General features: G+C 55.7%; 1 protein-coding gene and 1 long non-coding RNA gene across 2 annotated transcripts; both read right to left on the bottom strand.

Moving 5' to 3' along the window:
* Window positions 1-11,216: 11,216 nt before the first annotated feature.
* Window positions 11,217-28,874, bottom strand: DUSP8 (dual specificity phosphatase 8). The gene is made up of 7 exons (XM_039224111.1): window positions 28,768-28,874; window positions 22,479-22,818; window positions 20,662-20,800; window positions 15,937-16,103; window positions 15,332-15,491; window positions 14,778-14,901; window positions 11,217-14,582 (listed from the first exon to the last, which is right to left on the bottom strand). The coding sequence occupies exons 2-7, from the start codon at window positions 22,707-22,709 to the stop codon at window positions 13,526-13,528; spliced, it is 1,878 nt and encodes a 625-aa protein (XP_039080042.1). The 5' UTR covers window positions 22,710-22,818; window positions 28,768-28,874; the 3' UTR covers window positions 11,217-13,525.
* Window positions 28,875-30,392: 1,518 nt separating this feature from the next.
* Window positions 30,393-62,487, bottom strand: LOC120225938. Its single transcript, XR_005526906.1, has 3 exons — window positions 62,454-62,487; window positions 40,349-40,459; window positions 30,393-30,404 (listed from the first exon to the last, which is right to left on the bottom strand). It is a non-coding gene; the product is annotated as an uncharacterized LOC120225938 (long non-coding RNA).
* Window positions 62,488-69,542: the final 7,055 nt, after the last annotated feature.

Genomic DNA, 69,542 nt, shown 5'->3' with positions numbered 1-69,542 from the left:
GCATTTGGCTTAGGTGCCGAGGGAGAGGACTGGCGTCCGTGAGGCAGCTAGGGCTCAGGGCCAAGATAGCGACAGGGACGCCAACAATCGGTATCACCTGGGATCGCTTCTGGGGTGCTCGCCACCAGCCAGGCACGGGGCTCATGCTCCCTGTGCCCCCTCACGGCCCCCTCCAGGTGGGGGCCCTCGCTTCCCATCTTACAGCTGTGGCTCATGGGATGTGTGAGGGCCGGGCGCCCACGCCGTGCACTGTCGCCCTGCCCCTCACACCTGGCGCTCCCGGTGCTGCTTCCTCCTCCTCCAAGCCTCCATCCGGAAACCTGCCGGTGACCGCAACACCCCTGCTCAGCGCTTTGGCCAGCCAGGGTCCACGGACAGCCAGTGCCCGCCGGTGCCTCCGCTCCCAGAAAGCCACCTTGCTTGTTCACCTGAGGGCGGCTGGCACCTAAAGAAGGGTGGGACCTTTTGAGTTAAGGACTTCGCGTGTTTTCTTCACTGTTTGAAGGCTCATCATTATGCTTAAGTCCAGATGCTATGCCAGCCACCCCCTCCCTCCCAGGGTACTGGCTGTCACTTTGGGACTTCTGGGTGTAGATCCAAACTTCAGGAAAATACTAAATTGGGATTTTGGTGGGAGGCTGTATGGGTCTCCTACAGCTGCTGTTACAAATGGCCACAAACTGGGTGGCTTAAACCCACGGAAGTGCATGGCCCCACAGTCCTGAGGGCCTGAAGTGGGGATCGAGGTGTCAGCAGGTCTTCGGGGAGGATCTTCCTTGCACTTCTGGTGAATGCCAGCACTCCCTGGCTTGGAGGCACCTCGCTCCACTTTCTGCCTCCCTCTTCACACTGCCTCCTCCCTGCGTGGTCCTGCGTCTGTGTCCTAACTTCCCTCTTTGCCTATGGACACCAGCCGTCGGATTAGGGCCACCCTAATCACCTCGTGTTATCTTGATCACATCCGAAAAGACACTATTTCCAAGTAAGGTCACATTCACAGGTTCCAGGGGTTAGGACTTGCGCATGCCCCTTCTGGGGCACACAGTTCAACCCGTGACAGGGGTGGTTCCTCATAACTTAAGGACATGCCTTCCCTGGGATTTAGCTGGGACTCTAAGTCCCCAGAGACTCATAGATTTGCCAAGTGGCATTGACTTGGAACTTGGAACTTTCCCCACCCGGGCTTTTCTCCTGCAGAAGGGGACGCTTTCCATTTTATTGTTTGTTCTGCTGTCCAGCTCAGGACAGAAAGAAATGACCTCATGAAGGTAAATTTCTCCTGGCCCCCATGTCCCATTAGCAAAGGGCCCCTGAGATCAAGACGATCTCCTGCTGATCATTGCTGTGAGGACCCCAGGCTGAGCCTTGCCAGTTTTCAAAAAAAAGATGAATGTGGAGGCGTTTGTCTGTCCAGCTGGCCCCGGCGCTGGGGGTCCCAGCAGGGCTGCCCAGGGCAGTCTCAGTGGCCACGTGTCAGTAAAAGGACATCCTGGCCTTCAGCTCGGGGCTGGACCCGAGTCTCAGGCTGGGCACAGAGACCTAGGAAACGCTGGCTCTTTGCTCTTGCTGGAGGCCAAGGTGCCTCTCTTGCCTCACCTCAGCCTCAGCCCTGGCCCCGGGATCCCCATTCCAGACCCGAGGTCAGAAATGGAAAGGGGGAAGGTAGAGGGTGCCCACCTGCTTAGGGCGGCCTGGCATAGTGCATGGGTACTGCCTGGCCTCACCTCCTGCTTTCCAGGGATCCTGCCTCTGACTGGCCTGGAGGGGGTGGGGGGTGGTCCTGTCCTGTCACACCCCGCCTCCCAGGGTCCCACCTCTGCCTCTCCTCCTGGGGGGGGTCCCACCCCCACCCTGTCTTCCGAGAGGTCCCATTCTGCCTTGCCTCCCAGCGCCCCTCCCCCCGCATGCAGTGGAGTGCTGGGATGAAGCCCCATCTATTTCCCTCTATTTCCAGGAAAGGGGAGGAGGTGTCCAGGAGATGGGGGTGCTCTGACCTCAGCAGGACCTTCCCAGCGGCCAGAGCGGGCTCGAGACTGACCGGGGTCGGAGGACAGGGCCCAGGGGAACCCCTGCAAGAGGAGGAGGTGAGAATGGAAGGGGGGCAGGCTCTCCCAGGCCAAGCCGTGACCCACCGTCCCAATGCCTGGTGGGAGGGGTCACCCCACACACCATCATGCCTATTCCCTCTCCCTGCCCCCAGCGATCCTCAGAACTGTCCTCCCAGCTGCAGGTGAGGCTTCCCGCCAGCCCCGCCCCCACCTCACTTGGAGAGAGTACGGCAGGCACCACTCAGGTTGCCCCTTGAGGACCCAAGCCCACAGGGTCCCCTGCGGGCCAGGTGGGAGCAGGGAGGTCTCTGACCCGGTGGATTAGGAGTTGCCCTTCGGTCCGTGCCCACCACCCACCCTGCCACCCTGGTGGGGGAGCCAGCACTCATTCCCGGACCTGCGGGGCCAGCCTCCCAGCACCCGTCTGACGTGTTGCCCTGGTCTACTCTCTTCCCCCTCAGGGGCTGACCCAGACCCATCCTTCTCCCCACGCTGACCCCGCTTTGTGGCCCAAAGAGCACCTGACCCAGGGTAGATGCCTGGTCAATAAATGACCCATGTGGCCTGAACCAGTAAGCTGTCTCACATTACAGAACTTTGCACAGGCTGTTCCTTCTCTCTGCGATGCCCTTCCAGAGAAGCCCTGCTCATCCCTCAGGTCCTCTGTCAAATGCCCCTTCCTCCAGGCACTGCTTCCTTCAAGAGGTGGCTTCTCTTGCACACACCCGTCACAGCAACCACTGATGTCACTGCGATGGCACGCCGAATGGCCCCTGCCACTCATCTTCCGTCGTACGGGGCAGGGGGGGGGGCGGGCAGGGGAACTTGGAAGGTGAATGGTCTCTTTTATGTGGTGGCCCGATATTTATTTGTTAGTGAACCGAAATAAACGCACAAAAGGCGGGAACAGAAAAGTGAGGCAGCGAAATTCTCTCCCTGCCCCACTCCCATCTCACAGACTGACACGGAGCCCTGGGAGGGGGCACTTGCCCAGGGTGGCCCCAGGAGGAGCCGGTGGGGCCAGGCTGGACACGGACTCTCAACTGAGGTGGAGAGGAGGCCACCAGCCCTGCTCCCGCTGCCTTTCCCACTGGGGACCCCAAGGCCCACGGGACGGGCTGGGCACTGGCCGGCCAGCAGGGCTCTTCAGGAGGCCTGGGGCGGCTGGCGCCGGCCCCGCCCACAGCAGCCAGGAGCCAGGAGCCAGATCAGGTGCTGCAGAGGCTGTCCTGGTGGGAGCCTTGTGGCCTGGGAGGCGCGCTGTGGAGCCAGGCCAAGGGGGGCCTGGGGGTGGGGGTGGCTTGGAGGGAGATGGAACAGCAGGGCCCCAGCTCTGTCCCCAGTCTCACTGCCTTTCACCTACCCCTTTCAGGGGCTCCCATCCCCAACCCCTCCCTTACTGGGTGGCTTGGGGCTCCAACCAGGCAGCAGAGCACGCAGGTGCCTGAGGTCAGGGGAAGGGGCCCCTGCGCTCCCGAGGCTCCCTCCCCTCATCATCTATTCCATACAGCCCTCCGCAGCTCCAGTCCAAGGGTTGGTTGGGGCAGGGCAGGCTGAGGATCCCTAGATCGTAGCCCTGGGCTGGTGGGAGTGGGAGGGCCGGGTCCGGGAGGGAGCCAAGAGATGGCCTTCCTCCTGGCCTGCCACTAGCCAGCTCGGGCTCACCCCTCGTTCCCTCCATCCAATGAGTGAGAGCCCCTAGGTCAGGGATCCCAATGCTAGATCCCTCCCCATCAGTTCACACAGCAAACCCCCTGGAGGAACTTTGGGAACACAAATCCCTGGGCCCTGCCCCCCCCCCCTTAGAGTCTGACTTTAGAAGTCTGGGTGGGGCCCAGGGATCGGCATGTAAAGATGCTCCCAGGTGACCCTGAAAGGTGGCCCGGTGAGAAGCCCTGAGCCAGATGGCCCCTGGCGGCCCTTCCTGACCAACCGCTCTCCTGCTCTGGTCTGCGAGGTCCCCAGTCGGCCCTGGGACTGCTCTGCACACCCAGCCGCCAAAGCCTTGTCCCGGGGCGGGTTGCTGAGCCGGGCTGCGGGAGAGGGCTGCGGGACGTCCCCCTGGCGGTCCTGAAGTGTACGTGGGTACCTCCCTCTCCCCTCCATCGGTCCTTGTCGTAAGCTGGTTTGTGTCCCTCCCACAAAAGACACGTGTGCGCCTGACCGCCAGCACCTAGAATGTGAACTTACTCGGAACTAGGGTCTTTGCAGATGAAAGTAGTTAAGACGAGATTATGGTGCCTCCTCATCACATACGACTGGTGTCCTTACGAAAAGGGGGCATTTGGACGCAGACACGGGGAGAATCCCACGCGAGGATGGAGGCAGAGTCAGGGACTCTCAGTTTTAGGCTCTGCTGGACAGCGGGGACCAGAGAAAGACCCCAGCAGAGAGGGACAAGCGTGTCTGTCCCCTCACCAAGGAGGGGACTGTAGGGAGGCCACTGAGGGCACGGAGTGTGAGGGCAGGCCACGGGAGGGGCACCTTCTAGGAAGGGACAGGGAGGGTGCCTTGTAGACAGCTGTGCAGGATGGGTGGGTGCGGGTGGGGGCAGATGAACCATCCAGTGGGAGGGGCAGAGGTTGGGGGTGGGGCAGGGAAGAGTCAAGAACACTAGCCAATACTGCTTAGTAGAGCCGCGGGGGCGAGGGCTGGGGCAGCGGAGAGCGCTGGAGGTGTTGAGATCCAGCCGCTGTTGGCACTTCCGGGTCTGAAGGTCAAGGATGAAATCTGGCTGGAGATACACCCAGGGCAGTTGACGGCACCAGAGTGTCCCAGGAGCCGTGGGTGTGGCTGACCTTCCCGTGGGGCCCAGAGGTGCAGAGCAGGTCCGAGGGCAACTGAGGTTGGGCCAAGGCGAGGGCCTCAGAAGAGGGGCCCAAGGCTGCCACAGACACAAGCCCCCGCAGGTGGGACGTGCAGAGGCCGGGGAGGCTGCGCCTGCACCCCGGCCGCCCGGCTTCGGGCGCGGGCGGCAGATGGCGCTGCCGGGCTGCCGTCGGCCCTGGCGGCTCCGGGAGCGCGGGGTGGGGTGGTCGGCCGGGCCAGCGCCGAGCCCGAGGCCCCGGGAAGCGCACGCTGCGACCCCGGGTCTGGAAGGCACGCTCCGGGGGGAGGGGGCCAGGGCCACCTGCGGCCAGGCCGGGGGCACGGCGCGGGCCCCGACGTCGAGCAGGTGTGCGCCGCGCACGCCCTGCGCTCCCGGCCGGGCCGACGAGGGCGCGCGGAGGGAGGGGCCCGGGGGCACTGGCGCGGCGCCCCGAGGATGAAGGGCGCCGCGGCAGGCCTGGCGGGCGGGCGGGCGTCCGGGAGAGGGCGCGGCTCTCCCCGGCGTGAGCTCACCGCGGGCGGCGCACCCACCGCGCCCCACCTCCCGACCCGCGGAGCCCGGGGCTGGCGAGGCAGTGCGGGCGCCGGGGCGGGATCGGGCCTCTGGGGAGGGGGGCCCGGGGGCCTGAGTGCGGTGGGGACGCTTCCTGGGGAGCCTGGGACCAGAGGCTAGCTGCCCCTGCGCCAGAAGCGGGGCTCGGAGCGCCCCTCCACCTGGGCTGACGTCCCCGCCCATCCCGAGGCCCCGCCCGCGCCGCCGGGACCGCGCCCGTCCCCCCGCCGGCGGAGCAGCTGCCTGCAGCCGGATGCTCCGCGCGCGGAGGGTGGGGCCGCCAGCCACCTGCAGGCAGAGGTGAGGGCGAGCGCCCCTCCCGCGCCCCTCCCTGCTCCCCCGCAGTCAGGGCCCACTGCGGAGAGGGGCCCCCGTGCGGAGAGGGGCCTCATCTGCCGCGCCCGCGACACCCCCTCGTTCTTGATCAGCCCTAACGCCGGCCCCCGGGCCGCCGGCCTGTCCACGCGCCTCCCCAAGGCTGACCACCCGCAGCGATCAGGAGCCGAGAGGGGCGGCGCGTGGGGGGGGGGGGCGCCCCGGGCAGGAAGCTGGGCAGAATTCACGGGCAGGGGCAGGCGCGCAGAGGAGGCCCTCGGCTCTCGCTTCCACCTCTGAGCCCCACTGTGAAGGTTATGCCGTAGGCCTGTGGTTCCCCGGGCCTGGGAGTAAGCCCCCAGACCCTCAAATAAATAGGGGGAAGAGGGAAAAGATCCCCCCTCTCCATCAGCCCAGCGTGACTGGACAGGTCCTCCGGCCTCCGACCCCAGGGCACGCTCCCGTCCCGACTCCGACCCCAGGGCACGCTCCCGTCCCGACTCCGACCCCAGGGCACGCTCCCGTCCCGACTCCGACCCCAGGGCACGCTCCCGTCCCGACTCTGACCCCAGGGCACGCTCCCGTCCTAGGCACCGGGCGCCTAGGCGCCTAGTGGAGCCCCCTCCTGGGCAGCCTAGTTCAGTCCCTGGCAACTGTGTGAGGGGTGTCGGTGTCGCAGGGGCTCCTGGGTCAGGGGCTAAACTGGGGAGCGGGCAGAGGAAGGAGAGGCGCGGAATCCCTTCCTGTGCGGCGTCGGGAGGAGCCGCTTTGCCACCTGGGAGAGGAAGAGGGAGCTGTGGCCCGCACAGGCCAGGCCCCCCCCCACCGGGGTTGCGACCCCCCCCACCCCCTCACCCCCTCACCCCCCCACTCCACACTGGGCCGGCAGGGCTCTTGACTTCACCCTTCTTCCCCAGCTGCTTCTGCGTGCAAACACCCCCTTGGACGGGCTGGGTGGGGGTGGGGCGCTCTAGGACGGGGCTTTGTTTTCCTCCTCTGGCGTCAGGCCTCTGGCCTTTTCTCCTCTCCGCTGGCTCCCTAAGTCCAGACCCTCCCCCTTCTCTTTCCCCACTTCTATTTCAGGCTCTCCTTGGCTATTTATAGCTACGTCCGCCAATTGGTCAGCCTGAGTCTGGCTTCCACCGGCCCCAAGCCAAGGGTGCCACCACCCCTCCGGGTAGCTACCTGGCCTGTTGGGTCCGGGACTGCCCCAGGTTTGCAGGGATGTGGCTGATCCCACCTTGGCCCAGGCAGCACGGAGGCAGGCCTAGGGGGCCGGTAGCCCCCTGATTCGAGATGGGGGCAGGGTGGTGGTGGTAAGGGGCAGCTTTCTCTTCTCTCAGAACTACCCGGCGGGACTTCCTGAGGAAAGGCCTTTGCTACTCTGGCTTCACCTTTGGTATTCGCAGAGAAAAGGGGTGAAGCCTCCTGTGGCCTCCGCCTTTTCCCTCCGGAATGAAGGTCCCTCACCCAAATGCCAATCTGCTCTAGTCCCATCCAATTTAAGGGGGTCCCTCTCTGTCCACCACTTTTCTTCCTGAGACCCCCCAGCCTTTCCCCTGGCACTCCCCAGGAATAGGGTGTTGGAAGATTTTGCTGTATTTTGAAAGGCTAGAGGGGCTCTCCAGGCACCTGCCTAGTTGGCAAAGGCCTGCCCCTGGCATCACCCCGCCCTGAGGCCTGTGTGTGTCCTGGCAAGGGGGCACGTGTGCTCTTCCGCAGCCCACCAGGTCTTCCTCGGGGCTCTGGGCATGGCCCCCACGTCTCACCTGTGCTCTCCTGCCTGCCTGCCCTGGGTTCTGTCCTCCGGGGGAACCACCCCCTTTCCCTTACCTTCATCAAGCTATCTGTACCATTGTCAGGGCCTGGCCACTCCTTCAGAGATGACCGTCTTATCTGGAGCCCCCGCCCCGCAACCCCAGGGTCAGGAGGAGGCCCTGGGACTGTCTTGCCAGCCTAGCCCCTGCCCCCCTGCCAAAGGATGAGATTACTCTGGGGGGTTGCCTGAAGGGGTGTCTCCGCAGAGGGAGAACTCTGTTTCCTGAGTGCTCAGGCTAGCTGCACGAGACACCCCCAATCAGCCTGTCTGTCTAGCACCCAGCCAGCCCCTGCGCCCCTTTCTGGAGAACGGGACACCCAACTGCCAGTTTCCATTTTTTTAAGAGTTTAAGTTTATTTATTTATTTTGAGAGGGGGGGGAACTGCAAGTAGGGGCGGGGGGAGAGACAGGGAGGGGGAGAGAAAGAATCCCGAGCGAGCTCTGAACCATGGAGCCGGATCCCAGGCTTGAACCCACAAATCGCAAGATCCTGACCTGAGCCAAAGTCAGATGCTTAACCGACTGAGCCACCCAGGGGCCCCTGTCAGTTTCCATTTGTTTTAGACCCTTGGAGGCCCCATGCTTCTCAGGAAGAACTACTTTTCTGGAGAACAGGTGAACCTCCTGACACGTCCCCCCCTACCCCACCCCCACCCCCACCCCCCCACCCCACCCCCCACCCCCACCACCCCACCACCCCACCCACCACCACCCCCCCATCATTCAAGGCTGTGCACTCCGCCTCCCACTGGACCCACTGGCCAGAGGCAGCAGCTTCTGGCCGCCGAGGCGTGCAGCCCCACCCCCACCCTTCCTCTGTGGCTCTGGCCACAGCATCCTCTTTACACACACCCCAACCCTCCAAATCCAACCTGGCTCTCAGAGGCCAGCCCCCTTGCCCTAAGCCTTCCTGAGAGCCAGTGGCTTCACGCCTCCCCTGCTTTAAGCCCCCTCAGGCCTGAGCCTCAGAAACAGGGTCTGATCTGGAAGGGGCCTGAGTGGCCACTGAGGCTGGCCCCACTCAGGACACCTCCAGGGACTGCTAGCTGGAATGAGCGGCACCCAGAGGTCAGGGAATAACAGCCTACTCCAACTCTGCCCCAAATCTGGGGGACGTCAGAAAGTCAGTCCCCCTGGCTAGAAAAACAAAATTCCACTGGATGGATTTGCAGATCGAATTGGCTTTGTACAACGATTCATGGATTGGGCAACATCCCACCTAGCAGGTAGAAAGAAGCCTGAGGAGTTGCATAGAATGGAAGGTTTTTCTGGGCAGAAGGGCTGGAGGGGGCAAGGAGGCTGAACGAGTGGGTTGTTTCAGGAAGGGAGGGGTCTGTCCAGCACATGACCTCCCTGGTGCTGACCAGGACATTCCAGACGGAGTCCACTCCTGGGAGAGGCTGAAACTGCAGTTAGGTTAGATGGTAAGTCTTAGTTTGCTAGTTAGGGCTTAGCACATGTGACTCCATTCTGGGCCCGTTGTCTCTTTTTTATTTATTTTTAAGTTTTTTAAATGTTTTGTTTATTTCTGGGGGGGGAGCAGCGTGAGCAGGGGAGGGGCAGAGAGAGAGGGAGACACAGAATCCGAAGCAGCTCCAGGCTCTGAGCTGTCAGCACAGAGCCCGACGTGGGGCTCGAACCCACGAACCGTGAGATCATGACCTGAGCCGAAGTCGGAGCCTCAACCAACTGAACCACCCAGGCGCCCCATCATTGTCTCTTTTTTAACACCTCCTTGGGCCTTTGGGAGGGTTGAACTGGGTCTGTACAGTAGTGCCCAGCTCTGAGCCGGTGGATTTTACACTGGGCATTTACTGACCATCTTCTCTAAGCAAGGACAAGGTGCCCATCTACATCCCAGCAGAAGAATGAAGGTTAGCACACGGCCCTAATATAAAGTAGACCAGAAGTGCACCACGTAATATGTTACTACTTACCTACCTTCTTTCCCTCCCTCCTTGCCTTCCTCCCGTTTACCCACCCACCCACCCACCTGAACATTCACCCACCCACCCATCTTTCCTTTTACCCATCTATCCACACAAAGCAACCCTTTACTGACCCGTCTACTTAACCTATCCAAGACCCATCAGGAGCCTGGAGCTCTTGACCGAGGGGGGCAGGGGGGCAAGAGGCAGAAACAGCCAGGACGTCCAGTGTTTACAGAAGACCCCCTGTGACGGGCACCGCACTGCGCGGCCGAGAGCAGGTGGAGACCAGCCCCCTGGTGTTCTGGCCCGCCCTCAGGCCCTGCTCTGTTCCACTCTTGGGCCAGCTGACCTCCCCTTGCCTGGCCGACTGGGCAAATGGCATCTCCCACCTGGCTTGGAGTCTTACATGCCACCCCCCCCCCCAGTGGCCTCTGGCCTCCTGTGCCCCAGCTGGCCATCCCGGGAGAGGCCCCAGCACCCGCCTCCTGTGGCTGCAGGTGCTCGTGTGCGGGGGGGGGGGGGGGGGGGGGGCACTGCAGTGCCTGAGACAGCCGCCAGCTTTCTTCCAGTCCTGGTTTTATTGACTCCAAGGGGCTGCCAGACTTATAAATAGATGTTCTTGAGCTAAAAATAGCCTCGCTTGAGCAGGCAGCCCGTGCTTCTACTGTTCAGCCTCTTGAGGGCTCCTAGGGTGCTGGACTCCAGGACCCTGCCTCCCCCTGCCCCTCCTCTGTCTCCTGCTTCCTCTGCTCTCCTAGCCTCTCGAGACACATGCATCCTGCACTCACACACACACTCCCACATATGCTCACATGCACCCACACACCCATGCGGGTCTGGCCTGTGTCACTGGTTCGGGCTCTCTGCTTGGAAATCGGGAAGTGTCCCTAGGAATAAGCAGGCCAGACCTGCAAGAAGGGTCAGACCCCTTGCGAGGGCACCGATGTGTCTGGTAGCTCACCTGGGCACCGGGAGATACGTTCCAGGAAATACCCTGGAGTAGTGGTGAGCTCAGTACACAGGGGCTGTTACAGTAACGGCCAGACAAAGGTTGGAGTGACCCCGGGGAGTCCTGTCTAAAAATCTGTCCCATGAGAGCCTCGCCTGGACGGTCAGAGCTGTGGCCGTGACCACACACGGTGGACTAACCTCAACCTAGGCCGTAGCGGCTGATGGAGCACACGGCCCCCCTCACGCTGCAGGGTCAGTGCAGATATGACCGCCGCAGCGCCCGGCCGCCCCGGCAGGAACCCAGGGGTTGGGGACAAACGTGGGCGGGTCACACCGGTGCCTTCCATCAGACACCCTTGGGGACCTGCGGTCCTTGTAACCTGTGTGTATTCCTTCCAGTAATTATTTAAATCATAATTAAAAAGCTAGCTTCATCAGGCTCTATAGCTAGACCCCCATTTCTGTTGGAAAGGAAGGTTGTATGGTGTGTCCATGGGCGTGCCCACCTGCCTGTGCCCACCCGCCTGCGCCCACCCTCCTGTGCCCAGCAATTCTTTAAATGTTCCCCAGGAGGTGCCAGCAAGCAAGGGGGCCCTCCTCCCGCACTGCTTCCCTCCCTGCCCCAGCCTGCCCTCTGGGGCCAAGGCAGTGAGTCCCGGGAGGTGGGTCTTGGGGGCCCATCCCTAGCACTGCAGTCTCAGAGGCCTCCAGGGCCACTGCCCCATCTCCACGCCACCCGCCACCAGCCTGAAGAAATAGGCAACCAGAGGCATGGAGAAAACATCCATCTCAGGATTTATTACAACACGTTGTTTCCAAATACAAAAGAAGGGACAGGTGGGGGAGCAGAGTGTGGCCGCGCTGGGGGACGGGCTCTGAGGCAGGGGCGGGCCGCCCAGTCCAGAGAGACCAGGAGCCATGCGGGGGACCCGCCACCTCTCCGCCGCTGGACTTTCCAGCAAATATTAGGAGGGGGCGGGGTCCATTGTGAGGCAGCCCCCAATGCCAGGGCCGGGGAGGGAGGGGGGTGGGAGGGCCGAGAGACTTGGGAGAGGGCTGGGGCCCGGCCCCGCCCCACCTTGGGCAGTGCGTGGAAGTGGCCAGGGAGGGGCTCGTGCCAGGGCCCGGTTCCCCCAGGAGAGGGGTGGCCGAGACAGGGCCTCCCCCCCATTGCAGCTGCTCACTTTGGGGTGACCCGTGCCTCGAGGGCAAGAGCCCCCCCCATACCTCAAGACAGAAGTCACAAGAGATGCTGGCAGCCCTGAGAAAGGGCAGAGGGAGGAAAGGGCGGGGCCGCGGGACCTGCCTCCAGAGTTCTGGGGCCCAACCAGTGGCCCCAGACCACTGTCTCCTGGACAGCACGGGGGTGGGGGCACGGAGGCGGGACCAGTGCATCCTCCACACCCAGGGTCACCTCAGAAACCCAACGCGATAGACAGACAGAAGGCAAATTTACATAATCAATAATAATAATAATAAACCAATAATAATAAATACTTAAACCTCTAATCCATAGATTGCAAACACAACAATGATAGCTTATTTTTTGGGGGAATGGGGTGGGGACAGAGGGAACAGGAAAGGACTTTTGCTTAAAGGGGGGATGACAGGTGCACAGAGCTGCAGGTCAACAGAAGAACAAACAGAAGAAACAGCCACAGAGGCCGCTGCCTGAGGACTCCGTCCCCCCAGCCATCCCTCCTGCCAAGCCCCTGACCTCTTCCCAAGGTGACCGGCCCCCACTCCTAGACTCTAGGACATCTGAGGGTTGGGGGACATCTACTCCTGCCTCCAAAAGCCACGAGTCCCTATAACCCAAGAGGCTGGCCCACCCAACAAACCACCTGGGAGACTCCAGGGAGGCCTCAGAGGCGAGAGCTCCCCAGGAAAGGGGAATCTGGGAGCCGATCTTCTCCAGGGACCCCGTGGGGCTGGGAGCAGCACTGGGGGATACTTCCTGCACCTGCCCAGGTCAGGGGTCTTTATCCCCATTCTCGGGAAGCACAAGGGTCTGACGGGGGCTTAACTACCTCCTCCCACTGCAAGGCAGTCAGCTTCTCACGGAGACAACCCCCCTCCCCCCACCTGCGGGAACATACCTGAATCCCAAGCCTGGCCAGGGGCCTGGGGCGGGAAGAGCCCAGAACAAGGCTAAATTCATGTGCCCTCTGACTCGTGGAGCCAGCACCGGCTGGCCCAGCTCCTCCCGCCTGACTGCCCCAGGGGCCGAGCTCCTATACCCCAGCTGCGTCCCCCACCTGGCAGGTGGTGCTGGGGGCACCCACAGAGCGGAGGCGAGGGGAGCAGCCTCCATGCAGCAGCCTTGCTGAACCCATGAAATTGGAGCTGGGCTCAGGCAGGAGTGGGGGCCACTCTACGTCCATCCCTGCCCTGGGGCCACAGCAGCTGACACTCAGGAGCCCCCTTCACTGAGCCCCTACCCTGTCCATCCACAGCCCCTCTGAACGCCCTAAACCAGGCAACAGGGTGGGGATGGGGCAACAGGAGGCAGGTGGTGGAGGGAGCCTCCAGCCGCAGAGCGTCCTGGCCCCTCGCCAGCTCCTGGGACACCCCCAGGCTTTGGTGCAGAGACGGGAGCAGAAGAGAAGGCGTGGAGAGGAGGGTGGGGAGGTTCTGAGGCTCAGTTTGTGGCAAAGTTTTTTTTTCTTTTTTTCCCCTTTTTCTTATGTAAAAAAGTGCACAAAAGCTCGGCAGCCTCTTTGCAAGGGTCAGCAGTGTTTCCTGGGGGAGGGAGGGTGGGGAGGGGACCCCAGGCCTGGCACCCCAGCTGGGGACTGAAGGTGGCCTCATATTGCTTAGAAACGTGTGTTTCAGTTTAAATACCAGACAGTAAAAATAGAGCTCCGAGGACCGCCCGCACTGTTGCCAAATCATTGCCAGAATGAACAGCTTAAATAAATAAAAAATCGAAATATTTACTTCTCGATAAAAATCGCAGTAAAACCATTTACCTTTCTTTGCATTATATATAATATATATTTATAGCGGGCCCGGCTGCTGGCAGCTCAGACGGGAGGGGGGTGAGGGCCGCGCCGCGCCGGGCGGGTCCCGGCCGCCGTCAGGACACCTCGATGACCTCCACGCTGCCAGGGAAGCTGGCCTGCTTGCCCAGGGCGGCCAGCTCCTCGCCGCGCGCGCGCCCCTCCACCATGCCCTCCTCGAACTGCATCTGGCAGCTTCGGCGCTTGAACGGAGTCTCCGCGGCCGGCTCGTCCGGCCAGCCGGTCCGCGCGTCCCGGGCCTCGGCCCGCGCCGCCTCCAGCCGCCGCAGGTCGCTGCCCCCCGCGCCCTGCGCGCCCGCCCGGCCGAAGGGCGCGAACCGCGCCCCGCCCGCGCCCTGCGCGCCCTCCGGGCTGAGGCACCAGGGCCCGTCGGGCGGCGGCGTGCCCGGGGAGTCGAGCGGCGGCGCCCAGCTCCCGGGGACCGGCTGGCCGGGGCCGGGCAGCGCGGGCGCCGACAGGGCCGACAGGCCGAGCCGCGGAGTCTGCCGGGAGGCCTCGCCGAAGTTCAGGCCGAGGCCGAGCGCCGGGGAGCGCGCGGGGGAGCCGGCTGGAGGCCGCGGCCGCCGGCGGAGGCGCGGGCGCGACTCGGGCGCCGCGTCCGGGCTGTCGGGGCTCGGCGAGGGCAGGCCCAGCGTGCCCCCCGACGGGCTGTCCAGCTTGCAGAGCTTGGGGGCCTCCCCAGGGTCGGGCGGCCCGGGGTCGTCGGGCCGCCGGCTCGGGGCGTAGGCCGACTTGATGTCCAGCGAGAAGGAGCGCTTGAGGCGGTTGGCGTCCTGGAGGGGGGACAGGTGCAGGCCGCGCAGGCCCTGCTGCAGCGCGCTGGTGGCCGGGGCCGCGGGGGGCGCGGGGGGCTCCCCGCCGGCGCCGGGCGCGCCCTCCCGGACTGCGCTGGCCGCCGCGCTCCCGGTGGCAGCGCTCTCTGAGGTAGGTGGTGGTGGCGGCGGCGGCGGCGGCGGCGGGGCTGCGGGGCCCGGGAGGGGCGCGGGGGTGCCCGGGGGGGGCGCCCCGTCCCCCTGCAGCGCGGCCAGCAGCTTCAGGCTGCGCTCATACTCCAGCAGCTGGCCCAGGAAGTTGAAGTTGGGCGAGATGGACGGGCGCCGGTCCTTCACGAACCTGCCGGGAGGAAGGCGGCTGTGCTGGGTCAGGGCTCCCCGCCAGCCTGCGCGGCCTCCCCGTCTCTCTCTGCTCCCCCTGCCCACGCTGGGGCACACGGCTGAGGCCAAGCCTGAGAGTGCGGAGGCCCCTCTGGCCTCTCCCTCCTGGCCGGGCGGTGTGGTTGCTGGGGGAGGGGGAGGGAAGAGGGGCTACCTGTAGGCATCGTCGGAGGACATGCCCATGGTCTTCATGATGTAAGCGATGGCGATGGTGGCAGAGCGGGAGATGCCGGCCAGACAGTGGACGATGACTTGGCAGCTGGACAGCTTAGCTCTATCTGGAGGCGGGGCCGTGGGGACGGGGTCAGGGCTGGGGTCCGAACCCAGGTGGGGGAGCGGCTCACCGCCAACAATACCAGTTCCACCTCAGGCCGGCGACCCATGACCACAGCTCTTCTCCCTCCACTCCCGCATGCCTTCCTCTTGGAGACTCCTGCTCCCCCTGCCCCCCTGCCCCACCTCCCCAAGAGCACGCACAGGAGGGCGTCCTCCCCCCCTCCTCTTCGACACTCCTGTCCCCCTTCCCCCCTGCCCTGGCCTCCCGCCTCCCCCAAGAGCACAAGCGGGAGAGCACCCGCCCCTCATCGCTGAACCTGACGGCCCCGCCCCCCTGCGGCAGGAGAGCGCCCTACACCCCCCTGCCTCCCCCTCCCCCCGCTCCCCTGGGCCCCGGCCCCCAGCTCGGGCAGCAGGGTACCCGCCCCTCACCGATGAACTCAATGCACTTGTCCAGCCAGGGCAGCAGCTTTTCGCAGTAGTTGTCATTGATGGGAATGCGCATGAAGCGGCTCTCACAGATGAAGTCCGGCTTGGGGCAGGAGTTGCTGGCGTTGAGGACATAGCTTATTCCGTTCTGGGTCATCAGGTCCTGGAGGGACGGGAGGGCAAATCAGAGGACTGGGGTGCCTCTGGACCAGACGTCTGGATCCTGGGATGCCCTGGAGAGGGGAGCCTCTGCAAGCCCCGCCCACAGCCTGGGGTGGGCTCCCAGGGGCTCTACGGCTGCCTGGTCGTCAACAGTTTTAAAACTCGGGATTCTTTCGGTGCTGGGCGGGGGCCCAGTGACATCAGCAGCTTGGCATGTGGGCTCCACCGCATAAGGAGCTGGGAGCTGCTTCTCCACCGGCTCTGCTCCGGTTCTGCCACGGCCTCCGTGGGTCTTCTCACCCCCAACTCCTGCTTCTCCCGCACCTGGTGCATCCATCCCCACACTGCCTCTCGGCTTTCTTCCTCCCCCAGACCAGCCCCGGAGCTGCTTCGGAGCCCCTGCCGCTTTCCCCGACCAATGGCCAAAGTCCCAGCTATGCACACACCTTGTTCAGGACATCTTTCTGAGAGCCCAGGTAGAGGTGAGGCAGGATGCGGGTCAGGCCCACACTGGGCACTGGCAGGCAGGGCTGGGAGAGGCTCATGGGCAGCAGGGCAGCAGGCTTGCCCTCACAGAGGCCGGGGAAGCAGGAGGAGAAGGTGGCAAAGCCCCCTGCGGGAGGAGCGGAGGAGACGCGGGTCAGACAGACGTTGAAGAGAAAGAGCCCCGGGCACCAGACCACCTCTACATCTCAGCCTCACCCAGCTCGGACTCCCCGCCCGAAGGGAGGCCCGCGGCTGAGCCTCTGGCCTGAGCACCTGGTCTCAGTGCTGAGTGCTGGAGGGCCGCTCTCACCACGTCCAGGCGAGTGCTATGCACATATACAGCCCGCCCCTACGCCCACATTCCTCCTCAGGCTAATTAGGAGCTGGCCGCAGTGAGGACGCCGCTGTGATGCCCGTAAATGTGGGGTCCGGGTGGCGAGCCAGCCTAGCACGTGCAGGACCCAGGCAGGGGTGCGTTCGGATGCCATGGAGGCTCCTGCTGAGGGTGTGGCTCCCTCGTCCCTGTGGCCTGGGGCCAGCCTTGGCCTTCCTGCCTCTCCCCGTGGGCTGATGCAATCCCTCCCCGACTCTAGTTGGCCAGGAGCCCCAGACCAAGCTTGGGTGCCAGGACCAAGGGCTTCTGAGGGGCCCTCCTCCCCCTGGGCATGACATCACCTGCTGGAATCGGCACAGCCTGTGGGGGCATCTGTGCTCTAGCTAAGGCTCCCTTCTGCCCAGAAGGCAGCAGCGGCGGCTGAGCTGAGAGCTGGGAAGCCCAGGGACTGAGCAAGCAGGGCGTGCAGCCGGCCCACGTTCTGCAGTTCTGCACGTGGCTGGCATGTGCCCTGCCGCCTTCCCCCTGCATGCACATCCGAGCCCTGGGCCACAGGTCAGTGGAAGGAGCCCCTCCACTGGCCTCAAAGCCCCAAGGGGGACTCCCGAGTATGTCTCTGAGTCAGTGACCGCGGGCAGAGCCCTTTATGTCTCCGGCCTGTTTCTGCAACCTGCCTGCCACATGGCATAGTTGTGAAGCTCGACGGAGACAGTGACCGTGAAGGCACACTGAGAACGAACCTGTCCACACCCAGGCTGGCCGGGTGACCACCAGCTCTTGGTCAGATGAGGTGGGACTGCCGGGGGGCGCGCTGGGGCTAACCACACTTACCAGGACACAAGCCCTGTGGACACTCCCTGCTCTCAGTGCACCGGTCCGTTCCGGAATTCAGCTGGACTGCCGTCTACCTTACTGGTCTGGAGGAGGCCAGGGAGTGAGGGGAGTTCCCAGGCCCAAAGACCCCCAGTGCTCTTTCCTGGTCTACAGCGACAGCTGGTATGGAAGACCTGGCCGATTTCCCGGGACAGAGATGCCTGGTGCCCTTGGCCTTCACCCCTAGCCCAGATCAATGGCCAGTTTGTACAAATCCCCAACCAGAATGCCTGCCATGTGTGCTCCCTGTGGCCCCAGTGAAGGTTTGACTTGGGGGGGCATGGTGATGGGGGACCCCCAGGCTGGGGGGAGCCTGCTGCCCAGACGGGGAGACGTGGGAGACTGTCAGCACCAATGACAACACAGCTCACAGGTGAAAGCTGACCTGGGTTCTGGGGGTGGGCTCCTGTTCACCGTTCAGAGCCAGGGGTCCCCTGGATGCTCCTGCTGGAAGACGGGACCCCCGTCCCAGGAGGGGCAAAGGTCTCCAGCCTCTCTGCAAAGACTCATCTCTACCACCTCTAGCCTCCCTTGCTCTCCGCTCTCTGGGCAACATGGCCTAAGCTGAGGGGTTTCTCCGCACAAACGGGGATCTCTGGACAGGTGCAGACCTGCCACACCTGACTGCAGTTCCTCAGGTAAAGCCCCCCAGCCCCCCACCCCCCACCAGAGCCAAGCCGCTGGCAGTGCCCCTACAAGTCCCCTGTAGATGCCAGGTGCAGCAGAGCCTGAGGCCAAGCCCCTGCAGGGATTTCAGGACCCCCAGGCTCTGAGGCCGTCCTGGGTTGGAACCGCGGCAGCAGACCCGGCCCCTCTGCAGGTGCCGGCAGTCCTGGCAGCCAGAAGGTGCCCCCATCCCCTGGGCATCCCCAAGGGCACCTTCCTTCGGGAGGGATACCCGCCTGCCTCTGCCTCACAATGGAATCCCGGATTCGCACAAAAGCTCACGCCTCGGAGCACCAACTCCGCCGACTCGCGGGTACTCGGCCCGGCCACTGCCCCCGCCCGCAGCTCCCATTGCTCGGCTCTCCTGCCCAGATGTGGGCGGTGCGCCCCCCCCTCCCCCGTGCACCCCTGCAGTCCCCACGCGCCCCGGGCAGGGTCCCCACCCCCATCATCCTCCCGCCGCGCACCCTCTGCGCAGGGGCCGCTCCCGCCGCGGTCTCCGGCCAGGGTCCGAGGGCGGCGCTGGCGGGGTCGGGCTGCGGGGGCGCACGGACCGGCGACATCGCCCGCCCGCATTCCGCAGCGACGCGCACCGGGCGAGGGCTGCCCGCCGCTTAAAGGGCCAGGCTCCCTTTCCCGTCCCCGCCCCGCCGGACGTCACGGCCGAGCAGCCGGGGGGAGGGGGGAGGGGGCGGGGAGGGCTCCGGACCCCAGGGCGCCTGCCCCGCCGCCCACTCCTGCTTCCGTGAGCCTCCGCTGTCACGGACAGGGATCTCCCTGCCCTCCAGTCGTGGCAACCTCTCCGCGCTCCTCAGCCCCACCCACGGAGGGGCGGGGTCCTCCCTTTCTGACCTCTGCTGAGCACCCCCCACCCCCTCCCCAGGCTCGCGATCCGGGAAAGTCACTTCCCCTTTCAGGCGGGGCAGCATCCCTGTTTCCCACTCAAGCCGTTCTCACTGGCTCGGGGGCCGGGGGCCGTGCTTGCCTGGGGCTGCGGGCAAGGTGAGAACGCTGTCTGGGTCCCGATCCGGCCTCACCATGAGCCTTTCTCACACCATGATGGGTCGTGACCTCTACCTGGCTTGGCCCTCAGGGAAATGGGCGCAAATACTCTAATCCTGCAGGGAGGGGCAGCCCCAACAGCTTAGTGAGCCGACTGGGGCACAGCCAGGTCCCAGGTGGGTGCTCCTGACACATCCCAGCCTAGGCCTGCCCCACTGCATGCTGGGTGAGGGCCCCAGCCTCAGGGGAGATGTACCATCAGAGGTTCTGGGCTTTCCTGGGCAGCCTGGGGGTAAGGGAGGGCGCTGCTCTAAGACCTCTTTCTCAGACTCCCAGAAAAGGGCCTGGTGGCGCTTGCTCCTGGCTAGAGAGCATGCGCGTACACACACACACACACACACACACACACACACACACACACACACTCGTTCTGGGGTTCCCAGCTGGGCCCTGGGAGAGCTCCTATTCCACCCAGGATACCCATTAAAAAGCCCAGAGCCTCCCTCTCCTCTCTCCCTCTCCCTCTACCCGCTCAGCCCCCTACACTGAACCCAGGGGACAGTGGTGCAGTCAGAGTTTGCAGTTCTGTAGCCTGTGGTTCCCAGGGCTCATACTCATGCACACAAGTCCCACAGTCCACCCAGACAAGTTTGGGGTCACCGAGGTGGGGGACACACCCACACACACGAGCAAACACAGGTCGCCAGCCTCCCAGAGGCAGGCATGGATGCAGACACCTTCTGACCGTGTGGACCCAGACAGGCGTAGACAGTGGCACGCACGCCTGCACACCCCTCAGAATATGGTACTTCCTCCAGGAGGTCGGCCCTGAGCGGCCTGGCTATAGCTTTCAGCAGGTTACGTTGAAGGTCCCTGCTGCCACTGGACGGGCGCCCGAGGGCCAGCCAGGTGCCCTGGGGCCACCCTGCAGGGTGCCTGCACGTGGGGGCTGCTCAGGGCAGACATGCTGAATGTATACACACATCCTATTGGCGGTGTGAGGTGGGGCGACACTCTCCTGAGCCCTCTATGTCCTTTGCTCCCCTGCCAGGGCCCCGGCAGGCAGAGGCCAGGGGCGGGAGCACTCACGGACGCCCACACCTGGTCAGGGAGGGTGCGCATCCCCGGGCCGGGCCAGCTCCACCCATCCCTGGGACCCAGGTCACCTCTGGAAGGTGGATTCTACAGAAGCGCCTCAGTCCCAGCCCGCAGGGGGAAGGCATCATCAAGGACCACTCTGGAACACGTATGTGTGCATGCGCATTGGGCACATGTGCGTATCAGGCACACGTGCGTGTGTGCCTCCAGGCTGGCTGGGCTGGTGGGGAACAGGGAGCCCCATAGGGTCATGGTCAAGTAGGTGTCTGTGCTGGCCGCGGCCTTCACAGACACTCCCTTCCTGCAACCGGTTGTGCTCAGTTTGGGGTTTGCAGAGGACCCGGCCTGTGTCTCCTCTCCCGGGCAGGTGGGGGGGCAGAGACCCCTTCCCTCCACACCTGCCACACGCGACATCTGGGGCTTTCCTCCTGTCTACCTCTTCACCTGTTAGTGGTGCGGGTAGGCCGTGTGGGAGGGGGTTCTGAAGTGTGGGGGTCCAGGGGAGGGCACAACGGAGCCTCAGAGAACTGCAGGGTTATTGAGAAGGCACCTCCCCCACCCCCGTCGTCACTGGTCTCCCGGGTTAGAAAAAAGAGCAGAGGTGGATCAGGAGCCCTGCCCTCCGCCCCCGCCCACCACAGCCAAGCTTGTAGTGAGGACAGGGAGAGGCGGGAGCCCCACAGGCCCTGCCTCGGGTCTGTCCGCAGCTCACCTGTGAGGATGGCCACGCTGTCGAAGCAGCCGTCCAGCTTGCTAAGCAGGATGGAGAGGAAGCTGTCTGCGGCCAGCACGCTGGCGTCCCGTGTGCTCTGGTCATAGACCACCACGTCCTGTGGCTCCGTGGCCTCCACCTGGGAGCCGTGAGGGCAGAGGTCAGGGCGCTGCTGGGCACCTGCCGGAGGCCCCCACCCCTTGCTGCCACCCCCTGCTACTTGCCAGGCACTGGCAGGGAGGGGCTACTGCCACCTTGCTGCCTAGAGGGAAGGGCAGGCTCTGAGCCACCCACTGCACACTCACACCTGGACAGGTAAACGCCCACAGCCACACAGGCCCTCAGAGCCGGCAGGAACAGGGACACTCATCCTAAGGCCATGTCCTCACGCGCAGCCACCTGAGCTAAGGGAACACTTATGGGCGTCCACTGCGGGTCGTGTCCATGTGGAAGAGATGCAGGCGAACGTGACAGGGTCTTCAGGGGCACAACAGGTGCCCGTAGGGGCAAGGGTGCACAGATGCCCTCAGGGCGACCAAGGCATGGAGAAAACTGTCCCCAGGGTTACTGGGAAGCACATTTTGGGGCTTTTGAAGGTAGGATGCCATTGGGCCTGGGCCCTCCCCCTCTTCACCAGCCAGTGATGGAAAAGGGCAGCTGCAAGAACCCCCCTGGATTCAGCAGGCTGCAGCTAGAAGTTGGGGCTCCGTGTCCGTGCCGCCCCCCCCCCCGACCCCCCCCACGCCCAGCCTTGGGACCAGATGCTCAGCAGCGTTTGCTCCGTGAGTGGCTAATGCCCTGCCCCCCAAGCACACTCAGCCCTTAAGCCAGCTGAGCCGCCAACCCTGGGCTGGATGATGTCACCAGCAGCCAATGGGATTGCGCTCTGGCAGGGAGTCCTCGCTGGGGGTGATTAATCACCGGATTCCCCTCACTGAGGCTGCAGGGAGCTTGTTCTGGCCTTGGGGGGGGGGGGACTCCCCACGAGCCGCTGTGCCACCTGGGTCCTCTCACATCCAGCTCTGCTGAGGCAGGGCCTGTGACCAAGACTCCTCCCACAGCCCCGGGCCCTGGGCATGTCCCTCCCGCACTGAGGTGCCGCTGTCTTCCCAGGTCACTGGGTCAGAGGTCCCTCTCATTGCTGGACTCGACGTTCCTGGCTAACAGAGCCAGGACTGTCCACTGCAGGTGACCTGGGATGTTCTTGATCCCAGAGAGAGAGAATTCTGGGTCATTCAAAACTCTAGAGGGGACAGAACTGGGGGGCTGGGGACACGACCTCTCAGTGTGAGCCTCTTGGTCACCACTCCTGCCTTCCATCAATACGTGCCTGCCCAGCTGCCACCCTGGTCCACGGCCTCCCTGCGCCCCCCGCCCACCTCTGTGTCCCTGTCACTCCCAGCTCATCTCTGAGCCCTGGACTGGGCCCCAGGGACAGAGCCCTGTCTTATGAGGGGAGACCTCTACCAGGGGCGGGGGGCGAGTGAGGACTCAGATGGGGTCAGCAGGCTCTGGAAGGGAGGGGTGATGAATCATATCTGGGGAGATGAATCCTATCAGCAGAGGGCCTCCCTGGGGAGAGGCATTTGGACACCTAAGAGGAAGCTCAGGAAGGAGGGCCGAGAGCTGCCCACAGGCCCAAGGCTTGGAATGGCTCAGAACATTCTGGCCCTAGGAGCCCAGCTGGGGTTAGCGGAGGGCTCTTGCGTACCTGGCTGAGGAGTTCCGCCCTGGCCCCTGGAAGTGACGGGGGCCCGGATGGGAAGGCAGTCAGCCCCAGGGATGGGGTGGTGGGGGCGGAGGCGGGCGCCAGGTACCTGGCTGCGCACGGCTGGCTGGATGAGCTCCTCGATGGTCACCTTGCCCTGCTGCAGCCGCCGCTTCACCAGCTTGGAGCAGCAGATGTTGACAGAGCTGAGCACGTGCCAGCTGTTGTACTCCACGAAAGAGCGGCTGTCGATGACCAGGGGTCCCCCAGGCCCGCCCCGCAGGAGGCTGGCCAACTTCTTGGCATCCATCACCTTCCGAGGGAGCCGGTCCCCAGCCATGGTGGGGCCGTGGGCAGTGGGGAGGGGGTGGGCCCTGAAGGGAACAGGGGCTGCTCCGGTGGCCGGGGCTGTGGCCTAGAGTTCGGAGGGACCAGGCATGGTGCCAGACCTGCGGGGAGAGGCAAACAGTCAGCAGTGCTGCAGGCCTGGCCAGCGCCCTGGGGAAGGGCCGGCCTCAGAGGGCCCACGGGGAGATCCATGGGGACCAGGAGAATTGAGCCTGACCTGTATCCACAGAGGCCCGCCCTCCCTCCCTTAGGATAAATCAGCAGCCCCTCTGGCTCTTCCATGAAAGTCAGGGCCCCTAACATCTGAGGTAAGCAAGGTGGAGTCTGTGACCCACTGGGCTGAGAGAGTGTTCATAAGCGGTCCCATCCAGCACGGCACTGTCTAGGTCATGGGGACAGCTTCTAAGTGGGACACAGCAAGGCAAATGGGGGAACACAGAGGGAAGGGTCTCAGGGCTGGACTGGGCTGGACAGCCTCTGGGGTCATGGACACTCATTGCTTCCAGAACACTTCAGTCTGCCCTCGAGGCTCTGTCATCCCATTGCTGATGCAGACCCCTCCCAGGCCTGCACATCTTCCTAACATCCAGAACTCTGAGCAAGGCAGGGGTCCAGGACATGCTCCTTGCCCGGCATACCCTCCCTCTCCGGCCCCACGCTGCACAATCTCTCCATAAGCTGATAATCTGGCCCTGAGGAAAGGGGGTGGGGTCAGGACTGCCTCCACAAGTTCATGGGCTCCTGAGCCAGGTGCCAGCGCAGGGTGCTGGAGGGGCCTGAGGGGTGGAGGCGGGGCTCCTCTGCCATTGCCACTGTCCCAGTTCTGCAGACCGAGCCTGAGTGCGTGCCACGTGGGGCCATGTCTGTCCCCTGCAGGAGTGTGTCACACGCTCATAGGATGGGGGTGGTGCATGGGGGTGCTCCAGGCACAGTGAGGTCCTGAGGTCTAGGGGACCCTCCCGGGGCCTGGGAGGCCCCAGGATGGGGTGGATGGGTGGCACCTGAGGATGAAAGTCAAAGTAGGTGACCCATATGTGGGACTCAGGGTGCGGGGACTCTCAGCATGGCCTCTAAGGGCCCTCGGCCTGAGGGGTATGTGGAGGGAGGAGAAGATAGGTGGGGACAGGAGGACCCCAGATCTTGGGGCAGAAGCTCCTCTTATGGGTTTGGTGCCAAGCCTCTGCCCCACGGAGCCCGTCTTCACCCCGCCTGCCAGGCCCCATCTGCTGGTCACCTGTCAGAACTAGCCTCTCTCCAGGCCCCCCGAGCCTCACAGCCCAGAAGGAGGCACGCAGTAGGAGGAGGATGAGTTTCCTTCAAAGAGGGGGAAACTGAGGCTCAGGGAAGGGGTGGGACGAGCCAAAGGTCACACCAAGGAGACTGGAGAGAACCTAAGGCCTCCACCATCGCCGTTCAGTGGGGACCCTCCCTCTGCCACACCCCCACCCAGCTCCAGAGGCTGGGGCACAGAGGTACCCTGGAGCTCAGAGACAGGACCCCCTTAGCAAGCCCCCAACATGCAGCTGCAGATGGTGCTGGGGTGAGGCCCCCTGTCACACTTCAATGATAATGACCCTGGGGACAACAGTGGCAGCTGCTGCCCTGTGTGGACCACCCCCTCAGGTGAGCTCCAGGCTGGTGTGGGTGGGAGACTTCGCAGAGAAACAGGTGCAAGACAGGTGTAGACTGTCTGCTGGCCATGGGCAGCCGTAGGCTGAGCGCCTGGAGCTGGCCCAAAGGAAGTGCCCAGGATGGCCCCGGTCAATGGGTGGGGCCTTGGGATACCGAGTACAGACATCCTGCTCCCCAGGCAGGCGCCAGGCTCCTCCACTGTGGGGACGAGGCCTCGGGGTGCAGCTGGGGCTGTGGGCATCCTGAGGGCCATACCAAACAAGTTCAACAGCAAAAGGGCCCATCTGGCAAAAGGAGCACCCCACCTGCTGAGGGAGGTCTTCACCTGCTGGGGGGTCCTGTCTGTGGAGGGGGATCCCCACCTGCAAAGGGGTCCTGTCTGAGGGGTGTCCCTGCCTGCGTGATGAGGGGTCCCCAATTTGATTCCTGTATGAGGTGTTTTGAGAAGCTTCTGCATTCTAACCTGCATCTTGTCAAGACCGTGGCAGACAGGCCACAGCTACCGGCCCGCTCCCCCCACCTCACTCCTGCAGGAGCCTCCTGCCCTTGTGGCTGCGTGACCAGGAGCCAGCTCAGAGGCCCAGGACCCTGAGACGGATGCAGTGGGGCAGAAGCGCACTTAATGTCCTCATCAGTTAGGTGAGGGCGGACTGTCTCCCACCTAAAGCAACAGAAGCCAAATAGAAGTCCAGGGCAGGGATGAGGGAAGGGGCTGGGAGAGAGCTTCTTTACCCTCCCTGCAGCCACTGGGCACAGACGCTGCCCTGGGGTCCTTAGCTGGCCAGGAGAGGAGCTGGGGTGTGGAGAGGTGTCCACTCCATGGACGGGAGTCCAGGCTGCAGGACAGCAGGGATGCGGGCTCAGGATGAGACGAGGGTGTGGATGAGCCGAGCTGGGCTTCAGGACCACAGGACAGGGACAGGGGCTGGGAGGTGAGCCTGAGGCTTCCAGGCCCAGTACCTGGTCTCAGCCCCACCCGCTGAGGAACTCTGCAGCTCTGCCCTATTAACCGCTATAGTATTGTTATTTGCAGCCGAGGGGACTCGTTAGCAAGTCAGCACCTCCGACGTTGCCATGGCAACCACAGAGGTGCCAGGCAACGGCTGCTCCTGCGGCACAGCCACAGGGCAGGCTGGCTCTGCCGGCGACAGGGCCGGCTCCCGGGTTCCTGCGGGTGCCCAGGGGCTGGGGCCTGGGACGACCCCTGGCCAGGGCCCCACGAGGCCCAAAGCCCCAGGTGACGTTCCTCCAGGCCCCTCCCCTCTCTGCGCCACCTGGTCCGAACCTTCCTTGCCAAGGGCACCCGCCATGCACCTCACTCCCACCTCCAGGGGAGCCTTCAGGAGGCCACGGTCCGGCCCAAGCGCTCACCCTGCAGGGGATCTCTGGCGCTGAGCCGGCCTCCTGGGAGTGCGTCCTCACCCACAGGGCCTCCTTGGGAGGCAGACCCTCACCTGCTGCGCTAGAACACCGGTTAGGGCGGGAAAGCTTAGGGACAGTCAGGCAGTTAAGTGGGGCTGGAATGGGCCAGGTGGGCACAGAGGAAATAGATACTGTAGATCTTGGGCCTCCCTGATTTCAAGGGCCCACCCCAGGTTCAGCCCAGACCCCACTCTTGGGAACTGAGGGGAGACAGCACCCATCATCCGCTATTCCAGAGGCTGGGTGCCAGGGGGAGGGAGGCACAGGCCCCCAAACCCCCATCAAAGGGCTCCTTGCTTAGGACACTTAGCAATTCTCAGCCCAAAGGCAGGAGGCCCCTCCCCCCCGGTTGGGCACCACCTAAGAGGCCGCAGGCAGCCCCCCCGCTTTCTCTGAAAGGTCAGGTGCACCGCGCAGTTGGCTTCTGGGCTGCGTGTCCACTGCCGCGCGAGTCCAAAGATGCCCCTTTGCACATTGTCCACGCAGTGCTCACCTCCTTCCCACAATCCACTCCGTCTCCTCGTGTAATCGCTCACACACAGATGTCCGTGCACATATGTGTGGTCACTGGGTGCACGCATCCTCACCCTCTGCCTGCCAAATTCCCCCAAATCCCAGGACCCCCAAGCCCCTGAAGCCAGCTCCAAGATCTCTTCACGCTTGGCTCCCAGGGCCTCCACGGGGCACATTCTTGTCCCTGAGCAAGGGACCTGTGTGTGGCCAGAAAACTCCCAACTGAAGGCATCTTCACCAAGGTACCTTCTGCTCAGCACCTAGTGATGGGGAACTCACTACCTGCAGAGACAACCGTCAGGACTGTCCACCATGGGTGGCCTGTGGCTCTCACCCAGGGTGATGTCTCCAGCCCGAGTGGTGCCTGGCACACATAGGCAGAAAGGCTGGCAGCGGGTGGGGGGGGCACCATGCTGATGTGTTCAGCTACTGTGACCAGGGCCACCTCTGGAGCCAGAAAGTGAGAAGCCAGGAGAGAGACTGGTAGGGGGCTCACACCAGCTCAGCCCGTTTACCCCCATCTGCTCTCACCCCTGGCCCCCTCATCCCCCTGAGGTGAATGTGACAGGACCCAAGCTGGCCTTTGGTCTGCCCGGGAGGAGCCAATGGCAAGGCCAAACAGAGCCAAGTCGGTCTGGGGAGGCTGTGGCCCTGGGAGACAGTGGGGTGGGGGCCCTGCCCCCTCGGGTGACAGGAGTCTGGGCAGAGCCTGGTCTCAGCACGTCAGTCCTTCAGGGGGTATGTTCAGGACCCTACAGATCTAGGTTTCCTCTGTTCCTGCCTGGCTTGTTCTAGTCCTGATCTGCAGGACTTCTGGTCACTGCCTGTCCCCACGCCACACACCTGGGCAATGCCCGGGCACCCACTGGTCACTGCCTGGAGCGGTTCAGGCAGACGTGGCCTCAGCCCGTGCAGTCCTGCTGGTCAGAGTCTGACCCACGTCCCTCTTGCTGTGGGTTTGGCTCCTTCGTCTCCTTTCCCGCTGAGCTGCGCCCTCTGGCTTCCACAGCCCCTTGGGCCCTCTGTCCGCTTGAAGCATCTGGGCTCTAAGGTCAGCCTCAGATGGAGAGGAGAGGATGCCGGGGAGGGTCCTGGAGCAGAGGGTGACTTCAAGCATCTCTGTGTCCGTATGCAGGGAGCCCACTGTTCCCGGGGGCAGCCTCTGGGACACAGGACCTTCCGGAGGGCTGAGGGCAGCAGGGGACTGACTAGAGGCCGCCCAGCAACTCTCCTGGGGCCTCAGCTGCCTGCAGCCCGAGGTATTCAGTCAGAGTGCAGGCCGAACTCTGGGCTCCCGGTCACCTGATCTGCCCTACCTAGGCAGGTGCTTATTAAGCTTCTGAGGAGTGAATTCATGGGACATCTGTCCTCCCGGAGCAGGGAGGGGACATTCATTCCCTGAGCTGCCCTTGGGGCAAGGTCTGAGGGAGGCGGTGGGGAGTGAGGGACCCTCAGATCCCCGCTCAGACCTGCGGGGGCCGGCGCGCAGCAGGAGAGCTGCTCCCCCGAGCAGCCCGCACCCCGAGCGGCACCCCTGTGGACGCCACGTTAGATCCTGCCAGCGCCCTCCCCCACCCCTCGGAATCCCCGCTCAACCCCCAGTCACTGCAGCAGCCAGGACCCCAACTCCCCCCTGCAGAAGCTAGTGCGTTTTTTTGCAGCAGGAAGTCAGGAGGCAAATTCTCCCAGCAGGGGTGACCTGGTGGGGGCTGGGCACCTTGTGGGCCCTTCGTGCCCCGTCCGCTCCTGGCCAGACTACTAGGGACCCCTCCCCACCAAGGTGGGCAGATAGGCTGAGGGAGGCTGGTTGCACTCAGCCTGGCAGTGCCAGCCCCTCCCCCAGCACCCGCTGTCGCCTCTGCAGCAGGCTGGTGGATGGGCTTTATTCTGCAGGGGCCACCTGAGCACCCTGCGGTGGGGGCGTCCTGGCGGCCTGGCCAGACCGGACACGGATCTGCAGCCTCGCCCCACGGAACGCGCCCTTTCCTGAGCCTACCACAGGCCAGAAGCCTCTTCCCCTCTGGTCAAGGCCTGCATCCTCAACCCGCGGGGCCGTTGGCTCGTTCCTGGGGCCTCCATGGCGGGGTGGGAGTTAGGGAGTCTGGGGCTCTGGCAGAGGTCCGTACAGATCCACGCTGGATCTCAAATGGCCCTAGTCCTGGGTCCTTACTGCGTGCCCCTCCCCCCTCCCCAATAAGAAGGAATTTCGAGGAGAAAGGCGGCGAAGCGGGAGGAGGGGGAGGTGGGCCAGTGTGGACCGGGCCGGGGTCCACCAGGCGCTGTGGGAGGCGGGGGAAGGGCTTCCTGGGCCGCCCAGCGGCGTCCCCGCGAGCCTGGCAGCTCACCTCGGGGCAGCCTCCTCCTCCCGGGCGCCCGCCGGGTGCTACCGCCCCGGCGCTTCAGGCGCAGCGCCCCCCCGCCCCCGCCCCCGGCCGGGCCCCCTGCCCGCGCCCCGCGCGTCCCCGCTCTGCGCCCCCGCTCACCTCGCCGTCGCTCGTGTCCGGGGCGCACGGGGACCCGCGCCCGCTCAGCGCGCCCGCTCGGCCGCGCCGCCCATGGGCCCGGTAGGGGCCCGCGCAGCCGGGGCAGGGGCCGGGGGAGCGCGCGGGCCGCGTCGCCGCCGCCGCCGTCGCCGCCGCCGCCGCGGGGAGCGCTCGCTCGGGCCGGGGCGCGCGCACTGCGGGCGGGCACGCGCGCTCGCGGCGCGCATCCCACCCCCCGGGCTCGGCGGGCGCGGCCGGTGCGGCTCCGGCGCGGCCTGGGCTCCGGCGTCCGGGCGGGGGGCGCGGAGCGGGCTGGGCCGCCGCGCTCGGCCGCGAGTGACAGGCCCGGGGCGGAGGGCGGGGCCGCCGGCGGGGATGAGGTCATGCCGAGCGAAAAAGGCCCTGACGTCACCTGCAGCCAATCAGCGCGCGCGGCTCGGGGGCAGGTGACGTCAGCCGGAGCCCGGCCGCGGGTGCAGATCAGAGGTGGCGGCCGCGGGGGGGCGGGGGGCCGGGCTGGCCGCCGCCCTCCGCCCTCTGCCCTCCGCCCCGCGCCCGGCACCGGCTCTTAAAGGGGCCGCGTGGCGTCCCCTCCGTGCCGCCTGGGACCCCCCCCGCCACCCTCCGGGAGCCTTCCCAGCCCCCCGCGCCCGGTACCACCACGCGGGGACGCCTCGCGGCGCTCGCAGCCGAGGAGGAGCCGGCTGAACGGGTCGAGGCTCGAGGGTCCTCTCCCCGCCGCGGCCCCCGCCCCGCAGCCTTTGTTCGCGCGGGGCCTGTGGGCCCGGAGACCCTCGCCCGCCCCGGTCCGGGCGGAGGGCGCGCAGCGCGTGCTAGGCCCTCGAGCACTTTGCCCGCAGCACCTACACCGCCAACCCTCCCCATCACCCCTGGAGGCGGGAACCTGGGTTTCCACTTCACTCGGAGGAAACTGGAAGCTCGGAGACGAGCCGGTGTGTCTCACGTCTCATGAACTCTGGGGAGGGGGTCCCCAGTGCAGCGCTGTCCGCCAGGCCCCACCGAGCATCTCCAGCCCCTGACGCTTCCAGTGAAAAGCCACCCCCAAACAGCGCGTATAGGGGCCGCCCTGACAGTGTGTGTTCCCCACGACCCAGTCGAGGCTGTCGAGGGTCTGCCCCCAGGCGAATTGAGGCCAGGACGCTGGGAGTCCAGAGCGGCCGTAATTACACCTTGATCAGGGTTGGGCCGGAAACAAACAGTGGCCGGAGACACACAGGCGGTGGGCAGCCTGGAGGCCACCCCAGGAGGTGGACTGGAGGCCCGCGGAGGCACCCGTGGTGCAGGAGGGACCCCCACCCACCCCGGGCAGGAAAGACCTGAAGGGTCCCTAGGCCTGGAGGAGGCCGGGGGCTGGAGGCAGGAGCCCCGGGAGAAGATGTGCACTACACACCTACTGATTACTGAGCACCCTCTCTGGCCGGCCGGTTATGGGCTCTGGGATCTTAGGTCTGAGAAGGACAAAGACCATTGCCGTGAGCTGACGCTGATGGGAGCCTTTGAAGGTAATTATTTTTGGTGGGAGGTGTGACCAGACAGCTCAGATGTTTCTAAAACCCCTTCCCCACTGCTGGCTGATGGAGAGTGAGCTGATCTTTCCTCCAGCCTGGAGCCCCCACCTTGGCGGGCCACCTTGGGGCTCTGAGAGGGGCTTCAGCCCCCAGGGAGTGCAGCCCCTTCCCGAGGAGGGAGAGAGCTGCGAGGCGGCCCTCAGCCATCCCTGGTTGAATGAAGGGTCACAGAAAATGAGCCAGGCACAACTGGCCTGTCCTGCCCGGGGCCAGGACGGGCACGCAGGCCCCCGGAGCTCTGTGTGGGGGTGCGGAGGGCATCAGGTAGCAGGTGGGTACTGGGCAGGGCTCCGGAGGGTCCCCTTCTGATCCTCAGTTCTCCCTGCAGGCCACCTGCAGCCTCAGGGTTTTGCACAGAGTAGGTGGGTAGTAAGTGCGTGAGGCGTCTTTTCTTGCTGGCCCGAGGAACGCCAGAGTAGTGTGTGTATATGGGGTGCATGGCGGGGCGGTGGGGGAGGGTGGGGGAGGATGTGTTCCTGGCACAGAGCCAGCACCGAGGACACACAGTCATCTGGGCCTGTCCTGGAAGGGAGCACTGGTGACCTGGGGGCTATTGGGGGCTGGGGCTGGGGCTGGGTTCAGGCCCTTCCTCTTTCTCTGCCCCTCGGAGAAGAGAGGCCCTGGGCAGGGGCAGACCCTGAGCTCCAGGGAATGCCCAGCCCAGATGCATGGCTGGGTCGGTGATGGGTAGGGGCTTCCCTGGGGCCTCACAATGTTTGGGTTCACCCCATGTCTGAAAAGCGGGGAGGCTGAGCCCTAGGAGAGGTAGGAGGAGTCAGGCTGAGCCCAGATGGGGCCAGGTGGCTGGAGGGAACACTTGAGGCCCTTGGGGAGCACAGACAGATCCAGAAGGGCCTGGGACCGGCAGGAGTTGGGGTTTGTCAGTCTTTAGACTGAGGAGCTGGGTTTGCTCCCCCGCCCGGGGGGACAGGGTTCACCTGGGCTCCTTTTCTGCCCAGCCCGGATGTGGTCAGCGCCTGCACGTGGCCTGGGAGCGCCCATGGCCCCAAAGGACTCTGGCGGTGCCCTGGGCAGCTCCTAGCTAGGCCTGAGCCGGAGGCAGGGGGTTGAGGGCCAGGTGATGGTGTCCTCACTTCCTTCCGGAAGCTGTAGATGAGTGGGTGGGAGTGGTGTGCAGCTTTCCCGGGCTGCGTCCGGCCAGGGAAGTACGTTTGGGTCAGGATTACTTTACAGTTCGGTCATTTCTTGTGCAAAGGAGTGCTTAAAGCCGGGAGTTTTCCGCAATGAAGCAGAGGGCTCGCGAGGTACTTCGAGTTTCCCAGGCTGCTAGTTCTGCCCTAGGTTCTTTCTAGACGCCGCTGGATTCAGTCCGCTGCCCCGGGGCCCCCTCGGAGCGCCAGCGGCCTGGCCCTGAACTCAGGCCCTAATGAGATGCGCGGGGACAGGGGCGGCTTGGGAGGGGGCTGCGGTGGACCAGGGCGCTGCGCGGTGCGTGGCAGGGGACAGGGCTCCCAGCTCCCCAGCCAGGGGCCCCCCTGCCCGCGGGGCCCGGGCTCCCCGCAGGTGATGGCGCGGGCCACGCGGGCCGCACCCCCGCGGTGGAGGAGGACCGGCTCAGGGCGGCGTCGGGTAGGGGTCGGTCCCTCCCGGAGGACCGCGCGCCGGGGGGGCTGCCGCGGGCGGTCCGTGCGCGCCCCCTGCCGCCCGCCTGCGCCGACCAGGGCGCAGAGGACGCGCTCGGGGGGCTCCTTCCCGCGGAAGGAAAACGGGGTCCAGTATTGTTGGCCGACTTGCAGCTCAGCGTTTCAGCCAAAGACCCACAGTCAACGTGTACCCATGGCATTATTTCCCCCACAACCAGATTTTTTTTAAGTCGAGTCGTTGTTAGCAATAAAATGCGTATCTCAGTTGTCCAAGCAGGGGGCGTGGACCTAGAGTACCCCCGTCACCCCATGCGCCCCCCCCCCGCCCGCTCCAGGCCAGCTCGCCCCTCGGTTCCTCGGTTCGCTGCCTGTCGCAAAACTTGGCGGTTTGCCTTCTTTTGTGTCCCGCTCCTTCCGCTCCAGGAAACGCTTTTGAGGTTCACCCAGGGAGGGCCCTGCTTTCCGGTAAGCAGGTGATAAACGTGTGTGGTGTTGCATTTCACGGGTGTGCGGTGATACTTGGACCAATTTTCTGTGTTTATGTGATAGACTATTTCCATATTTTGGTTATTACAACCAGTGCAGCGAGCAGCATCCCTCGATATGTTTTTCATAACACATTTCAGATTATTTTCTTTCCTGGTTTTTAATTATGATGTTTAAAAAAAACCTGACACACACAGAAAATGATGGAACAAACACCTAGCTCCAGACCCAACCATGTGAGCAGCTTTCCGTTTTTGCTTCAGCTTGGAAGAACCACAGTGGGGTCCTGGTGTTTTCCTACATGGGTCCCAGCTCCTGGGCCTATGCGACGGGGGGCTCCGAGTCGGGGGTGTCTTCCTGATTTTGTCTTTATCAGTTAATGACGCGTATAAGTCCTGCATACAGCAGATCGTGTGATCTTGTGCACTTTTCAGTATTTATATATAACCATCGTGGCACAACATTTCTTTTTCAATTTGCTTTTTTTCCCACATGCCAGCCTGTTCATCCTTGTGGATGCGGGTCCCCAGTCCATCCATTTTGGCTACTGTTTCCGTAGGTTTGCACCGAATGAACAGACTAGTTCCTTTGCCATTCCTCTGCTGACGGACATTTAGCCTGTTTGCAAGTTTTTCTCCACGCAGCAGCGTTGCAGTGAACATTCTGGTGGTTGTCCCCTAGCACCACGTGCCCCGCTGCGTCAGCACGACCTGGGACTGTGTTGGAAATACACACTCTCACCCCCCACCCAAGCCTGCAAAGCCAGAATCTGTGTTTTAACAAGTTCAGGAGATTCATGTGCACGTTCAAGCTTTTGTTTTTTTCTTTTTTGGGTCATTTTATTTAAATTTTAAAATTATAGAGTAAAATTGACTCGACTTTTTTTTTATTGTGGCAAGATATGCACGATATAAACGTTGCCATCTTAGCCATGTTTAAGTGTTCAGTTCAAGGGCATCAAGTGTATGCCCGTTGTGCACCCATCATGACCGTCCATCTCCAGAACTTACTCGTCTTTACCAACTGAAACTCAGTCCCCACTAAACAATAAACCCCACTGTCCCTGACCCGGCCCCTGGCACCCACCATGCTTCTCTCTGTCTCTACAAATTTGATTCCTTCAGGGAACTCGTGTGAGTGGCATCCTGTGGTATTTGTCCTTTGTGTCTGCCTCATGTCACTCAGCATCATGTCCTTGGAGCTCATCCATATGTAGCAGGTATCAGAATCACCTTCCTTTTTTTTTTTTTAAATGTTTTATTTATTTCTAGGAGAGAGAGAGAGACAGCGTGAGCAGGGGAGGGTCAGAGAGAGAGGGAGTCACAGACTCTGAAACAGTCTCCAGGCTCTGAGCTGGCAGTCAGCACAGAGCCCGACGCGGGGCTCGGACCCACGAACCACGAGATCATGACCTAAGCGAAAGTCGGACGCTTAACCGACTAAGCCACCCAGGCGCCCCGCACCTTCCTTTTTAAGGCTGAATAATCTTCCATTGTGTGGACAGCTGACATTTTGTGTATCCATTCATCTGTCGATGGACATTTGGGGTGTTCCCATCCTTTGTCTACTGTCAATAACACTACTATGAACAGTAGTGCACAAGTATCTATTTGAAACCCTGCTTTCCAGTCTTTTGGGAATATAGTCGGAAGTGGAATGACCAGATCATGTGACATTTTCACGTGTAACTTTTGAGGAACCACCAAACCTAAGACTGGCTGTCTCTGGAAGCAAGGCCATGGACCGGGGCTGGAGAGGGGGGCCAGCAGATATGGGGGAGGGGGGAACAATCTGGGCCCTTTCCATTAACCAACTTTGGAGAAAATATCCTTTAGTTTCCCAATCTGAATTAGCTGCTATCAACGCCTGGTCACAAAGCTGTCCTCCTGGGACCTCCCTGCGCCACCACTGGGTGACTCACCTGGGCAACATACCTGAAACAGCCATAAAGATTTGCAGCCACTGGGCCCCTTGTACACTTGCCGGGCCACGAGACCTTGGTCTCCCCTGTGACCGAGAGACCTCAACCCTATGCTAATTCCCCTTCTCTAAAGGCCACTAAATTGGGATACAGGGGTGAGGGTCAGGTAGTAGGGGTGCCCAAAGAGGGAGCAACCACTGGCTCTCGGTGCCTCTGGCAGAGAGCACCTGACCTCCGCGAGGGACTTCCTTTGTGGCAGCACTTTGGTTTCAAAGGTGCCTGAGTGCCCCCTTGTGGCCTCTCATAGCTCCATCTATTGCCTGAATTTCTGGGTGCTTGCCCCCTTTTACTTTATCTTTGGGGCACTGCTGTTTTAACAGTCACTTTCAGCAGGTAGTGTGCCTAGGTCACTAGGACAGGGAGCATTTGTTATTCCTGTTCATGGTTTGTTTGTTAGCAAGGAGATTGGTTTTGGAAGCAGGGGGCATCTGTCTTTATCCAGGGCATTTTAGGTCCCAAGCTTTGCAACCTCCCAGGAGCTCTTGGTGCTAACAAGGCAGAATACTCTTTAGCAGCTCATTGGTCATGGTCAGGTGAGGCACCCTCGGGCTGCCGGTCTGTCTGATATGGCCCGTCCAGAGCAGCCATAGCTTGACACTTGCCCCCAGGCTTGGGACAGCTCCTCCTGTGCTCTCTGTGGGATTTTATCAGCCTTGAGGATGTCTCTGGGGTGGCCATCTCATGGTCATTAAACGGACATCCAAATAGCGAGTCTGCAGAGTGAATTGTGGGAGACGCTTGCTTGTGGCCAATGCCTGGGAGAACATGACCTTGTCAGCCCCTTGGCACTCGGACCATCACTATTGCCCGGTCTGTTGACCCGAAGGGCCAGTTCCTCTTCTCCTCTTTCTGTAGGTCTGTGTCTCGGGACTGTGTGTGGGGCTGTTGCCCAGATGGTCCTGGTTGTGGCTGACAGCACAGGATGCAGTTTTGCCTTCCCTGCGGGGACCTGGGGCTCTCCTGGACCGCTGTCCCCCAGGAGGCAGCAGCAGTCATCGCCCTACGGCTTGCCATTCGGCCTCTAACCGTGGACTCCACTCATGCTTGTTAACAGCTATTTTATTTTCCATTTCTTCCGTCTCTTCTTTGTTCCTTTTTTCCCTTCTTTCTTGCTTTCTTTTGGATTCAGCTATTTTTTTTAATCCAACTTCTCTTCTCTGTTAGCTGTTGGGTTATATATGTATTCATATATATATGTTTAAATTTTTTAACGTTTATTTTTGAGAGAGAGAGAGAACGAGCAGAGGAGGGGCAGAGAGAGAGGGAGACACATGGAAATCTGAAGCAGGCTCCAGCTCAGAGCCTGACATGGGGCTCAAACTCACAAACTCTGAGATGACGACCTGAGCTGAAGTCAGATGCCCAACAGAGTCACCCAGGCGCCCCCCATATTCATCCATATTTTAAGTGGCTTTCCTAGAGATTACATTTCATATCCTTGATTTATTATACTCTCGGTCATCTCATGACATCCTGAACAAGGCAAGAGCCTTACAACTGTTTAATTTTGCTTATTCCCCTTGCATTTTACTTCCAAAAATGCTAAAAATCTTATGAGACACTAATATATTGTTTTAAGCAGTTCGTTTTCTTTTATACTTACCAACACATTTACAATTTCCAGTGCTCTTTACCCATTTCTGAAGTTCCATGCTTCCATGTGGGTTCTTTTCCTTCAGCCTGAAGAACTTTCTTTAGTATTTCTTGTGGTGTAGGTCTTTTGGTGATAATATCCCTCATCTGAAAACAACTGTATTTCACTTACACTTTTTTTTTTACGGTTTATTTATTTTGGGGGGAGAGAAGCAGAGAGGGAAGGAGAGAGAGAAAAAGAGAGAAAGAGAGAAGGAGAGAGAGAATGAGAATCCCAAGCAGGCTCTGCACTGTCGGTGCAGAGCCTGATGCAGGGCTTGAACCCACAAACCATGAGATCATGACCTGAGCCAAAGTCAGAAGCTTAACCAACAACTGAGCCACCCAGGTGCCCCTCACTTACGTTTTGAAGGTCATTTTCATTAGATATAAAATTCCAGGTTGACATTTTTTTCTTTCAGCCCATGAGATGTTATTCCATGTCTTCTGGCTTCCATCACTTCTATTTAAAAATCAACTGTTGGGGCGCCTGGGTGGCTTAGTCAGTTAGCGTCCGACTTTCACTTAGGTCATGATCTCGCGGTTCATGGGTTCGAGCCCCGTGTCGGGCTCTGTGCTGACTGCCAGCTCAGAGCCTGGAGCCTGTTTCAGTCTGTGACTCCCTCTCTCTCTGACCCTCCCCTGCTCACGCTGTCTCTCTCTCTCTCTCCTAGAAATAAATAAAACATTAAAAAAAAAAATCAACTGTCACTCTTATAGTTTTTCCTTCACGGGTAATGTGTTCTTTTTCTCCTGTTGCTTTTAAAGATTTTTTTCTTGCTCTTTGGTGTTTGGAAATGTTCCTACAGCGTGCCTCTGTGTATTCTTCTATCTATTCATTCTGCTGTGAGTTTGCTGAGCTTCTTGAGCCTGTAGATTCATGGTTTTCCACAATTCTGGAAAATTATGATATCATCTTCTCTTCATATAGCTCACACTCCATTATTTCTTGCTGCTCTTTCTGGAAGTCCAGAAATATGTTTTAAAATATGTTTCGGGGTGCCTGGGTGGCTCAGTCAGTTGGGCGGCCGACTTCGGCTCTGGTCATGATCTCACTGTTCATGGGTTCGAGCCCCACATAGGGCTCTGTGCTGACAGCTCAGAGCCTGGAGCCTGTTTCAGATTCTGTGTCTCCCTCTCTCTCTGACCCTCCCCTGCTCACGCTGTCTCTCTCTCTCTCAGAAATCAACAAAACATTTAAAAAACTAAAAAAAACCACTATGTTTCATGCGTCTCATGTTCTGTTCTATTTTCATTTTCTGCACTTATTCTTTCTGCACTTCAGTTAGGATATTTTCTATTTATATACCTTTGTGTTCCCTAAACTTGTTTTCTGTTGTTAGACCTATCTGATGAGTCATTAGTTTTAGGTATTTCAGATATCATATTTTCAGTATGAGAATGTTCTTGCATTTAACATGTTTAAATATATTCTAATTCTCGGGGCACCTGGGTGGCTCAGTCAGTTAAGCATCTGACTTCACCTTAGGTCATGATCTCACAGTTCATGAGTTCAAGCCCCGCATCGGCCTCTCTGCTGTCAGCATGGAGCCTGCTTCATATCCTGTCCCCTCCCCCACCTCCCCTACTCTCTCTCTTCTTCTCTATAAATAAACATTTAAAAAATTAAGTATATTGTAATTCTTTACTGAAAAAGCTTATCTTTTCATCCATTTTGCTTATCTTTTCCTTTATTTCATTTAGCATATTAATCATAGTTATTTTAAATTTGCTTGCTTATTCCAATACATGGCTTATCTGTGGACCTGCTTCTGTTGTTAGCTTTCCTCTTGATTATTGACCACATTTTCCTTCTGCTTCCTGTGTCTAGTACTTTTTGAGTGTATGCCAGATATTTGCATAAAAGGGCCATAGAGGTTCTAGTTGACATCTTCTAACAGGGATACTTGGCCTTTCCTCTCTTATCCAGGTAGGGCAAGCCCCTGAACACTCCGGTCCAGTGGAGACTGGGCTGGGTTTGGGCTTGGGTTTGGGCTTCCACTGCACTTGTGGAAGTCTTCTAGGTTTGGCTCTCCTGGTGTTTGGTGTTTAGAGCCTGGCTTCTCTGTAGGTTCTCGGTGCTGCAAGACTTCGGGAAACTCTGTTCTTTTCCTCAAATATATGAAGATTAGCTCTTCTGCTCAGTAAGCTTCAAAATTTGGAAAATGTCTTAAGGGACATGTGTCTTGTGTCTGAAGCGGAAACCTTTTCTCTCAGAGGATGTTGTGTGCTAAATGCCGTGAGGCTACAGATTTCATTTTGCATGTACAAGCCTCAGGTCTAGTTTTGTGCCTCTCATAGACCTGGAAGCTAGCAAATGTCCCAATTTTCTACGCCAGCCCTGGTGGTGATTGCAACAGTTCTGCGGGTTTCCTTTCTCCTGGGAGAGGCCCTCTTTCTGGGTCAAGCCTGATGATCAGCCCACACCCAGAAGTGGCTTATTCCTTAAAGGAAGAAAACATGGTGATTGATCCTCAGTTCATCTCAGAAAGCTTTCCCACTCGAGGCTTGTTTTTATCTGGTTCTCGCTGATTCCACAGTGGTCTAACATTATGTATGTATTCTACTCTTTACAAATTGTGGTAAAATACACACAACATAGAGTTTGTGGTGCCTTTTACTCTATGGGTTTTGAAACTAATTTGGCCTTTTCTAGTTGCTGTGGTGGGATTGTTAACCTTCTATGCATATTACATCCCCTTTTGGAAGCAGAAAGTTTGCTCTCCTGACTTTTACACATCATCATAAACCTCCATATGAGGGCTCAGAACCAAAATGCATGGTTTTCAATTCTGGCTCTTTGGCTCTCTGCTGTGGGACCATGGGCAAAGTGTTACCACCTTGTGATTGCCCCACGGGGGACAGGATCCATCCTCTGCCCCAAATTGGCTCAGGTAGCAGACTGAGACACCACACATGCACCAAGAGGGTAGAGAAGGGTTTATTCCTCACATAATAGACTTTGGGTGAGCAAGGCAGGCACCCAGGCTGGTTTGGAATGACCTGAATAAACAAAGGGAATGTACTTTGGTTTCTACTCATGATTAGGGGTGAGTCTAGGCTTAGGGTTCCTGCACAGGCTGGAGTTTGAATGGTTTGAATGTCCTTGTCAGTGCAATGGTCTTTCTCATTGGCTGCCTGGTTGTGGGCTAAAAAGAAGGTTGGGAGCTCCTGAAAACTGTCAGTGGTCCAACATCAAAAATGGTGTTGGGTCCTTTCTTGCACTGACCCTCTCTGTGTTTCGCTTTATGTTGGTAGATCAGGGCTGCTGTGAGCATTTGGTGAGTGGCTTATGCAAAGCGCTTAGCACAGCACCACATCCACACCGGAAACCATGAGAGGCGGTATCATATGGGTCAGATCGCTTCAGGAAAGACAACAGGGCCATGTCTACCTCGGCTCAACACTGAGCCAGGAGGAGGTATGTGCCAGACCTCCCCCAGCTGGCCGTCACGCTGGGTCCATCTCCCATGGCTGTTTCACCGCGCACACGGCACTTCCCACCAGGAAAATGCTCTGTTAGTCCATGTTACAGGTGCAGACACGGGTTCCAGGAGACAGATGGTTTGCTCAGGGCCCCTCAGCTGGTTGGCTGGAGAAAACAGAGTGTTTGCAGATGGGGAGCAGATCAGCATTTGCCAAAGATACTCTGGGAGCCTGGGACGGATGACCTGTTAGTAGGTCCAGGGACTGAGCACGGCTGTGGGTGTTATTCTGATGTACACCCTCTCCCTCCCACCAGAGAAATATGAACAGATAAACACATCGACACGGCAATGGGGTTCTGGGACAGTGGCTTTATTAGATGCTTCAGGACAGATATCTGAGGAATTAGTGGCTACAGGGTGCGCAGAGCTGAGGAAAGCCTGGGCTGCTGCTGATCAGATGTCCTCACTGGGGAAGGGGCCCGGTACGCAGGGCTAGGGATGGACTTTCTCCGCAGATGGCTGGGGAAGGTCTCCAGGTGCTGGGAGGAGGGGTCTTGGAAGTCATTCTTGGATACAGGTGCCCACTGCATTTCTTGGCAGGTGATCAAAGAGAAATGCTCACATTGGGCAAAGGAGGAGGATGGACCACAGGGCCCTGGGATGGAGGGGAGTCAGGATCAGGGGTGCAGGGAAGAGGGGGGTGATAGCTGTGCTGGAGCCCATGACTCTTGGTCAGGATGGCCCTGGCTTTTGTAAGAGTCCCTGCAAAAACTAAAAATCAGATCTTGCACTGGCAGCAAATGGGGACACAGCAGCTGGACTGAGAGCAGCAGGGCTTGCAGCAGCTGGACTGGCAGCCACAGGAGCCACAGCTGGAGCAGGGACAGGCTGGCACACAGCAGCACACGGGCTTGCAGCAGCACACGGGCTTGCAGCAGCTGGAGCCGCAGCCCCCACAGCTGGAGCCGCAGCCTCCGGAACAACCACAGCAGCCCATGGTTCTGGTGGGTTTTGGGTGGAGTCGGTCAGAGAAGCAGGTGCAGAGAGGAGGGGTTCAGGTGTGGAGCCTCCCGGGCCAGGAGCCCTTTATATACCTGCCTAATGGACTTGTAGGGAACAAGGTCACTTCCTTGTGACAGTTTATCCTGTTTTCCTAAGCCCTATTTTTTTCTCTCTGCCAGTGCCTCCCTACTGGCTCAGGTAAGCATCCACTTTCTTTGTTTCCTAAATTTGCCCTCTTCCACTTTTGTTTTGGGTCCTATAATTAGAACCTCAGTGCTGCCTGTTTTCCTAGGAGTCTTAGGCACTGGTCACCTGCCCTCTCTGCTGACCTCACGTGACCTACAGCAGCTCGTGCCCAACTGCTCTTCCCCATACTCCCTGACTTCTCCCTGGCTACGTTCATCTTAAATGTGTAGATTGTAAAAGTCATTCATGGTCTTTACTGGGAACAGCAAAAATCTAGAGAAAATAATACCCATAATCCTGTCACCCAAAGGTGAAAATTTGGTTGGTTTCTGTAAACATGAATAAGTGTACATATGCTGGTGCTGCCTCAGTTTGCCCGGGCTTTTGTCAGCCTTGCGTTACTATCAGAATAAGAATAATCTAGGGGCGCCTGGGTGGCTTAGTCGGTTAAGCGTCCGACTTTCGCTTGGGTCATGATCTTGCGGTTCGTGGGTTCGAGCTCCGCGTTGGGCTCTGTGCTGACTGCCAGCTCGGAGCCTGGAGCCTATTTCAGAGTCTGTGTCCCCCTCTCTCTCTGACCCTCCCCTGCTCGTGCTGTCTCTCTCTCTCTCTCTCTCTCTTTCTCTCCTAGAAATAAATAAAAAAATATTAAAAAAAAAAAAAAGAATAAGAATAATCTAGCCCCGAGCCTGCTATTTGAAAGGAATCCCTTCTCCCACTTGATTATTTCTGAAAACCTCACAAATATCTCTCATTCCTGCTTCCTCTCTCTCCACTCAGACCATCCATTCATCCTGAGCCACTTTGTCCAGCCTCTGAGCTGGCGCTCCTCTTCAGCTTTGCTCCATGGGAGGAGGAGTGGTTTCTGTTTCATCACCAAGCCACTGCTAGTGCAAGGCTTCTTTGTGGGAGCGATGGTTATAAACCTTGAGGTGAGCATAAGAGGATTACTCTACTGAAAAGGGAAACTTAAGTCTGTGTGCCAGATGTCACTGCTCCTAAGAGCTCTTGGCCATGCCCTTGGACATTGGCCTCCTGCTGACTGCCTTCTTCCTCTGGCCTCCAGCCATCCACCCGTGGCTGGGTCAGTCCCTTTGGCATGAAAATTTCCCCCACTTTCTTCCACTTTTCCTTATTATCTTCACCTCTGATTCTGGTCCTGACAAAGGATCCTGTAAATCAGCAAATTATGTGATAGTTATTGTAGAGATGTACCTTATTTCTCATGAACTTATTGTCCTAGTTGATTGAATAGTGAGCTGAACACATCAGTGTACAGCATCTGTGTCTGGTTTGTGCTCTTACGTCAGAGCTTCCTAGTCCATGGGAAGGTGGCTACCTCTACATCTGCTGGTCTGACTGAAGCTTCTGACATTGAACCATCCTTGCATGCCTATGGATGCAACCCCACTTGGGTCTAGTGTATTTTTATTTTGATACCCTGTTTGATTCTGCTGATTAATATTTAGACATGCCTGCATCTCTACCCAAAAGTAAAATTTAGGGAGCCTTCTTGGAAGATGGCAGCTTGAATACACAACATCTCTTCTCTGCTGCCGGCCTTGATTCCAAGCTGTGTGTCTTTAAAGGGCAGCAGGCAGAGAGGTCATAGATGGGGTGGCAGTTGAAGTTCAGGCTTTCCTTGAACCTCTGGGCTTGATGTTGGTTGGGAACAGAGTCAGAGACCCTGGCCTGGGCAAGGACTGACCACAGAGAGCCATGGAACAGAGCACAAGTCAGTGCCTGTCCTCTCCTGAGGGTTCCCTGTCTCTGTCTTCACACAACTGATAAAAAGCTGGGATGCATCCTCCCTACTTCTGGAAGGACATGGAAACACTGGGAAGCAGAGTGGATCCCACATGCAGCCTCACTGGGAATCTGACCTTCCACATCTTGTGGGAATGCGGCCCTTATAGATGCCTGACAAGCGAAGTGGGTCCCACAAGGGAGCAGGTGACGTGCATCCCACTAAGGATGGTCAAGTTGCGGGGATGAGGAGCCTGGATACCAGAAGTTACTGGGGGATGAATGGCAGAAAAACAAGAGAAGACTAGTTCAGGCTAGTCAAGTGCACATGCACGAAGATTAAAGAAATTAATAGATAATTTTTTAGCAGTTTTACACTTACAGCAAAAAATCAATGAAAAGTGCAGAGGATCCCATATACCCCCTTTACTCGCCGCTGCTCAATTCCCATATCTCTAATACCTTGTGTTAATATGGTTCCTTTGTTGCAACTGATGAACCAATACTGATATGTTATTATTGACCAAAGCCCATCATTTGCATTAGGGTCCCTCTCGCTGTTGCTCATTGCATGGTTTTTGAAAAATCATAATGACATGTATATGTCATTATGGTATCATACAGAATAACAGTCTCACTGCCCTGAAGTCCTCTGTGGTCCTATTCATCCCTCGCCCCCCACCCCTACCCCTGGCAGCCATTGCTCTTATTGTCTCCATGGTTCTGCCTTTTCTAGAACGTCACAGCATGGGGGTCACACAGTACGTGGCCATTTCAGACTTTTTTTTCCCACTTAGCAAGATGCATTTAAAGTACTTCCATGACTTTTCATGGCTGCATAGCTCATTTCTTTTTACTACAGAATAATATTTCATTGTCTGGATATCTCACAGTTTATCTATCCATTCATCTGCTGAAGGACATCTTGGCTGCTTCCAAGTTTTGACAATATGAATAAAGCTGCTGTAAACATCTGTGTGCAAGTTTTTGTGTGGATATAAGCGTCAGCTCCCTTGGATAAATACCAAGGAATGTATGTGATTGCTGAATCATAAGGTAAGAGCATGTTTAGTTTTGTAAGAAATTGCCCACAGTGGATGCACCATTTTGCATTCCTACCAGGGGGTTTGCAGTGATGTCTCACTGTTGTTTTAATCTGCATTTCCTGATGGTGTGTGATGTGGGGCATCTTTCCTGAGCCATCTGTGTATCTTCTCTGGTGGTGTGTATATTTGGATCTTTTGCCCATTTTTAACCTGAGTTGTTTGTTTTTCCTATTGTTGAATTTTAAAAGTTCTTTGTATATTTTGGATGCCAATCCTGTATCTGACATGTGTTTTGGGCTTTTACCCCCAGGCTGCGTCTTGTGTTGTCATTTTCTCTGTGTCTTTCATAGAGCAGATGTCTTTCATATTAATGAAGTACAACTTACTACAACTTTCTTTCAAAGATGTGCTTTCAGTGTTGTGTCTAAATCATCACCAAACCCAAGACCACCTAGATTTTTTCCTGTTATCTTCTAGGACTTTAATAGTTTTGTGTCTTACATTTAGGTCTGTAATCCATTTTGAGCTTATTTTTGTGAAGAATGTAAGGTCTGGGTACAGATTCTTTCTTTTTTATTGTTTTGTATGTAGATGTCCAAGTGATCCAGCATCATTTGTTTCCAAGTTTTTATTTATTTATTGAGAGAGAGAGAGAAAGCAAGTGCTCACATGGGGGGAGGGGCAGAGAGGGAGGGAGAGAGAGAATCCCAAAGCAGCTCCATGCTGTCAGCACAGAACTTGGTGCAGGGCTCATACTCACAAACTGTGAGATCATGACCTGAGCTGAAATCAGGAGTCGGATGTTTTAACCCACTGAGCCACCCAGGCGCCACCCCGCCCCCACCAGAAAACAATTGACTTTCTATATTACCCTTGTATCCTGCAATTTTGCTACAGTCCCTTACTAGTTCTAGATTTTTTGTTGGTTATGTGGGATTTTCTACATAAGCAACTATGTCATGTCACTGAAAACTAAAAGCCATGATTTAAAAAAATTAAACAACGCCACGTGCTCCCAAGGATGTGGAGCAGTGGGAACTCTCTGTCGCTGCTGGTGGGAATGCAAAATGGCACATCCACTCTGGGTGCCTTAAAGTGAAAGAGGCCAACGTGAGTCGGCCACAGACTGTGTGACCCCAATGCCATGACAGTCTGGAAACGGCAGGACTGGGGCGCGAGTAAAGAGATGAATGGTTTTCAGGGTTTGGGGGGAAGGGAGGGATAATGGGCAGAGCAGGGCGGAAAACGACTCTGCGTGGCACCGAAGTGATAACCAGAGGCCATTATACACGTGCTAAAGCCCGTGGGACATACGACAGTATGGATGAACCACAGCGTAATCCGAGGGCTCTGCACCCAATGACGTGAGAATCTGAGAGCAGATTCATTCGGTTTAACAAATGCAGCGTCTGGCGGGCGGGGGCAGTGCGGAGGCTGTGCGTGGGGGGCCAGGGGCCTGTGCGGGGCCTCCGGATCTCTTTCTGGGTGTTGCTGTGAACCGAGAACCACTCTAAAGCACTATTTAGAAAAAACTGTTGCAGGCGACTTGGAAAGCCATGGGGCTGACACAGCGCTCGGGAAGATTAAGTGGAAGGAAGAGGTCAAATCACAGAGCGGGGACACGAAGGGGAAGCTACAAGGGGAAGCGTGAGAACCAGCCCGGGACACCGTGTGGCCACCGCAGGAGCCTCCCAGGGAGGCAGGGACACGGACCCGGCAGGTGCGAAGCACCCGCTGGGAGACACTCCTAGAGCCCAGGAGCACCCGCAGGCCGGGTCTCGGGGAAGGCTGCCGGGGAGGGGAAGCCCTAGGAGTATCGGGGGCAACTGCCACCCGGAAAGGACAGGAACACAGTAGTTCTAGCCGCCCCCACCTGCCCGGAGCCCTTGCAGGACACCGTGTGCCAGGACAGCCTCCCCGGGAGGGGCTGGGTTCTTACTCATTTTGAGAGGGAGCAGAGGAGGGCCAGAGAGACATGGAGAGAGAGAATCCCATCGTGGGGCTCGATCTCACAACCCTGGGATCACGACCTGAGCCAAAATCAGGAGTCAGACATTGGGGCGCCTGGGTGGCCTAGTCGGTTGAGCGTCCTCGCTTAGGTCATGATCTCGCGGTTCGTGGGTTCGAGCCCCGCGTCGGGCTCTGTGCTGACTGCCGGCTCAGAGCCTGGAGCCTGTTTCAGTCTGTGACTCCCTCTCTCTCTGACCCTCCCCTGCTCACGCTGTCTTTCTCTCTCCTAGAAATAAATAAAAAACATTAATAATAAAAAAAAAATTAAAAAAAAAAAAAAGAGTCAGACACTTACCCAACTGAGCCACCCAGGCACCTTGGAGTTATTTTCTTACTTTCATGTTCAGATTGTTCATGGGAAGTGAGTAGATTTACAATCAGTTTTTGTGTCTTGATCTTGTGTCCTGAAACCTCTCTGGACTCACTCACCAGCTCTAGCATGTGCGTCATGGATGGCTCCTGCCAGAGGACAAGTGTGTCAAATCCGCTGGTAGTCAGATAGAGCAAAATAAAGAATAAGATAGTTGATATTCACCAGTCTGGCAAAAATAAGCATCATGACACCTATTGCTAGTGAAATTGGGGAAAACGTGCTCTTCTACATTGTTCTTGGGGATGGAAATTGGTATATAGTCTTTTTGAAAGCATCGTTTAATAAAATTAGGTAATATCAACACAGTTGGCCTTGAAATTACTAAAAGTAAAAGCAAATACACACACACACACAAGCATTGGCAAAAAATGCCACCAAATTGGAAACCAATAATAATACCTATTAGAAACATTAAATTGGCCATGCCAGTTGAATTAGAGACATTTCCCTCAAGGGATTGGTTAGTGAGAAAAGTAGATGTAGAGAAATAAGCATAATAGGATCTCATTTTGGTAACAGTACAAAATATCTCTATTAGTTCCCTTTTTTATTGAAATATGGTTAACAAAAAGTGTTATAACAGTTTCAGGTATACAGTTTAGTGATTCAACACTTCTGCACACCATCACAACTGCCCTCCTTAATCCCCAGCTAACCCATCCCCCCCACCTCCCCTCTGGGACCATCAGTGTGTCCTCTATAGTGAAGAGTCTGCTTCTTGGTTTGTGTCTCCCCCCCTGCCCCTTTACTCACTGTTTTGTTTCTTAAATCCCAGATGTGAGTGAGATCATGTGATATTTTTCTTTCTCTGACTGACTTATTTTGCTTAACGTTATACTCTAGCTCCATCCATGTCATTGCAAATGGCAGGATTTCATTCTTTTTTATGGCTGAATAATATTCCAGCCTCTATGTACACCAAATCTTTGTTTCCCCAGATTAGAAATAGGATTCAGATCAGGGCCAGAGCCATGGCTAGGGTTAGGGTTAGGGCCCAGGAGATGGTTGGGGCCTTGGGCAGTACAGAGACCTCCCCAGAGGGCTGAGTTAAAGGCGAGGCTTAGGCTTAGGCTTTGGGTTCACGAGCTAGGCTGAGGGTTTGGGTTAATTACGGTTAGGTTTTCTCTCGGAATACTGTGCTCTCTCTCTTTTTTGGAGGTTTTATTTACTTGTTTGTTTATTTATAAATATAATTTATTGTCAAGTTAGCTAATATACAGTGTATACAGTGTGCTCTTGGCTTCAGAGTAGATTCCCATGATTCATTGCTTACATACAACACCCAGTACTCATCCCAAAACGTGCCCTCCTCGATGTCCATCACCCATTCCCCCCATCAACCCTCAGTTTGATCTCTGTATTTAAGAGTCTCTTATGGTTTTCCTCCCTCTCTGTTTGAAACTACTGTCCCCCTCCCCCTCCCCCATGGTCTGTTAAGTTTCTCAAGATCCACATGAGTGAAAACATAGGATATCTGTCCTTCTCTGACTGACTTATTTCACTTAGCATAATACTCTCCAGTTCCATCCACATTGTTGCAACTAGCAAGATTTCATTCTTTCTCATTGCCAAGTAGTGTTCCACTGCATACATAAACCACGTCTTCCTTATCCATTCATCAGTTGATAGACATTTGGACTCTTTCCATATTTTGGCTATTGTTGATAGTGCTGCTGTAAACATTGGGGTACATGTGCCCCTATGAGTCAGCACTCCTGTATCCCTTGGGTAAATTCCTAGTAGTATTATTGCTGGGTCATAGGGTAATTCTATTTTTAATTTTTTGAGGAACCTCCACGCTGTTTCCAGAGGGGCTGCACCAGTTTGCACCAACAGAGCAGGAGGGTTCCTGTTTCTCCACATCTTTGCCAACATCTATTGTTTCCTGAGTTGTTAACTTTAGCCACTCTGACCGGTGTGAGGTGCTATCTCAGTGTGGTTTCGATTTGTATTTCCCTGATGATGAATGATGTTGAGCATCTTTTCATGTGTCTGTTGGCCATCTGGACTTTTCTTTGGGAAAAAAATGTGTCCGTTCATGTCTTCTGCCCTTTTCCTCACTGGATTATTTGTTTTTTGGGTGTTTTGTTCAGTAAGTTCTTTATAGACTTTGGATACCAACCCTTTATATGATATGTCATTTGCAGATATCTTCTCCCATTCTGTTGGTTGCTTTTAGTTTTGCTGATTGTTTCCTTTGCTGTGCAGAAGCTTTTTGTCTTGATGAGGTCCCAATGTTCATTTCTCTTGCCTTTGGAGACGTGTAGAGTAAAAAGTTGCTGTGGCTGAGATCTTGTTTTCTCCTCTAGCGTTTTGATGGTTTCCTGTCTCACATTCAGGTCTTTCATCCATTTTGAGTTTATTCTTGTCTGTAGTATAAGAGAGTGGTCCAGTTTCGTTTTTCTGCATGTCGCTGTCCGGTTCTCCCAGCACCACTTGCTAAAGAGACTGTCTTTTTATCCATTGGATAATCTTTCCTGCTTTGTCAAAGATTAGTTTGCCATACATTTGTGGGTCCAATTCTGGGTTCTTATTCTATTTCATTGGTCTATGTGTCTGTTTTGGTGCCAATACCATATTGTCTTGATGATTACAGCTTTGTAGTAGAGGCTCAAGTCTGGGATTGTGATGCCTCCCACTTTGGTTTTCTTTTTCACCATTACTTTGGCTATTCGGGTCTTTTGTGGTTCCATACAAATTTTAGGATTGTTTTTTCTAGCTCTGAGAAGAACGATGGTACAATTTTGATTGGGATTGCATTGAATGTGTAGATTGCTTTGGGTAGTATCGACATTTTAACAACATTTAGCAATACTTAAATTGGCTCTTCCAATCCATGAGCATGGAATGTTTTTCCATTTCTTTGTGTCTCCTTCAATATTTTTCATAAGTTTTCTATAGTTTTCAGCATACATATCTTTTACATCTTTGGTTAGGTTTTTTGCTAGGTATTTTATGATTCTTGGTGCAATTATAAATGGGATTGATTTCTTGGTTTCTCTTCCTGTTGCTTCATTATTGGTGTATAGAAATGCAAACAATTTCTGTACATTGACTTTATATCCTGTCACTTTGCTGAATTCATGTATCAGTTCTAGCAGCTTTTTGGTGGAGTCTTTTGGGTTTACCATGTAGAGTATCATGTCATCTGTGAAGAGTGAAAGTTTGACTCTTCTTTGCCAATTTGGATGCCTTTTATTTCCTTTTGTTGTCTGATTGCTGATGCTAGGACTTCCAACATTATGTTAAACAACAGTGGTGAGAGTGGGCATCCCTGTTGTATTCCTGATCTCAAGGGGAAAGCTCCCAGGTTTTCCCTACTGAAGATGATATTAGCTGTGGGCCTTTCACATGAGGCTTTTCTGATGTTATGATGTTCCTTCTACCACAACTTTCTTGAGGGTTTTTATTAAGAAAGCATGCTATACTTTGTCAAATGCTTTTTCTGCATCTATTGATAGGATCATATGGTTCTTCTTTCTTTTATTAATATGATGTATCACATTGATTTGTGAATATTGAATGAGTCCTGCAGCCCAGGAATGAATCCCACCTTGATCATGGTGAATAATTCTTTTAATATACTGTTAAATTTGATTTGATAGTATCTTGTTGAGAATATTTGTAACCATGTTTATCAGGAATATTGGCCTGTAATTCTTCTTTTTTGCTGTTATCTGACTGGTTTGGGAATCAAAGTAATGCTGGCTTCATAGAATGAGTCCAGAAACTTTCCTTCTGTTTCTATTTTTTGGGACAATTTGAGAAGGATAGATACTAACTCTGCTTTAAACATCTGGTAGAATTCCTCTGGGAAGCCATCTGGCCCAGGACTCTTCTTTGTTGGGAGATTTTTGATAACTGATTCAATTTTTTCAGTGGTTATGGGTATGTTCTATATCTATTCCTTCCCATTTAAGTTTTGGTAGTGTGTGGGTGTCTAGTAATTTGTCCATTTCTTCCAAGTTGTCCAGTTTGTTGACATATAATTTTTCATAGCATAAACACTATAATTGTTTATATGTTATATTATATTTATTTATAATATAGAATATATATTTTATAAATAAATATATTTATATAAATATAAATATACTTATATTTATATATATTTATTATTTATATATAAATAAAATATATTATATTTTATAATTGTTGGTTCTGAACTCTCCTCTTTCATTCATGATTTTATCTATTTGGGTTCTCTCTCTTTTCTTTTTGAGAAGTTTGACTAGGGGTTTATCAATTTTGTTTATTCTTTAAAAAATCAGCTCTTAGATTCATTAATCTGTTCTACTGGGGGTTTTTTTAGATTCTACATTTTATTTCTGTTCTAATCTTTATTATTTCTCTTCTTCTAGTTTTGGGTTTTCTTTGCTCCTCTGCTTCTAGTTCCTTTAGATGTGAAGTTAAGTTTTGTCTTTGGGGTTTTTCTTGTTTCTCGAGATAGGTCTGGATTGCAATGCATTTTCCTCTTAGGACTGCCTTTCCTGCATCCCAGATGGTTTGGTCTGTCGTGTTTTCATTTTCATTTGCTTCCATATATTTTTAAATTTCTTCTTTAATTGCCTGGTTGACCAATTCATTCTTTAATAAGATGTTCTTTAACCTGCATGCATTTGGAGGCTTTCCAAATTTTTTTTGTGGTTGATTTCAAGTTTCATAGAGTTGTCATCTGAAAATATGCATGGTATGATCTCAAGTTTTTAATATTTATTGAGGGCTGTTTTGTGACCCAGTATGTGATTTATTTTGTAGAACGCTCCATGTGTACTCGAGAAGAATGTGTATTCTGCTGCTTTTGAATGAAATGTTCTGAATATATCTGTCAAGTCCATTTGGTCCAGTGTATCATTTGAGGCCATTGTTTCTTTACTGATTTTCTGCCTAGATGATCTGTCCCCATTGCTATAAGTAGAGTCTTAGAGTCACCTACAATTACTGTATTAGCAATAGGATTGCTTATGTTTGTGATTAATTGATATTTGAATCCTATCAAATTGGGGGCATAAATATTTTCAATTGGTAGCTCTTCTTGATGGATAGACTCCTTAATTATGATATAATGCCCTTCTTCATCTCTTGTTATGGCATTTAGTTTAAACTCTAGTTTGTCTGATATAAGTATGGCCACTCCAACTTTCTTTTGACTTCCACTAGCATGCTAGATGGTTCTCCATCCTCTCACTTTCTTTTTTTTTTAATGTTTATTTATTTTTGAGAGACAGAGAGACAGAGCATGAGCAGGGGAGGGGCAGAGAGAGAGGGAGACAGAGAATCCAAAGCAGGCTCCAGGCCCTGAGCTGTCAGCACAAAGCCTGACACGGGGCTCAAACCCACGAACTGCGAGATCGTGACCTGAGCCAAAGTCGGATGCTTAACTGATTGAGCCACCCAGGATTCCCCTCCATCCTCTCACTTTCAATCTGAATGTGTCCTCAGGTCTAAAATGAGTCTCTTGTAGACAGCATATAGATGGATCTTGGGTTTTTTTTATCCATTCTGATACCCTATGTCTTTTGATTGGGACATTTACATTCAGAAAGATATGGATTTAGTGTCATTGTGTTATCTGTAGGCTTTGTGCTTGTGGTGATGTCTCTGGTCCTTTGTAGGAGCAACATTCCACTCACAGAGTCCCCCTTAGGATCTCTTGCAGGGCTATTTTAGTGGTCATGACTCCTTTAGTTTTTGTTTGTCTGGGAAAGCCTTTATCTCTCCTTCTATTCTGAATGACAGCCTTGCTGGATAAAGGACTCTTGACTACATTTTTTCACCCTATTCAGCACATTGAATATTTCCTGGCACTCCCTTCTGGCCTGTCAAGTTTCAGTGGACAGGTCTGCTACTGACCTTATGTGTCTGCCTTATAGGTTAAGGCCCGTTTGTCCCTAGTTGCTTTCAGAATTCTCTCTTTATCTTTGTATTTTGCCGGTTTCACTATGATATATCATGAAGATCGATTCCTGTTATGTCCGAAGGGAGTTCTCTGTGCCTCTGGATTTGAATGCCTGCTTCCTTCCCCAGATTATGGAAGTTCTCAGCTATAATTTGTTCAAGTAAACCTTCTGCTTCTCTCTCTCTCTCTTCTTCTTCTTCTGGAATTCCTATGATATGGATATTATTGCTTCATTGAATCACTTAGTTCCCTAATTCTCCCCTTGTGGTCTAGTATTTTCTTATCTCTCTTTTTCTTGGCTTCATCATTTTCTATAATTTTATCTTCTATTTCACATATTCTCCCCTCTGCTTCCTCCAATTTTGCTGTCACTGCATCTGGTTTATTTTGTATCTCACTTACAGAATTTCTTCATTCATCTTGACTATTTCTCAGTTCCTTGATCTCTGCAGCAATAGACCCTCTGCTGTCTTCTATGCTTTTTTTCAAGCCCAGCTATTAATCTTATGACTATTATTCTAATCTTATGACTATATATATATAGTTTATATCTGTTTTTAGCAATTCTCTAGCTGTCATTTCTTCCTGGAATTTATTTTGAGGATAATTCTTCTGTTTCATCATTTTGGCTAGTTTTCTGTCCTTTATTTGTTTTAATAGCTTATTATGTGTCCTGCACTCGCAAGCACTACTATATTAAAAGGGGGTCATACGCTGTCCAGGGCCTGGCCCTTCAGGAGGTGTTTATGGAGTGTGTTACATGCTCTCTGTTGCTGTGATTTTGGTTGCTTTATCTCCTTACTCAGTGGTGGTTTGGACCTTCCACCAGGTGTGCTTTGATTTGCTCATTGAAGTAACCCTGGACAAAATTTAAAAGGGGGAGGTTAATGGAAAATGCCTTATCCCATACAAAGAGAGAAATGACAGGGGTGGGGAAAAAGAAAAGAAAAGAAAAAAAATTTGACCAGGCAGAAAATCAGAGAAACTATATGGCTTAGTCCAGAGAGAAAAAGAGAGAGAGAGAGAGAGGAAAATAAAGAAGAAGGAGATACAGAAGAGGTGTAAAAAGAATAAAATAAAAATGCCTGCTTAAATAACCAGACAACCAGAATAGAGAAGGGAAGAAATAAGAGGGAAAAAAGGAAGGAAGGAAGGAAGGAAGGAAGGAAGGAAGGAAGGAAGGAAGGAAGGAAAGAAGGAAGGAGGAAGGAAGGAAGAAAAAAGAAAGAAGAGAGAGAGAGAGAAAGAGAGAGAGAGAGAGAGAGAGAGAGAGAAAGAAAGAAAGAAAGAAAGAAAGAAAGAAAGAAAGAAAGAAAGAAAGAAAGAAAGAATTGACCAAGAATCAAATCGGAAAATGCAGACCCACTGGATGCATATCTGACAGTGCCTTGGTGCTGGTGGCTGTGCTGGTCTGGAGGAGGGACCGTCTGGTTGGTTAGTGTCAATCTTGCTCTGGTAGGTTTGCAGGTACCAGTTGTGGAGGGGTGGGGTTTGGCGTAGGCAGGTCCCGCCTCCACCGTGGGCCCACTCTCCTTGCCAGAAGCCCCACCTTGCTGGTGATGTGGATCGGGTGTCCCAAACCACACTATTCAGGTCACCCTCGCAGCGCCATACGGGCGTGAGTGGGCTGCTTTGTCCTGCTCCACTGTCTCCGGCACCTCCCAGGCACTTGGCTGGGATTCAGACCCTGGTGTCTTAAACCCTGCTCTGTGCACCCCGGCTCTAAGATAGTGTCGCTCCACCCAGCTGACAAAGGGGCTCTGGCTGGTGGGTGCCTGAGGGGTCTTCTGTTCTTGGAGCGGCAGTCTGCCTTCTTCCCACAGCGCTAGAGAAGAGGACTGCTCTCCCAACGTGCCTCTGAGCTCCACGGGGAGCTGGGGGCTGGCTCCCCTCCTCCCCAGGCACGTGTACAGCGAGGCGGGCCCCAGCTGGAGGAAGTCCCACAACCCTGGATCGTCACTCCTGAGGCTGTTTGCAAGTTAGAGATTGGCTGTCTCTCCATTTTCTGGTTCCCCAGTCTGAGGTCCAGAGAGGTTTTTCTCTCGTCCAAATGCAACCCCACACTTTCACAGCCTCCCTTTCTCTTCCTTCTGTCTCTTCACCAAAGGGGACCCCTCCCTTCTGTGCCTATGCCACCCATTTTATCTCCCCCAATTCGCAATCACTCTCCTATGGTTCACCAAGCTGTCCCTGTGGGCCCCTGAAGATGTTTCTGTCACTCGGTAGCCCAGATTCCTAGAATCCCAAGGCTTCTGGCCTCAATACAGCTGTGTTTGAGGGATGAGGGAACTTCAGGCCCCCCTACTTCTCCTCCATGTTAACTCCTCCCTCAGAATACTACTCTTGAGCTCTATCCATATTGTTGCAAAAGGAAAGATTTCATTCTGTTTTTATGGCTGAGAAATACTCCATTGCACATATACTATATCTTCTTTATCCACTCATCAGTTGATGAACATTTGGGCTCTTTCCATAATTTGACTATTGTCAGTAGTGCTGTTTTAAACATTAGGGTACATGTTAGGGCACTGGGCTTTAGAATTGGAATCTGGGGTGGAGCTAAGTGCCTATGATCTCAGAACAGGTGGGTGCAAGGGACAGGCTACAAAGACCTAGCAGGTGCCTCCCTTTTAAAACGAACTCCCACAGTCATATAATGAGAGGCCAGTGGGGCATCCTGCCTGCACCTACTTTCCCTGGACTTGGCTCCTCTATATGCCAGTCTAAACATCTTGCCCCGGGTTTGAATCTCCTTACCAGGCACTCAGGTGATGAACCAGGAAAGAGGTAGCTTCCTGCACAAGAGCACTGCTGGGTGCGGAATGTTGGAGTAAGGATTACTCAACCTTCCTGGCTCAGTTCTGGGCCCAGCTCCCAGGTGGGTCTGGGAGCCCGAGGAGAGGCAGGGATGCTGTGATACCTGGGGAAGGGGCTGCAGAGGTGGAGGCACAGAGACCTGGAGGGAGCAGAGACTCACAGGGAGCCCGAGGCTTGTGGTTGGAGAGCGTCGTTATTCAGGGGCATTTTAGGGTCTGGAGCAGACAGAGAACAGAGTGAGCAGGTGTCAGGGAGGAAGTTCCCAGGGAAGACGAGGGATGGTTTGGGGGTCCCAGGCAACTCCAGAGCTGGGGTGTCAGCTGCTCCCTGGGGGTCCCACACTAGCCTCAGCTCACATGTTATAGGTGGAGAAGACAGGTGATGGATGGGAGGTAGGTCTCTGATGGTAACAGCACTAACCTAGTCCTAAATTCATTTGGAGGTTTAGAGAATCACATTCTAAGGAGCTGAGATACCAATGCAGTGGACAAGGAGGAAGGGGCCTTCTGGAATATGGGTGGGGAAGGGGGCTCCAGAATGGATAAAAGAACAGGGTCTGGTGAGCCGGGATTCTGGGCCCCAAGTCTCAGGTTACCCCTTTTCTGATGAAATGGACAAGGATTTGGGCTCCAGAGTTAAGGAATGTCTCATTGGTCATGATCATGGGGGCTCAGATTGGAGGAACCTGGGATCTGGCCAGAGCCTCAGATCTTGCACTGGCAGCAGACAGGGACTCAGCAGCTGGACTGGCAGCAGGATGGCACGCAGCCTGAAGAGTAGCAGCAGGGCTTGCAGCAGCTGGACTGGCAGCCACCACAGGAGCCACAGGAGCCACAGCCCCCCTTGGAGCCCCCGCAGGAGCCACAGCTGGAGCAGGGACAGGCTGGCACACAGCAGCACACAGGCTTGCAGCAGCACACGGGCTTGCAGCAGCACACGGGCTTGCAGCAGCTGGAGCCGCAGCCCCCACAGCCTCCGGAACAACCACAGCAGCCCATGGTTCTGGTGGGTTTTGGGTGGAGTCGGTCAGAGAAGCAGGTGCAGAGAGGAGGGGTTCAGGTGTGGAGCCTCCCGGGCCAGGGGACTTTACACACCTGCCAGGGTCAGGCTGATCACACTGACTTCCTACTTCCTATTTGTGCCATTTCTCCAGGACACATTCATAATGTGTGTGTGCGTGTGTGTGCACGCTCCCATCCGTGACCTCCCATTGGCTCTTTTTCATGTTTCTAAATTTAATCTCTTCCTATTTTGTTTTATTGTTATTAGTAGAAACTAATTTCCAAGATTCTTGGCTTTTCTTGAATTTTCAGAGAATGGAATTATCTGTACTTCCTAGGTGCGTGTGCTTCTCTCTGACGGGCCCCACACGAAGGCCAGGCTCTCACTTAGGTGCATGTGGCTCTGGTCCCTTCAGGATCTGTGAGCATGTGGCCCAGCGTGGAGGGGACACAGCACCCATTCACTCTGGTTCCCACCACTCCCTCCTGTAGAGATGACTTAGGAGAATCACAATTTCTAAATAAGATTTCTGGTTGACTTTATTGTTGTTTTAAAGTTGTTGGTTTTTTTTTTTTTACCATCTTAGCCAAACACTTCAGTGGCATTAAGTGCGTTCATGATGTTCTGTAATCATCGCCCCCACCTCTGTTTCCAGATCTTTTCTTGTCACCCCAGATCGAGACTCCATCCCCATTAAGCAATAACTCCCCATGGCCCCCTCTCCTCAGCCCTGGTAGCTTCTAATCTACTTTCCACCTCTAGGAATTTGCCCATTCTAGATATTTCATAACTGTGAAATAATACAGTGTTGTCTTTCTGTGACTGGCTTATTTCATGCTGTGTCACGTATTCAGGGCTCATCCACATCGTGGTGTCGGGGCCCCGTTCCTTTTTATGGCTGAAAGGCATTCCACGTATGGACAGACCACATTTTTTACACATTCAGCTGCTGATGGGCACTTTGGTGGTACCTACTTTTGGGCATCTGTGGTGACTGTGGGTGTACAAGCATCTGCACCCCTGCCCTCACCTCCTCTGGGTAATGAGTCATGTGGTGATCTTGTTTAAGAGTTAGAGGGACTGCCTGGCTGTTTCGCACAGGGGCTGCACCATTTTACATTCCACCAGCCATGCACGGGTTCCACTTTCTCCTCTCTAACACTTATTCTTTCCCTTCTTTCCTTCCCCCTTCCTTCCCCCTTCCTTCTTTCCCCTTTCCTTCCTTCCTCCCTTTCTCTCTCTCTCTCTTTCTTTCTTTTTTTTTTTTTTAAATGTTTTATTTATTTCTAGGAGAGAGAGAGAGACAGCATGAGCAGGGGAGGGTCAGAGAGAGAGGGTCAGAGAGAGAGGGAGTCACAGACTGAAACAGGCTCCAGGCTCTGAGCCGGCAGTCAGCACTGAGCCCGACGCGGGGCTCGAACCCATGAACCGCGAGATCATGACCTAAGTGAAAGTCGGACGCTTAACCGACTAAGCCACCCAGGCGCCCCATCTCTCTCTTTCTTTCATTGTAACTGTCCTAGCAGGTGTGAGGTGATATCTCCTTGTGGTTTTGATTTGCATTTCTCTGATGACTAAAGATATTGAGCATCTTTTTATGTATTTATTGGCCAACTATATGTCTTCTTTGGAGAAATTTGTATTCAAGTCTTTTACCTATTTTTTAATTGGATTGCTTATCTGTTGCTATTGAGTTGTAGAAATTCTTTATATAATCTGGATACTAAACCCTGATCAGATATATGATATGCAAGTATTTTCTTCCTTGTTGTGGGTTACCTTTTCACTTTCTTGGTAGTGATTCACAAATACTTTCTTCTGAGTTTTATCTTGTGTTAGCTCTTACATTTAAGTCTTTAATCCATTTTGAGTTAATTTTTGTATATGGTGTGAGGTGGGGGTCCAACTTCACTCTTTTGCATGTGGACATCCAGCTGTCCCAGGATCATTTACGGACACTCTCATTTCCCCATTGAGTAGTCCTGGCACACCTTGTTGAGGACTAATTGGCCATCCATGTGAGGAGAGGGCTTATTTCTGGGCTGTGTTTTCTCTTCCACTGGTCTGTAAACCTGTCTTATGCCAGCACCAGTTTTGATTACTGTGGTCCGCAGTTAATTTTAAAATCAAGAAGTGTGGGGGCGCCTGGGTGGCTCAGTCGGTTGCGCATCCTACTTTGGCTCAGGTCATGATCTTGCGGTTTGTGGGTTCAAGCCCCACATCAGGCTCTGACAGCCAGCTCAGAGCCTAGAGGCTGCTTCAGATTCTGTGTCTCCCTCTCTCTCTCTGACCCTCCCCTGCTCACATTGTCTCTCTCTCCTCTCTCAGAAATAAATAAAACATTAAAAAAAATAAAATCAAGAAGTGTGAATCCTCCCACTTTCTTACACCATACACAAAAATAAACTCAAACCGATGAAAGACCAGGGCGCCTGGGTGGCTTAGTCGGTTAAGCGTCCGACTTTCGCTTAGGTCATGATCTCGCGGTTTGTGGGTTCGAGCCCCGCGTCGGGCTCTGTGCTGACTGCCAGCTCAGAGCCTGGAGCCTGTTTCAGTCTGTGACTCCCTCTCTCTCTGACCCTCCCCTGCTCATGCTGTCTCTCTCTCTCTCCTAGAAATAAACAAAACATTAAAAAATTAAAAAAAAAACAAACGATGAAAGACCTAAATGTAAGACAGGAAACCATCAAAATCCTAGAGGAGAAAACAGGCAGCAACCTCTTTGACCTGGGCTGCAGCAACTTCTTACTTGACATGTCTCTGGAGGCAAGGGAAACCAAAGCAAAAATGAACTCTTGGGACAAGATAAAAAGCTTCTGCACTGCAAAGGAAACAATCAGCAAAACTAAAGGGCAACTGATGGAATGGGAGAAGATATTCGCAAATAACATACCAGATAAAGGATATAAAATCTATAAAAATCTAAAATCTATAAGGAACTTATCAAATTCAATAGCAAAAACCAAATAATCCACTAACAAAATGGGCAAAAGACATCATGAATAGACACTTTTCCAAAGGAGACATCCATGAAAAAAATGCTCAACATCACTCATCTCAGGGAAATACAAGTCAAAACCACACCGAGATACTACCTCACACCCATCAGAATGGCCGACATTAACAATTCAGGCAACAACAGATGTTGGCGAGGATGCGGAGGAAGGGGAACCCTCTTGCACTGCTGGTGGGAATGCACATTGGTGCAGCCGCTGTGGAAAACAGTATGGAGGTTCCTCAGAACATTCAAAATAGAACTACCCTAACACTCAGCAATTGCACAATTAGATATTTATCCAAAGGATACAAAAATGCTGATTCAAAAGGGCACATGCACCCCAAGGTTTACAGCAGTGCTATCAACAATGATCAAAATATGGAAAGAGCCCAAAGGTCCACTGAGGGATGAATGGATAAAGAAGATGTGGTATGTATATACAATGGAGTATTACTAGGCAATCAAAAAGAATGAAATCCTGCCATTTGCAACAACATGGATAGAACTAGAATGTATTATGCTAAGCAAAATTAGTCAGAGAAAGACAAATATATGACTTCACTCATGTGGAATTTAAGATACAAAACAGGTGAACATAGGGGAAGGGAAGCAAAAATAATATTAAAACAGAGAGGGGGACAAGCCATAAGAGACTCTTAAATACAGAGAATAAACTGAGGGCTGTGGGTGGGGGGCTGGGCTCAATGGGGGAGGGGCATCAAGGAGGACACTTGTTGGGATGAGCACTGGGTGTTATGTGTAGGGGATGAATCACTGGATTCTACTCCTGAAATCATGATTGCACTAAATGCTAACTAACTTGTATATAAATTTAAAAAATAGAGAAATGTGAGTCCTCAAACTTTGTTCTTCTTCAAGATGGTTGGGCTATTTGGGGGGGGGGGTGGTCTCTTAAAATTTCTTATATGTATTAGGATGGATTTTCTATTTCACAAAAAGTTTTTTTTTATGATGCGTATTTATTTTGTTGTAACAAGAAGCCGATGGTCATTTGCCAGGAGCTCTGTAACAGTAGCTCTCCGGGGTGCGTGCCTCGGAGGGGAGCCACTCCTCAAGTGTAGCTGGTGACAAGCGGGTGGCTGCGCTGCGAGTCCTGAGGCGATCGCGGGCCCTGGGTTCAGAAGCGTCAGCCACAGCTCTGTATAGAAACCCGCTGAAGGTGGGGCGCCTGGGGGGCTCAGTCGGTTAAGCGTCCGACTTCGGCTCAGGTCGTGATCTCACGGTTTGTGGGTTTGAGCCCCGCGTCGGGCTCTGTGCTGACAGCTCGGAGCCTGGAGCTGCTTCGGATTCTGTGTCTTGCTCTCTCTCTGTCCCTACCCTGCTCACGCTGTCTCAGAAATAAATAAAACATGAAAAAAAGAAAAAAGAAACCCGCTGAAGGTGACCCTCCGGTGGGGACAAGGCGGGCAGCTGAGAGGCACCCCGGGAGGCAGGCTGCGAGGGCCCAGGCAATTCCAGGCAAGGGGCGGGGGCAGCAGGGTGGGGGCAGGTGTGGAAGGCGGAGCTCACACAGAGGAGGCAGGAGAAACGTCCGAGGCTCAGAGTGGGAAGGGAAAGGAGGAACCTTGCGTGTCAGTGGAAAGCGATGCCACCAACCTTGAGCCCTGGTGCCGGCTGCCTCCTGTGTGCCCCGCTGGCGGCCGTGGTCCTCCTTTCTCTTTGTGGCATCATCTACGCTTCTTTTTCCTTCTTTAAAGATTCATTTGTTTATTTATTTTTAGAGAGAGTGAGTGGAGGAGCGGAAGAGAGAAGATGGCGAGGGAGAGATTGCGAGGGAGAATCCTAAGCAGGCTCCACACTCTCAGCACAGAGCCTGATGTGACGCTTGAACCCACAGACATGGAGGTCGTGACCCGAGCCAAGATCAAGAGTCAGACGCTTAACCCACTGAGCCACCCAGGGCCCCTCCGTGTTTCTTGTCATAGTTTTGTGTAGTTTCCTGCCGTGCAGCTGTAGCGGCGCTTACTCACCAGCCCTGCTTTCGGCGGGCCGTCGGACGGCGTCGGGGTTGGGTCTGGGATGGGAAGCTGTGCGGTCAGCGCTCTCCACGAGCCCCACGGCCCACGCCTGGGTCACAGGGCACGTGTGTGTGGCCCGACCGCGGACACCACCAAAGCGCGTCCCAAGTGGCGGTATGTGTCCTACTCACCGGTTCCCGAGAGTTCCGGCCGCGCGTCCGCCTGGCTGCACAGGGTCACGCTGGGTCGGGCTCCCGCGGATGCCGGGTGTGGCCCTGTCGAGCATTTTCCTGGTTCCTGACGAGGTTAGTCTCCCTCTCTGGTGTGTCTGCTGCTTCTCCTCAGAAGGGCTTTCTCTGTCCTGGCATAGCCGCCTGTTGGCTTCCACGGCGCGGACGCGGGAAGCCGGGGCGTCTGTCTCGCCGGGCCGGGGTGCGGGTGCTTCTGGCCGGCGGCCGTGGAAAAGGCCACGCCGAAAGCCACGTGTGCTCACACAGTCACCTGGCTGACGGCGGTCTCTGGTGAATGTCGCCCGGCCGGTGCCCCAGGCCCGGGGGCCCCAGCGGTGCTGGGAGCGCGGGGCCCAGGCGCAAGCCCTCCCTGACGCCCTCCGCTTCTGGGTGACAGCCGTGCCGTCCTTGCGTTTCCTGCCGGCGCCCTTGGCCTGAGCCACTCTGGTCCCTGCGAGGAGCTTCCGAACTTTGAGCGGAAGACAGGTCGGGCCTCGCAGAACCCCGGGGTCCTCACCAGAGGTATCCCAGCGCTTCCGGGTGTTGGCAGGGCCGGCGGGCGCCGGAGGGGCGGAGGGCCCGGAGACGCAGGGGTGCGGCGGCCGCCCAGGCGCGTGCCAGCGTCGGGCCGAGCAGATGCAGGCCCCCCGCGTGGTCACCGTGGGCGGGCACCCGCTGCCTCTTCGCGGGTCGCCTTAGAGCGCCTGCTCGCCCCACTGTCACTTTGTGTTCTGCCCTGGATCCGAGGTGGGACGTGCACCGCCAGGAGCCCCCGGCTCCCTGAGCTCCTGGACCTGCGCGTGCTGGGGAGGCACCCCGCCCCCGGGCGCTCCGGGCCCTGCCTTCTTCCCCACACGTAGTGACCCCAGCGCGCCCCGGCGGTGCGGAGCCCTCCGCGGCCTGCAGCGCATCACACATGCCTACCTGACAGACAAGCGCCAGTCGGCCGTCTTAGGCGGCTGCTGACCCCATCCTCTGCTGGACAGTTTTGTGTTAACCAGCTCTGTTCACAAAATCTCTGAACATCAGTGTCCTGTCTCCTGGATAAAGTCTGAGCTCAGGCGCCGAACAGAAAGGTCGGCCTGGGCTGCCCCAGCGCACCCTGGGCTCTACCGCCCCTGTAGGAAGGAGGCTCTTCCTTGGAGAATCCGCTCATTTAGAAGCTTCACAAAGCTCAGACGGGCAGGCTGTGGGGGGGTCTGGGCAGCCCGGGGTCACGTGCGGAGCAGGAGGAGGTTGGGGAGGGCATGGCTAGGGCACCCCTGCGACCCAGCGGGGCGTGAGGGTGGCTGCTCCGGGGCTCAGTCCCCGAAGAGCCTGCAGGTGGCAGCATTGAGCCGGCAACAGGGAAGTTTCCCCTTGCTTGTGAGTAGTGAATCCTGACGCGGTTCCGAGAGCGTGAGGGAGCCCCCCCCCCCAATCAGGAGATGTGGACAGGATCCCAGGTCCCTAAGATCCAGTCTGCGTCACTCCTGGACGGGATGGACACAGAAGTGTGTGTTGACGGTGTGGGCTGTGTCACCGCTCACGGCCGGGGACCCTGGATGGGCTGGAGCCGCCGGAGCCTGTGGCCAGAGCCTCAGAGCTCGCACTGTGGGCAGACGGGACACCCCCACGGCCGGAGCCGCACCCCCACGGCCGCACCCCTACAGCTGGAGCCGCACCCCCACAGCCGCACCCCTACAGCTGGAGCCGCACCCCCACGGCTGGAGCCGCACCCCCACGGCCGGAGCCGCACCCCCACGGCCGCACCCCTACAGCTGGAGCCGCACCCCCACGGCTGCACCCCTACAGCTGGAGCCGCACCCCCATGGCCGGAGCCCCCACGGCCGGAGCCGCAGCCTCTGGAACAACCGCAGCCGCCCGTGGTTCTGGTGGGTTTGGGCGGAGTCGTCAGGGAAGCAGGTGTAGACGGGGGGTTCAGGCGTGGAGTTTGCACCCCTGCCGGCTCAGGCGCGCGGCTGGCCCGCGGTCACCTCCTGCTGCCGCGCTTCCCCGCCCTTTGTTCGGGGCCCTCCCTGCCGGAAGCCGCTCACTCTCGCACCTGCCGCGTGTTGTCTGCGTCAACCGTCCCGTCCCGCGTGGAGGTTTGTTTTGCGCTCGCAGCGCCGGGGTTTCCCTCAGACACCCCAGGGTCAGGAGAGCCGGGCACCCTCTTCTCCGCGGGCCGGGACGCAGCCCCCCGCACCCCTGGCGCCTGTGGGGCCCGGGCGAAGGCTGGGGCCCCGTGAGGCGCTCAGGGGAGCCGGCTCCGTGGGCCCCGACCCCCCGGGAGGCCGGCGCCAGGGCGGGGCGCGGGGCCTGTCCGCAGGCGGCAGGCGCGACCCCCGGACGCTGCGCCCCTGCTCCACGGACTCAGTCGTGCAGCCGGGCGGGGGCGAAGGCCCGTGTTCGCCGGGCTCCGCCTGGGGCTGGGCGGGGAGCAGGGGGGCCCCGCTCGGGGCACTGGGGGGGTGGCGCCTCGACCATGTTGCTCAACAGAAAGTTCTCTGAAGAATGTCTGGAAAGACATGCAACGTGGAGGGAAGAGCCGATGCGAGGCCACGCGGCGGGGCGGGGCCCGGGTGTTCAGGGGCCGTAGCCGCGGAAGCTCTCCCGCGCTCACCTCCTCCTCAGGGTCGCGGGGCGACCGGTGGAGGCCCCGCGGGCGGCGCTGTGAGGGGCGCTGCCCCCCGCGTGTGCGAAAATCGGCGGGAAAGGGAAACCTGAGGGGACTTCGAGCGCGAGCCGCGAGGGAGGTCTACACAGAAGCGCCTGCATCAGGCTCCGCCCCCGGCCAGGCTCCGCCCCGGCCAGGCCCCGCCCCCCGGCCAGGCCCCGCCCCCGGCCAGGATCCGCCCCAGCCAGGCTCCGCCCCGGCCAGGCCCCGCCCCGGCCAGGCCCCGCCCCCGGCCGGACCCCTGCTGCGTGCGCTCCTGGGCCCCATGTGAGCCGCAGAAGGTGCCGCGTTCCGTCACGGGAGCAGCTTCCCTGCAGGGACGTACTACGTTCCTTGAATGTCTGGTCAAAGTTTTGTGGTTTTTGTTGTTTTGTTTTGTTTTGTTTTGTTTTTTTAATGTTCGGGCCTGCTGGTTGTTTTTGTTAAGAGCACGCAGTCCACAGGGTGAATATTTTACTCGTTGGATTTCTCAGTAAGAGTGTTTATCCTGGAGGATACGGATTCTGTGCCCGATGGCTGTAGGAGGAGGGCTGGCATCTTGTGCTCCCCGGGGCGGGGCGGAGGGCACCCGTCCAGGGCCTCGGTGCACCTGTCGTGGGGCCCTGGTTTTTTCAGGCCCGCCACCAGGGGGCGCCGTGTCGGCAGACGCACCGCTCTTGCTTTCGAGGAGTTGGGCCCCGTTTCAAACATCACCTCTTGATGTGAAAAGATGCGTGTGCTTCCTCTGATTTCGGAGGCCCAGTTCAGAAAGTGTGTGCATATATTATAGTTAATAATTAGGATGAGAAAAGAGATCAAACAGATCAGACATTTATTATTTTTTAAATGTTTTTTTTTTTTTTTTTATTTCTGAGAGAGAGAGCGAGCGTGAGCAGGGGAGGGTCAGAGAGAGAAGGAGACACAGAATCTGAAACAGGCTCCGCGCCCCGGTACCCCATTGCCAGCTTCTTTATATGTCTGATTTGGGGGCGCCTGGGCGGCTCAGTCAGTTGAGCCTCTGACTTCGGCTCAGGTCATGATCTGACGGTTCGTGGGTTCGAGCCCCGCGTCGGGCTCTGTGCTGACAGCTTGGAGCCTGGAGCCTGTTTCAGAGTCTGTGTCTCCCTCTCTCTCTGCCCCTCCCCTGCGCACGCTGTCTCTCTCTCTCTCAGAAATAAAATTAAAAAAAAAAAAGAAGCTGGCAACGACCACATGTGTGACCAAACCTAAGAAAATAACATGGTTTTGTCGAATGAATTGCCTGAACTCCCTCCTTGCTCCATGCTCCTTCTTTCCACTATAGTTTGTGGCCAAGTTCTTTTTGATCACACTTCATATGACAATTTTATAATTTTATTTTCCTTAAACAATTTTTAAGTTTATTTATGTATTTTCACAGAGAGAGAGTGAGTGGTGGAGGCGCAGAGAGAGAAGGAGAGAGAGAATCCCAGGAAGGCTCCACACCGACAGCAAAGAATCATCACGGGGCTCCAACCCCCAAACCCATGGGATCATGGCCTGAGCCAAAATCAAGAGTCGGCGCTTAACTGACTGAGCCACCCAGGTGCCCTGAATTTTATTTTCTCAAAAGAGAAGAGAAGGACATTTTAGGTTTTTTCCTATGGCATGGATGCTTACGATTTTTTTCCAGGTTATTTTATTTTAGTTTTAATTTTTTAATGTTTTGTTTATTTATTTTTCTTAAACAGTTTATTGTCAAGTTGGTTTCCATATAACACCCAGTGCTCATCCCAACAAGTGCCCCCCTCCATTTCATCACCCCTTCCCCCCCTCCCCCACCTCCATCAGCCCTCAGTTTGTTCTCATTACAATTTGTTTTTTGATTGTTGGTTTTGAAAAGTTCTTTTTGCCTCATGGTGTTGTCATGTCAGCTATTAGGTTTGTTGTCCAATCTGGAAAGATAGCAAATATTTCCCCATATGTGCTACAAAACTTGAGGGCATCAGCATTTCGTTTTCGTGCGGTGCTGTGTTTGATTTTTCATTTTCATTTGGTTAACTGCCTCCATCAGCCCGTTGTGGTTCCATCCTCCTCGCGGTGGCCTGTCCCGTGCTTTGCAGCATCTTTGGCCACTCAGCCCTTTCGTGTCACATTAGCAGCCGGCTGAAGTCTTTCCTAAAATATTTATGATTTGCTGTTACACATTAATTGGATTTTCAAGTAATTCAAGGGCCTTCATTACTTCTGTCTGAAATGTATCTCCTCTTAATGGATTGTGCTCTTGGTATGATAGGGACATTTTCTTGTGGTTTGTGACTTGGGTCAGGATAATTTATAGCTAGTCATGCTTATTTCCCTTTGTGTTAATTTTTATGAGAGGTCCCCCTTAGTTCTTCAGTGAATAAATGTAAAGATGATTAGGTTTGCTTTATTTATGTTCAATCCAAGATCCTGTGCTTTCTCACTTAAAAAAATTTTTTTTTTAATGTTCATTCATTTTTGAGAGACAGAGCATAGGTGGGGGAGGGGCAGAGAGAGAGAGGGAGACACAGAATCTGAAGCAGCTCCAGGCTCTGATGTGTCAGCACAGAGCCGGGCGCCGCGCTCAAACCCACAAACTGCGAGATCATGACCTGAGCCGAAGTCGGATGCCTAACCGACTGAGCCACCCAGGCGCCCCTAAAACTGTTTTTAGATTGTATTGAGAGAGACAGAGAGAGAGGGTGGGAGGGAGGACGAGTGTGCACAAGTAGGAGAGGGGCAGAGAGAGAGGAAGAGAGAATCCCAGGCAGGCTTTGCTATCAGTGCAGTTTGCTATCAGTGAGGCTCGACCTCACAAACTGTGAGGTCATGATCTGAGCCAAAATTGAGATTTGCACTCCGACAACTGAGTCACCTAGGTGCCCACATTTTGACATATTTTTAAGGATCCATGCAAAAATAGGTTCAAATCAGTAATGTGGTTAATTTTTATCAATGCTCCAGGGTGTTTATATTCTCCAGAGAGGAGAATATATGTTCTCTAATTGTTGGGAACTGTATTCTATTTATATTCAGGATGTAAAACTTTTTAATTAGGCTATTTGTCTTTTGGTGTTTTTTTTTTTTACAAATAATTTATTTTCAAGTTAGTTTCCATATAATACCCAGTGCTCATCCCCACAAGTGCCCTCCTCCATGCCCGTCTCCGCCCCTCCCCCCACACCCATCAGTCCTCAGTTTGTTCTCAGCATTCAAGAGTCTCTCATGGTTTGCCTCCCTCCCTCTCCCCCACTATTTCCCCCCTTCTTCTCCCCCCAGGTCCTCCGTTAAGTTCCTCCTAATCCTCCTATACGTGCAAACATATGGTATTTGTCCTTCTCTTCCTGACTTATTTCGCTCAGCATAACACCCTCAAGGTCCATCCATGTTGCTACACTTGGCCAGATTTCATTCTTTCTCATTGCCATGGAGTATTCCATCGTATAGATAAACCACATCTTTTTGATCCATTCATCCGTTGATGGACACTTAGGCTCTTTCCATGGTTTGGCTATTGTTGAGAGTGCTGCTATGAATATTGGGGTCCATGTGCCCCTATGCATCAGCACTCCTGTATCCCTTGGGTAAATTCCTAGCAGTGCTATTGCTGGGTCATAGGGGAGTTCTACCGTTAGTTTTTTGAGGAACCTCCACACTGTTTCCAGAGGGGCTGTACCAGTTTACATTCCCACCAACAGTGAGGAGGGTGCCCGTTTCTCCACATCCTCGCCAGCAGGATGTCCAGGGCCTATCCGTTCAGAAAGTGTTCTTTGAATGGTATCTCTTGGTCTCTCTTGTTGAGACCTTGGTTATTTTATTTTCCTACTCGTAGTGGTACTTGCGACTCTCCACCATGTGTACTTTGGCTTGTTTCTTGAGGTAGCCCTGGAGAAAAAAACAGAGAGACAAACGCACAGGAACAAAGGCACACAAATGCACTGACAAATCCAACAAACACGCAAACCGAAAGGGAAAACGAAAAAGTAAAGAGAAAAGAGAGAGGAGGGAAGGCGAATAATAAAAAATAAAAATACACAAAAAAAGAAGAAACGGAAAAAAGAAGAAACCAATAAACAAAGAACAGGTTAAAGCATGTAAACAGATTTCCCAGCTACAAATAAATAATAGCTACAAATAAATAGGTGTATGCAGTGCTGGTTGAAGAGCATAAAGAAAGAGAGAAATGAGGGCAGGGATGAGGCAAAATTGGAAGTGAAATGAGCAGGCAGAAGGAATAAGAAGATTTTTTTAAAGAGCAAAAGATAGAATATGGTTGAAGAGGTGAAAGAAATGACGATGGTGTTATCCAGAGAAACTATATAGTCTCATTACTCCAGAGAGAAAGAGACGAAAAGGTAGGTAGGTGTAGAATTTACATCTAGAAAATGGATTAAATGTGACTGTTTAAGCAAGCCAGTGACCAGGATTAATCAGGACAGTGCATACATGTTGGTCTTGCTGCGTCTCCGGTAAAAAAAAGAAAGAAAAAGAAAAAGAAAAAAGGAGGAGGGTAGCTCTCTAGCAGGGGTGGGCGTGGTTTGATCCAATATGTCCCTCAGGAGTCTTGCCTTGGCGGTTGTTGGGAGAAGAGTGGCGGCGACGCTCCAATCCCTTCTTGAAACAAGCGCTGCAACTCACTTTTTTGGGTGTGTAAACTCCCTGTGCTGGGGGCACAGCCAAGGTGGGCCGTGCTCTATATCCCAGGCCAGGCCTCATTTCCAGATCTCAGTCTGCAGGCCCCACTGAAATTGCCAGAAACACAGACTCGCAGGCGATGCCCTCAGGGCAGTCCCAAGCCACTTGCCTTCCCCCTGGGGATTGAGCCAGAAGCCGCTGCTCCCGTCTCCTCCAGGTCGGGCTGGCGAGCGAGGAGCAGTTTCATCCAGAGGTTGCCTGGGATGAGTGCGTCCCGCCCAGGGCGAGCTGGAGAGCAGGAAACTGGGTCCTTCTATGTTCCATCGCCCGAAACACAAACTCGCAGGCAAATCTCCCAGTTTTAAGCCCTTCACCTCCCCTCCAGGGATCCAGCCGAGCCAGAAGCACAAAGGCGCGGCCGCCGCGTGACCCCTCCAGGTCGAGCTGGCAAGGGGGGAGCAATTTCCCTCGGGGTCGCCTGGGATGAGTGCGTCCCATCTAGGGTCAGCTGGAGAGCAGGAAACTGGGTCCCTCTGTGTCCCAAGCGGAGGTTTTTCTGTTCCCCAGCGACAGGGACAGTGTCTTGAGCAGTTTCGGCCACTCTCTTTCCCTTCTAAACTCCCCGCAGAGGGGAATCGCCCCCGTCCCTCTATGTCTCTGGTCCCGGCCCGATTTTATCTTCCCCGGTTTGCACTCACGCTAGAAGGTTTTCTCAGTGGACTCTGTCTTCTTTTCCTCCCAACTCCTGGATTCTGTAAGGGTTCCTATGGCTTCAGGCCTTCTCCGTGTGAGATATGGGGGTGAGTGCAATGTACAGGGTTCCCTACTTCTCCACCATCTCGCCCCCAGACCCCTATCAGTGCTTTCTATAACCTAATTAGGCTATCTTAATTTCCTGTAATTGTATGAATACCATTTTGTATTTTTACTCATAATTACTGAGAAGTTTGTTTAAAAAAATCTTTCATTGTAACTGTAGATTTATCAACTTCTCCTTGTAATCCTCCCATTTTTGTTTTATATATTTTGATACTGTGTTGGTAGGTGCTTTCATGTTTGGGAATGTTATATCTGACTAGTGAGTTTGTCCTTTGATTGTGAATTGCTTTCGATATTTAAAGGTAATGACTAACCACATATTAGTGTCATTTAGCATGTTGTGGGGCCATCTTTTTGTATTTGGGAAATTCTTCAGGGGTAATTCTCAGTAGAGGCCAAGCCATCTCCCAGGAAAAAAGCTAGAATGGTCAATATCTTCTCTCCTGCCTTCCTTTCATGAGGGCAGAAGAATATGACCAAGAATATGTCCATTCAGAGCAACCTGCCTGCACACTGACTCAGAGACTGGCAGTGCAAACAGCACTGCTGGTGGTCGTGTCTGATGCCCATTCAGCAAGGGGAACAGGCATTTCCACACTGTGGAAATGGCTCCACACTGTGATTGTGGTTTCAGTAGTGGCTCTTCTCACCTCCTAGGCTCCTGTTTTCAGCTCCTCTTTTCTAGGACTGCTG

This window comes from Hyaena hyaena, unplaced genomic scaffold (genome assembly GCF_003009895.1).
Source record: "Hyaena hyaena isolate Hyena2069 unplaced genomic scaffold, ASM300989v1 scaffold_1528, whole genome shotgun sequence".
Classification (NCBI taxonomy): domain Eukaryota; kingdom Metazoa; phylum Chordata; class Mammalia; order Carnivora; family Hyaenidae; genus Hyaena; species Hyaena hyaena.
The sequence above is the reverse complement of the archived record's forward strand: the minus strand, read 5'-3'. Positions and strand labels throughout refer to the sequence as shown.

Excerpts from the sequence above, each read along its gene's own strand:
- DUSP8 (XM_039224111.1), bottom strand. The coding sequence starts at position 22,709 with ATGGCTGGGGACCGGCTCCCTCGGAAGGTGATGGATGCCAAGAAGTTG. Across the intron at positions 20,801-22,478 it reads AGCCAGCCGTGCGCAGCCAG|GTGGAGGCCACGGAGCCACA; the intron begins GTACCTGGCGCC and ends CACGGCTCCCAG. Across the intron at positions 16,104-20,661 it reads CAGCGTGGCCATCCTCACAG|GGGGCTTTGCCACCTTCTCC; the intron begins GTGAGCTGCGGA and ends CTCCTCCCGCAG.